The sequence below is a fragment of the Panicum hallii genome, chromosome 6 (assembly GCF_002211085.1).
Source record: "Panicum hallii strain FIL2 chromosome 6, PHallii_v3.1, whole genome shotgun sequence".
NCBI lineage: Eukaryota > Viridiplantae > Streptophyta > Magnoliopsida > Poales > Poaceae > Panicum > Panicum hallii.
In genome coordinates this window covers 22,751,408-22,823,496 of record NC_038047.1, presented here as the reverse complement: position 1 = coordinate 22,823,496, position 72,089 = coordinate 22,751,408, and the positions used below count along the sequence as shown (strand labels likewise).

The window sequence follows — 72,089 nt, the reverse complement described above, 5'->3', positions numbered from 1 at the left end:
CCTGCTCCACCCCAGCCCGCGGTGAGTGGGGGAATCGACTCCCCTCCTTCCCCTCTCCCTTTTCCCCCTCCACCCCGAGCCGCCCGGGCCTCGGCCGCCGAGGATTGGCCGGCGCCGTGCCCCCCCTTCCCTCCTCTGAAAAGGGGCGGTTTTACCCAAAGCCCCCTCCCCTTCTCTGTTCCTCTCCAAAGAAACCCCTATATCTATCCCCTTTTGCAAAAGTAGCCCTACTCTTTCCGTTAATTCAAATCAAACCCCTCGGTACATAAACCTAGATATATTTGACACCTTTTAGCATGCTTAGGGTATTTCTAGGATTTACAAATAGGTCCTCACTCTTCCCGGATATTTACGAATAAGCCCCTGGACCCCCGTTTAACCCCTAGAACCATCTTTAACTCGTCATTTTATGTGCGAAACGACCTCCGATCGACCCGAAACTTTACCACGCTCTTTCTAGTATAGTTCTAGCCATGCCATTAAGAAACCACCCAAAAACATTAACCCTGTCTCCGTAACTAAATTATTTCCGATTCAAGCTCAACGATAAAGCTTTTAGCTCTTGTGCTTGATTGTGTGTCTGTTTGTTTGCGTCGTAGGACACGGAGTGAACGAGGAAGGTCTCGACTGTGACCAAGTGAACGAGGACCAGTTCCGCGACCCCGAGCCCGAGGGACAGTGTTTCGATCAGGACCTCCCGCAAGGGTTTGACGATGGCAAGTTCAATCCCGCCCTTTGATGCATGTTTCTGTCCTAGTTTTTATAAACACAACCCGATGGCCTGTTTTTATAAAATTGCATGGTTTTGCGTGCCATAACCAGGGTAGGATAGCCACCCTTGTTGTGATAACCATACCTGGAACACCTGATTTTATAAAGAAAATGCGTGCGTGTGGGAAAGGGTAAAAATGTGGTTTTGAAAGATGAGTCGGACGGGATGGATGGCATTTCTGTGTGAATTGCCGTTGGTGAGCTCGTACCTGTGTGGTTGAGCGTGGAAGGGAGATATCCATCTTGTCACCCCTAAGGACCGAGTTGATGTGTCGTCTCACCTAGCTTCCTGTCGTGCAAACCACTTGACCGTTGTATGGGCAACGGCTTGGCCTAACCCCACTAGTTAGTCTGATAGCCATCAGAAGAGCTGGGAGCAACGGGTGATCAAGGAGACGGGATAAGCTCTGTGTGACTTATGCCCCGGTTAAACCTCGATGATAGGTCGAATGACCCCTTGTTAGATCCCGTGGTGGCTAGTCAGGTCTAGCTAAGGTGGGTAAGGGCTTTGATGGGATCTGCACCGGCACTAAGGTGTTCGTGCTGTGGTACCCCACCTGTGGGTAAAGTTGCACACCTCTGCAGAGTTGAAAATCTATTCGAATAGCCGTGCCCACGGTATTGGGCAAGTTATGGTGTGGTCACATAACTAGTGTTTCTCTTCGGGAATGGTTGGGCTGGCGTGAGTTGTTTGGAAAGTGTCCGGCAGATGTGCCGTGTGCTACGGTGGACGGGGAGTCCGGTAGCAGTATAAAACTTGGATCCTGTGTGGATCAACACCGTGTGCTCCTTGGTACAAGAAAACTCGTTTTAAAAATGCTTTTAAAACAAACCCCTGCATACAACAGAGTTTTCCGCAAATGAACCATAACCTTATCCTTGGATTGTCCTATGCATTAACTTCTGTTATACCCCTCCGTGGGTGTGACTGGACTTGCTGAGTACGTTTGTACTCACCCCATTCTTACTTTTACAGTGGAAGACCCAGACTACGTCCCCGAAGACAACGAGTAGGGTTTCGTCCTGCACCCAGTCTTGCCTGTGGTTGAGGCCACCGTTGAATTCCGCATGGCGCAAGACTCTGATGATCCTCTCTTCGTAACTAGTGTAGTAGTGTGGGTTTTAGTTGTAATCCTCGCGATAGTGGCGCTTCATTGCCCATTACCGCGAAGAGTTGTACGGTGATGTACCATCTGTTGTAATAAAAGTGTTATCAGCCTCCTGGGACTGATAAATTCACACTTTTAAGTCTTCCCTGATGGGGGGACGCTTCAGGTGGTATCAGAGCCATAGGCTGGCCGTAGGACGTGACCCTAGGAACGAGACCCCTTTTCAGACCCTAGAACTCGTCCCGGTTTAGAAACTTTCTGCACAAACACTCACCACCGGTCTTTGCCTTGTTCCAGATGGCTAGCAATGGATGGGTTAGCGGAATCTGCCACGCAGAGCCTGGCCTCCCCAAGTTACTATTGCTCAGCCTGGAACGCGTTGGGATTAGGGAACCACCGGAGTATGCTTACCGTGAGTACATCGCCGGAGGCACCCTTCGGTGTGACATGATGGTTTTTGTGGAGAGAAGCACCCGCTACCCTGATGTGGACCCTTGGTTCATCTTCACCACTGGCTTCCGCTTCTCCGACACCTATCGAAAGGCCGCCCGCAAAGCCCTGCGACGGCTGCGTGTGCTCTACAAGCACCACCTTCAGCTGACTACTATGGGGTTTTTCCCACCCGCTGAGGGACGAGGACGCACTTGGATTGCCCGAATGAGGGGCCTTGGACGAGAGGAAGAGGACCTCGAAGATACGGTTTCCCACCTATCCATCTACCTTACTGGCTTGGATGCCCTCTACCGCGAACAGGCGGCACAACTGAGGCAGTTAATTCGTGGGATTGAAAAGATAACCCAGGAGCTGGAGGAACAACGGACAAGAGCCGCAAGCGCCGAGTATTCCTTAGCCGCCCTCCAAGCCCAGATGCAAGAATACGAGAACCGCAACGGAATAGGTGGATGGATAGAGGAAGAAGAAGAAGAACCCATGGAAACCCATTGGGATAAGGGTACTCAGACCGAAAACGAGATGGATCGGTTCCTTCCAATAAAGAAGCGCTCTATCAGGACCGAGGAAGAATCCCCATGATAGGATTAGCACCCCTAGCTAAAACCCTACCCTAATGACCACGTATCTATGAAAACTGTACCACCCTTGTTGTAATAATAAATATCATCTACTCCCCTTTTGCACCTGTACCAGGTTGTTTACCCTGTTTCTGTTTCAGATGGCTGAGGAAGGATGGACCCAAGGTGATTGCCAAGCTGCACCTGGATTCCCCAGCCTCTTAATCAACACCCTGGAAGACCTTGGCGTTACGGAACGCCCAAGGTACTACAGCCGAGAGTACGAGCACCATGGTACCCTCCGCTGCAGGGTGATCCTGGTCATCGCCAGGAGCAACCGCTACCCCGACATTCAGCCCTGGCGGGCGACCGCCACAGGGTTCAGACACCAAGACACCTACCCCTTGGCCATCAGAAAAGCACTCCGTTATTTGTGCCGGATTTTTGAAGAACACCTCGCCCCCACGCCAGCGAAGTTCTTCCCGCCGGCCATCAGAACCCCAGTCTGGGAGGCACGCATGAGAAACCTGGAACGACGTCGCCACGAAGAAGGCCCCCTGTACCAAGTGACCACTTACCTAGCCGCCCTGGACCAACTCTTTGATGAGCAAGCCAACCTTCTAAGGGAGCAGACCCATCGAGCCGAGCAAGCGGAGCTCGCAGTAAGATTACAGCAGATCCGAGCCGCCCACGCCGAGGCAAGAGCCGCAGCCACGGTTAGTAACGAAGCAGTCGCCCAAGAAAGCCTCAGGCAAGCTCGAGACCGGCGCATGCAAGATTGGACCCGAAGTGGGACACCAGTCCCGGCAATTGGGGAGGATCATGTTTTACTCGGGACGCCCAACATAGGATGGGGACCCCTTTTTGGAAACACACAAGCCCCACCCGGGAACCCTGAAAGCTCTGCTGCCGCCGTCGAAAGGGATGCTGAAGCGCAACCCCTGGCCGGTGGAAACCCAGAGGACGGCGAGCAAGGATCACTCGCGCTCTCCGCCCCAGAAGAAGGCCTGCCCCGCGAGTAAAATGACCAGCGCCACCCTAGTAATGTGTCCCCAGCCACTTTTGTTGTGGTACCTGATCCCAGACGAGTAGTACGATACCTAGCCTTACCCTAAGTTGTAACCCCCCCTTGCAGTAATAAAATGGTTTGTGCTTGTTGTTTGTGATGTTGTGTGCTGGTTTGTTGTGTGCTGATTATTTATATGAGTACTGGCAGGAGGTAGATTCTGCCTTATATATATACGAATTAAACAACTTAAACATCACATAATCGTAGCCCTAGTTTACCCAATCAACAGGTGACCCCCCGGAATGTCGCGAGGGCCTCCCGTGGCCGGAACCCCGTAGCCGCTAGTGTCGGAGCACATCCCGTTGAACAAGGTCTTCCCCAAGGAGAACAAGAAGTAAGCCAGAACCGAGGGGGAAGTCAAGAAGGAGAACAACTACCACCACCCCCACCCCTCGGAGACCTGGCACAGATCATCCATAACCAGACCCTCATACTGGAGACTCTGGCGAATGCCCTCATTAACCGGCAGCCACGAGGGCAGAATATGAACGACAAGCTGACGGCCTTTCTAAGGACCAAGCCACCTACCTTCGCCGGATCCTGCAACCCGTTGGATGCTGACGACTGGTTGCGAGTAATTCAGAGGAAGCTCGAACCATTCGAATGCCAGGACCGGGATAAAGTCCTTCTGGCAGCCCACCAGCTCACCGGAACAGCATTATCTTGGTGGGAAAACTATTGTGCCGCAGCCGAAGATGCCTCTACCATCACCTGGGGAGAATTCGTAAGGGAGTTCCGCCGCTACCACATCCCTTCGGCCACTATGAAGCGCAAGGCGGATGAATTCCGCGCACTACAACAAGGAAGCATGTCGGTGGAAGAATACACCCACCGGTTCATAGAATTGGCCCGGTACGCGCCGGAAGAAGTGAACGACGACGATAAGAAGCAAGACATGTTCAAGAAGGGATTAAGCCCAGAACTCCGGACCTTGCTTACTCCCCAGATCTATCCGGACTTCAACACCCTGATGAACAAGGCTATCCTCACAGAAAGGGCCAAAGCTGAAGAGAGAAAGGATAATAAACGCAAATTCCTGGAAAGTAAGGCCCGCCAACAGGACCGCTTCCAAAAGCCGAGGAACTCCAACTACACTGCACCAAGATCTCAGGCCCCAATGCAGTATAGGACTCAGTCCCAAGTGACAGGATCACGAGCCCCTGAAGCACAGCTTAAGAGTCAGAATACCATGAGGGCCCTGCAGAGCAACACAAGCCTGGTCGCCTCCGACAACAACAATGTTAGGGCCTGTTTCAACTGCCATGAGACAGGGCATTTCATCGCCAATTGCCCTTATGCCAAGAGCAAGCCGGCTACATCGGCCTTCTCCAACACGGTGAATGGGCCCAGACCAGCCCTGACCGGCGCCAACCGAGTGCCCATCCGCAACAACGACAACAGCCAGCAGGTGAAGCAGCAATCATTTGGACGAGCCCGCGTCAATCACATCAACGCGCAGGAGGCTCAAGAGGCCCAAGGCGTAGTGCTCGGTGAGTACCTAGTCAACTCGGCTCTGGCGACAGTATTATTTGATTCTGGAGCATCACACTCGTTTATATCCTCGAGCTATGTGGAGAAACACAAAATACCTACAGTACTACTAAAAACACCCCTATTAACCCGGACGCCTGGAGGCGACATCAATTGTCAATTAGTTTGTCCACGGGTAAGGATCAATTTAAGTGGGGTAGACTTTCTAGCAGATTTGGTAGTACTTAAGCCTGGGGGAATAGACGTGATCCTTGGGATGGATTGGTTAAGCCAACACAATGGTCTCATAGGCTGCACTGACAAAGTGGTACACCTAACAAACCCCGAAGGAATACAAGTGATCTGCCATACCCGGGATAGTAAGTTTGACCCAATGATGTTTAGCATGGAAGCCAAGCCCTTAGAAGGAGTCCCGGTAGTAAACGAATACCCGGATGTATTCCCCGAAGAGCTTCCCGGAATGCCGCCAGATAGGGATATAGAGTTTGTCATAGACCTTATCCCCGGAACATCCCCTATAGCCAAAAGACCTTATAGGATGGCGGCTTCTGAGTTAACAGAATTAAAGAAACAACTGGAAGAACTGCAACGAATTGGCTTCATTAGACCAAGCTCGTCACCATGGGGAGCCCCAGTGCTGTTTGTCAAAAAGAAGGATGGGAGTATGAGGTTGTGTGTGGATTACCGAGCACTGAACGAGGTTACCATTAAGAACAAGTACCCCCTCCCCAGGATTGATGACCTTTTCGATCAGCTAAAAGGAGCCAAGTACTTTTCCAAGATCGATCTAAGGTCAGGATATTTCCAGCTCAAGATTAAGGAAAGTGACATCCCTAAGACAGCTTCTGTCACCCGCTACGGGCAGTTCGAGTTCACCGTAATGTCCTTCGGACTAACCAATGCCCCTGCCTATTTTATGAATCTTATGAACAAAGTATTCATGGATGAGCTGGATAAGTTTGTCGTAGTCTTTATTGATGACATACTTATCTACTCCAAGAGTATTCAGGAACATGAGCAACATCTGCGGGTAGTATTGGAGAAGCTGAGGACACATAGGCTATATGCTAAGTTTAGCAAGTGCGAATTCTGGCTGGAAAGAGTAGCTTTCCTTGGTCACATCCTGACCACGGAAGGCGTAGCTGTGGACCCAGAGAAGGTCGAAGCGGTTTCCAACTGGCAGCGACCAACTAACGTCAGTGAAATCAGGAGCTTCCTTGGGATAGCCGGGTACTATCGGAGATTTATCGAGGAATTTTCCAAGATAGCCCGACCCATGACGGAACTTCTTAAGAAGGAGAAGAAGTTCGCCTGGACGGAATATTGTGAAAGAAGTTTTCAAGAATTGAAGCAAAGGTTGACAACCGCCCCAGTGCTGACCCTACCGGACATTCATCGGGACTTTGTAGTTTATTGTGATGCATCCCAACAAGGATTAGGGTGTGTTCTGATGCAAGACGGGAAAGTCGTTGCATACGCTTCCCGCCAACTCAGGACTCACGAGCAGAATTACCCAACCCATGATTTGGAATTGGCAGCCGTAGTGCATGCCCTTAAGATTTGGAGACATTATTTGATTGGAAATAAGTGTGAAATTTACACCGATCATAAGAGTTTGAAATATATCTTCACCCAACCGGATTTGAACCTAAGGCAGAGGAGATGGTTAGAGTTGGTTAAGGACTACAATTTAGAAATCCATTACCACCCCGGAAAGGCAAATGTGGTGGCCGATGCCCTAAGCCGGAAGACTTATGGACCCAAGGAGGACAACCTGCGTGAGGAAATGGCACGATTAAATGTGCACATTGTTCCTCGAGGTTCCAACCATGTGCTAAGCGTCCAATCAACCCTAGAGGATAGAATTAGAGGGGCTCAAAGCTTGGATCAGGAGTTAGTAAAGATCTGCAAGCATACTGGAGAAAACAAAGCGCCAGGTTTTAGAGTGGACGATAAGGGAACGTTGTGGTACGAGAATAGGATTTGTGTACCCCAGGATGGGGACTTCCGGCAAATAATCATGGACGAAACCCACAACTCGGCCTACTCCATCCACCCGGGATCCACCAAAATGTATAAGGACATAAGGCAAAAATATTGGTGGAATGGAATGAAGGCGGATATTGCACGATTTGTGGCTCATTGTGATACTTGCCAAAGGATCAAGGCCGAACATCAAAAACCAGCCGGATTACTGCAACCCTTGCCCATTCCGGTCTGGAAGTGGGATGAGGTAGGAATGGACTTTGTAGTGGGTCTACCCCGAACACAGAAGGGACACGATTCCATATGGGTGATAGTGGACCGACTCACTAAATCGGCACATTTCATACCCGTACGAACTAATTATGGTGGAGAAAAGCTGGCAAAGCTTTATATTGAAAACATAGTAAAGTTGCATGGAGTGCCTAGCCGGATTGTCTCGGATAGAGGGACCCAATTCACCTCTAGGTTCTGGAAAAGCTTGCATCAAGCCATGGGCACCAAGTTGGATTTCAGCTCTGCATATCACCCACAGACGGATGGTCAAACCGAAAGGGTAAATCAGATTATGGAGGATATGCTGAGAGCATGTGTCCTAACCTACGGAAAGGACTGGGAGCAGAGTCTGCCTTATGCAGAATTCTCGTACAACAATAGCTACCAAGCCAGCCTGGGCATGTCGCCATTCGAAGCCCTCTATGGAAGAAAGTGCAAAACCCCTTTGATGTGGTCGGAAGTCGGAGAACGTGCACTAGTAGGACCTGCACATATAAAAGAAGCAGAAGAAAAAGTAGCGGAGATCCGCGAGAAATTGAAAGCGGCTCAATCCCGACAGAAGAGCTACGCGGACAAGAAGAGGCGGGAAATAAGTTTCAACCCAGGAGATTTTGTTTATCTCAAGGTCTCACCCATTCGAGGAACGCGAAGGTTTCAAGTACAAGGAAAATTGGCCCCTCGGTACATTGGGCCGTATCGAGTTCTAAAGAGAGTCGGAGCCGTGGCATACCAACTGGAGTTACCAGAAGAAATGTCGGATATACACCCAGTATTCCATGTTTCGCAATTAAGAAGGTGTTTGAGAGCACCCAAGGGAGAACACGTGCCGGTAGAAACAATAGATCTGCAACCGGATCTGCGATACCAGGAAGTACTGGTCAAAATTCTGGACACTGTCACTAGGAGGACACGAAACTCCGAAGTATGGATATGCAGGGTTCAATGGAGCAGACACGGAGTGGAGGAGGCAACCTGGGAACGTGAGGAGGTTCTGAAGAAGGAATTTCCCTATCTGTTTAGGAGCCAGCCGAATCTCGAGGACGAGATTCATTTAAGTGGGGTAGGTTTGTGACGCCCCGAAAATTCACTTAATTAAATCCTGCGCTAGAGTAGTTCGTAAAAACGATTCAAAACCCTAATTGATCGCTCCGCGTCGCTCGATGGCTTGTTGCCCACGCGCGACCGCCCGCTGGGATTAGCGCCGGCGCGACTTCTTTTCCCCGCGCGAATACCGCGTGCGTGGCCGACCGGCCGCGGTCACCGCCGCGACCGGCGCCGGCAATCCTTCCTCCCTCCTTTTTCTTTTCTCTTTTTCTTTTCTCTTCTCTTTTTCTTCCTATTTCTTTTCCCTTCTTTCTTTTCTTTTTCCTTCCCTTCCTTTTTTTTTCTTTTTCCTCTCCTTACTTTTCTCCTTCGTTCCTGTTTCCCCCTCCTCTCTCTGCTCCCGAGCACCACCGGCCCTCGCCTCCCGGGCCACGGCCCCTCCTCCCTCACGCGCAAGCGCACGCCTGAACACCCCTCCCCGCGCGCTGGCCTCTGCCCCGGCCACGCCACGACGCGCGCGCACGCGCCGCGCGTGGCCGTGCGTCGCGCCGCGCCGCCCGTCGCCGCGCCCTCGCCCCTGGCCCACGCCACGCTGCGCCGCCCGCGTGCACACGCGCGCCGCCCGTCGCCAGCTGCGTCGCCCGCTGCTGCTCCCACCGCGCCCCGCGCGCACGAGCGCGCCCTGTTCCTGCGCGTGCCGCGCCGCCCGCCGCTGCCGCGCCTGCCCCGTCGCGCGCGCGCCGTCGCCCTGTGCCGCATCGCGCCGCCCCACGTGCCGCACCATCGCGTCACCCCGGCCTCGCTGCTCGCGCCGCCGCTCGACGACTCGGGCGTCATGACGTGGCCGCCATTAAAGCGCCCCGCACCGCTCGCCGGCCTCCCCACCGGTCCCGCCTCCTTGCTGCTTCAATCCGCCTATAAGAAGGCCCCGCCCCGCCCCCCGTTCTCCCACAACTCCCACTGCCACCGCACGCCTCCTCCCCTAGCCCGCAGCGCCACCGCCGCCCGTGGCACCGCCGCCGCCCGCCGCTCACCGTGGGCACGCCCCCCCTGCTCCACCCCAGCCCGCGGTGAGTGGGGGAATCGACTCCCCTCCTTCCCCTCTCCCTTTTCCCCCTCCACCCCGAGCCGCCCGGGCCTCGGCCGCCGAGGATTGGCCGGCGCCGTACCCCCCCCTTCCCTCCTCTGTTCCCTACTGGCAAGAGGAGGAAGAAAAGGGGCGGTTTTACCCAAAGCCCCCTCCCCTTCTCTGTTCCTCTCCAAAGAAACCCCTATATCTATCCCCTTTTGCAAAAGTAGCCCTACTCTTTCTGTTAATTCAAATCAAACCCCTCGGTACATAAACCTAGATATATTTGACACCTTTTAGCATGCTTAGGGTATTTCTAGGATTTACAAATAGGTCCTCACTCTTCCCGGATATTTATGAATAAGCCCCTGGACCCCCGTTTAACCCCTAGAACCATCTTTAACTCGTCATTTTATGTGCGAAACGACCTCCAATCGACCCGAAACTTTACCACGCTCTTTCTAGTATAGTTCTAGCCATGCCATTAAGAAACCACCCAAAAACATTAACCCTGTCTCCGTAACTAAATTATTTCCGATTCAAGCTCAACGATAAAGCTTTTAGTTCTTGTGCTTGATTGTGTGTCTGTTTGTTTGCGTCGTAGGACACGGAGTGAACGAGGAAGGTCTCGACTGTGACCAAGCGAACAAGGACCAGTTCCGCGACCCTGAGCCCGAGGGACAGTGTTTCGATCAGGACCTCCCGCAAGGGTTTGACGATGGCAAGTTCAATCCCGCCCTTTGATGCATGTTTCTGTCCTAGTTTTTATAAACACAACCCGATGGCCTGTTTTTATAAAATTGCATGGTTTTGCGTGCCGTAACCAGGGTAGGATAGCCACCCTTGTTGTGATAACCATACCTGGAACACCTGATTTTATAAAGAAAATGCGTGCGTGTGGGAAAGGGTAAAAATGTGGTTTTGAAAGACGAGTCGGACGGGATGGATGGCATTTCTGTGTGAATTGCCGTTGGTGAGCTCGTACCTGTGTGGTTGAGCGTGGAAGGGAGATATCCATCTTGTCACCCCTAAGGACCGAGTTGATGTGTCGTCTCACCTAGCTTCCTGTCGTGCAAACCACTTGACCGTTGTATGGGCAACGGCTTGGTCTAACCCCACTAGTTAGTCTGATAGCCATCAGAAGAGCTGGGAGCAACGGGTGATCAAGGAGATGGGATAAGCTCTGTGTGACTTATGCCCCGGTTAAACCTCGATGATAGGTCGAATGACCCCTTGTTAGATCCCGTGGTGGCTAGTCAGGTCTAGCTAAGGTGGGTAAGGGCTTTGATGGGATCTGCACCGGCACTAAGGTGTTCGTGCTGTGGTACCCCACCTGTGGGTAAAGTTGCACACCTCTGCAGAGTTGAAAATCTATTCGAATAGCCGTGCCCACGGTATTGGGAAAGTTATGGTGTGGTCACATAACTAGTGTTTCTCTTCGGGAATGGTTGGGCTGGCGTGAGTTGTTTGGAAAGTGTCCGGCAGATGTGCCGTGTGCTACGGCGGACGGGGAGTCCGGTAGTAGTTTAAAACTTGGATCCTGTGTGGATCAACACCGTGTGCTCCTTGGTACAAGAAAACTCGTTTTAAAAATGCTTTTAAAACAAACCCCTGCGTACAACAGAGTTTTCCGCAAATGAACCATAACCTTATCCTTGGATTGTCCTGTGCATTAACTTCTGTTATACCCCTCCGTGGGTGTGACTGGACTTGCTGAGTACGTTTGTACTCACCCCATTCTTACTTTTACAGTGGAAGACCCAGACTACGTCCCTGAAGACAACGAGTAGGGTTTCGTCCTGCACCCAGTCTTGCCTGTGGTTGAGGCCACCGTTGAATTCCGCATGGCGCAAGACTCTGATGATCCTCTCTTCGTAACTAGTGTAGTAGTGTGGGTTTTAGTTGTAATCCTCGCGATAGTGGCGCTTCATTGCCCATTACCGCGAAGAGTTGTACGGTGATGTACCATCTGTTGTAATAAAAGTGTTATCAGCCTCCTGGGACTGATAAATTCACACTTTTAAGTCTTCCCTGATGGGGGGACGCTTCACCTAGCGACTTCAAGCCAGGGTGCGCGCCGGATCGCTGGGCCGTTGACCGAGGGACCGGGGCCCACCAGCCGTCCCGGAAGCCTCCCGGCTCCTCGTGTTGCCAGTCACTGCCCGCTGGCGGGTTTTGGCCGACAACAGGTACCTCGCACGAAGGCGAGTCAGAGATACAAATGCCAACTATTTTTTTTTACATCACAGATATAACATTACATGGTATACATCCATAGTATAAAAACCTAACTAGTACAAATTTATACAAACTGTATAAAGTTAGAGTATCTACAGCGGAAAGACAAAACGCGACACTACCAGACGTCGTGGAACGGATGTTGAATGATGTGCCATGATGCAATCCTCCTGGGTCAGGGCCATATTAACCAGCTCATTAAAGGTATTGGCCTTCACAAGGTTTAGGCGTTCCTTGAGCTTAGTGTTCAAGCCCCGACGAAAACAATCTTGCTTCTTGGCGTCACTGCCAGCATGATAACCCACGTATTGGCACAGGTAATTGAAAGCCTGTGCGTATTGTAGTACGGTGCGGGTGCCCTGGGTGAGTGCCAAGAATTCATTTAACTTACTCTCTAGAAGTCCTTTAGGAATATGATGTGCTCTGAAAGCAGTCCGAAATTCTTTCCAGGAGATAACATGGCCATCAGGTTGCATGGCACAATAGTTATCCCACCAAATACGGGCAGCACCACGAAGTTGCTGGGCGGCGAAGTGAGCTTTGCTTGAGTCCGCACATGGTATAGTAAGAAGAGCGAACTTCGATTCAATGGTATGAAGCCAGGCATCGGCATCCAAAGGTTCTTCAGCCTTACTGAAAAATGGGGGCTGAGTACTGAGGAAATCCTGATAGCTTGCCACTTGGGGGTTGAGGTCATCACGACCTCCTCGTGATTACTGATGATGTTGGTTCTGTTGTGCCTGAACTAAGAGATTAAGAAGCTCTGTCTGCCAAGCCATAACCTCGGCGAGATTTGGAGGTGGTGGTGGCGGTTGTTGGGAACCACTAGCCTGGTCTGGCCTGAAACCTTCAGGAGTTCCACGCGTAGCGCCGACCATCTGAAAAATATGGAAGATGTCCATCACATCAGATTATCCTTACTTCCATTTTCAGAATATACCGCACGGAGAGAAAACATATGAAAATAGCACAACAGATGGACAGATAAATAGATAGCTGAACAGAAAATCGAATTTATAGATCATAACTGGTGTGGTCTGTATATTACATCTTGGTAATCTATCGATTACCATTCATCCTATTCTTGCCACATATAATACAACAAGTGGCCTTTAGGTCCAGTTAAGTTACACACTTCCTCTGTCACATTATACTACACTAAACACCTCTATGATATCGACGACAAGGATAAATTAGAAGTCATCGAGGTTGCCCACAGAAGACTGGCTGCCAGATGAAGAATGGCTGCCCGAAGAAGAATGATTGAGCTGAGTGTTAGGTTCTGGATTCCCATGTTCTGAATCTATCTCAGATACACCTTCAATTTCCTCAGGTTCTTCTTCTAAATCTTCTTCTTCTTCTAACTCATTTGGCACAAGAGGAGGCATTTTTGTTCTTGAAGCATCTCAATGTGTCCAAGGGCATCACCTAATTCTTGGTTCAAGTTGTGGACTTGTTCCTGCAAAAAGTCAATTACGGTGTTGTGCTGGAGAATTTGAGCATCACCCTCCAAGATTTGCACCTCCAAATGTCCAATAGTAGTATCCCTTCCGGCAATTCCTTGACCAAGTGAATGAATCTGGTCATCTTTCAGAGTAAGACTCCTATGAAGATCCTGGGCCAGATTCACCACATCATTCATGCACTGTTGCTTAAGTGACTGAAAACGATACTGAGCGTTCATATATCAGATTACTACCTTGAGAGTCTCTTCAGCGAGACTTCCAACTAAATGTCCGAAATGGTTTGTTCGGTAGTTCCACTCAGCATCATGTGCAAAGACTGCCGGAAATAGTCCAATGGGATAGGTTGCAACTTCCTCCGGATGCTGTTCACAAAAGGTAGTAATAGCCTTAAGGGCTGCTGCTTCAAAAACATCCACAAGACGATATCCAACAACCTCTATTTCAATGGATTGCCACCCAAGGATAGGATGTTGGAGAATAGTGACAGTGGCACGACAGCGAGGGACTCCAACCTCAGTGAACTCACGACCCTTATACTCAGGTGGGTATCAATAGTGAAATATACGAAGTGTATCCCACAAAATTTTTGGAAACCCTTCCCAATGTAGACAAGTGGTATGAGCATATCCCTCAGCATCCCAATAAATCCTCTGAACATCTGCCATTTGAATCAAAAGGATTCAAATATTAGATAAGATGTAAATTTCCTGAAGTTTGATAAAGGCTGTGGAAAGATGTGAGTCAGACTTATGAAAACGCTGGAATGCATCAAGATAGACATTCAACTAAGAACTCACAAGGTAAATGGAACAACATATTGGATTCTGGTCACAGCAAGGACTGGAGATCAGATAATTATGATAAATTTGGCGGATAAAACAAGGATACCGAGATACTAAATCCTATGGCTGTGTGATCATTTCTAGACAGCACTTATGGATTACTACCCCCTAAACATCCCCATCACAACATAGGCAGGAGTTTAATCAATTCAAAGATGCATGCACGCACTAACGTCCTTACAACCCAGATAACTGCCAAATATCTTTGGACTTACGCGGTTAGTTACGGTGGCATATTATAGATACATCTCTCCCTATAGTATCTAGGCGACAATTCCTAACCGCTCAGAACCTATCGATGCGTGGTTAGCGTACCTGCAGAAAACCACAATATATATATCCAATGAACCTTTCATGCCAGCATGTCATGAAAACATCCCCAAATATTACTATTCACTATAGAAACAGTATCTGTACAATTACCGCCATACAGACAACGTTAACATACTTTATCGAAACAACGTATTCACGCGGGCACCGCAAAATGCGGGGGTATGAACAGCGATCGCCATACCCTGCGCCGAACCATATACTCCCAATATAATCAACCTAAGTTGTATATTGGCAGCATCTCAAGTAGGCCACTGCTTTAGAAACAGCGTTCGGTTCGCATCACCGACGGGAAGGCTAACTCCCCAGTTAGCTGAGGATCCTTACCTTCTTACCTCACTATCGAAGGTGTCGTTATAAAATATAAAGTTGATTGTGCAGGAATTTAAGTTTTAACATAAAGTAATGCTGGAAGTCAGCGCTATATATATACTATAGCCACCTTTAATTCCCTTAATTATCACCCTAGGGCTTTACGTACTAAGCACAATCCTTAACGGAACCAACGTAGTTTTACAAAATACGTTGCTGGTCCAATTTTTATACTAAAAGCATTTTTAAGGTAGTTTATATCTCCGGGACACACTTGTTAGCTCTGATACCAGCTGTGGCAGAACCAACCTGAATTACACCGGTTCAAGTGCATCAATCCTTTCTTGGAAGTCAGAAATGGCTCGACTGCACTTCAAATGGTATAATCCCGTGGTCTGTCGGATAAAGTGCCAATAAAACCACCTAACTCAGGATCAAAATAAGGTACCACGCACGAAGGCGAGTCCAGAGATACAAATGCCAACCATTTTTTTACATCACAGATATAACATTACATGGTATACATCCATAGTATAAAAACCTAACTAGTACGAATTTATACAAACTGTATAAAGTTAGAGTATTTGCAGCGGAAAGACAAAACGTGACACTACCAGACGTCGCGGAACGGATGTTGAACTAAGCCCAAGCTCAACATCACTCGGAGGGACCTGTGGTGGCCGGGGACGGATCCCACTCCACGGACCAACCATCGGGAAGAGTATAAGGCCATGGTACAAGTAGAGCAGAGTCCTCAGGGGGATTACCTGAAAAAAAGTCATAATGCAAGGCTGAGTATCCTAATACTCAGCAAGGCTTACCCGTTTCATGGTATACTTAGCCATGTAACTAAACTTATGAAGGCTTTTAATGGTTCTGGGTACAGTTTCAGCTGAAAAGCAACAAAGAGTAGATCCTTAATTTCAAATTTTAGCTTTCAAGTTCTAGTTGATTATCCATTCTAGGTAAACAACTATAACTATTCAAGCATGGTAAAAATTTTAAATAAACATCATCTTTGATAGTCATAAGGTTGCTCTTGTTACTCTATGTGGCAAAGGGATTAAGCAGTCTCAATCTCCGCGAGAAACGGACGATTCTGAATCGAATTTCACCCTTGCAAGGTAAACCTAACTCACACGCTTGGAACATCGAAAAGACCTTTCCGAAGCAACCATTTGCCTTTCATTCCGGGTCGTGGATCAGATCCACCACAAGCGACTGCAGGATCATACGCACATCCAATATGCAGGACATACGTCTACAGCGCTACTGTATGACCGTACTCCTGGTTGCCCTGCAACACGTATTCCCACACGTCGAAGCGAGTAACCGGAAAAACCAAATACTAGTGGTGGGAGGTATGACCACTAGCCGGGCCGATTGGTTACTAGGCTTACCGTTTACCATATTTCATGGCATGTGGCTAGTACTTTCAAATGCTTAACCACCGCTACCACACACTGCAACCTTAGCTAAATTCATCAACACAGACGGGGTATCATTTCAACCATGATTCTTCACATAAATCCCGTCCGTCATCCTTATAGTGATTGTAGGAATGTAAACACTACAATTCCTATAAAGCTCGCGAGTGACAGGCAATCACTCGACTTCTACCGGTCCTATTAGCATAGCAGCTATTCGAACTCCATTTCTAGTATTCAGTACATTGGTTTCTAGGAATATGCAACTATGGTTTCCAGACAATTCCTAAGAACTTAATGCACAAGTATTTATATAAATGTAGATTGCAGTGTAAATAAAGTAGCGGGTTTATGTCCGGGGCTTGCCTTCGCTGGCGGGGCTGGGGTCATTTAATTTATTATCTTCCGAACTTTGGTTCAGAGCTTCAGAGAAATTCTCGACAAAAGTCCCGGGGTCTTCAGAATAACCTCCTTCTGGTTCCGGGATCAGTTCGTAGTCTCCGTCAGCGAGAGTGGTTGAGTCTATATGATATAAAAAGATGTGGTTCAATGGATGCATACACTTTCATTTCACTTCACGATAAAGTTGCAATCCAAGAAAACTAACATTACATACTAACAAACAACACAATTCCCCTTTACTGGGCAGTCATTTATCGGGTATTAACTAACCTAGTTAACTACACTAAACAACATGTTTAAATTGAGTGAATTTTACAGAGTAATGTACTTCAAAATTTAAGCTACCAAATTAGCTGAGCATTACTTTAGCCTAATTACATTTACTGTAAATTTATCTAATTTTTATTTCTACAGAAACAGTGCTACCAAAAATAATCAAATATAGCACTACTATATCAAGTTCTATTTATCCTGGCTGTTTTACACATGATCATGGGTTGAAAATTTGTGGATACGCCACATTACTTAAAAGCATCATTCTACTTTATTTTCATAATTTTTCATGAACTAGAACTATTGTTCATGGATTTCCTTTGAATCTAAGCTTAAATTGATTACTGAAGCTACACTAGGGTTCTGACTCTCAAACTTTTATCTTGTATTACACATGCTGAAACAAGGTTAAGGTAAAAGTTTTAGCTAAAAACATGAAGAGATGCATCTGGAACTAAATCATGAAACTTTTATCAACATAAAGCAAAGTTATCTAAACATCATAGCTAGAGGGCTATGCTGAGCCTCCAAAATTTACACAGCTCTACTTATGGCACACACATCTCATGTTTCAAATTTGAGCCTCAGCACTGCTGTGGATCAAAAGATCTAATTAAAGTATCCATTATCTACTAATTAAATCACAGCACAAAATACACATAATCATCTCATGATCATAATACAAAAGTTGCAGTATTTAACTCAAGGATTTAAACCCAACCAGTTTGACATTTTTCTGAATTTTCTACATATTTTTGAAGTTCACAGCTTTGAATTGGGGGGCTCTGGAATTTTGCAGGAATACCCTTGGAACTTTTCAAATCGATTCAAATAGGCCCTTGGCCGGAGGAGGAAGGGGAACAGAGGGAAGTCGGCCATGTTCCAGCAGAGAGGGCCACCGGCGGCGAGGTCCGAGGGGTGGAGAAGTTCCAGGAGCTCACGGTGGTTCGATTGGGCCTCTTGTCGAGGGCAAGTATGGCCGGGAAAGGGGATCTCCACGGGAGTTCGAAGCGGCGGCGGAGGGGTCAATGGCGACGGTGGTGCTCCGGCGATTAACATCGGTGAAGGACCTGCATGTGAGCTTCAGTGAGTCATGGGTGATGCATTGATGCATCCAATTGGGAACAAAAGCCACGGAATAGGGACGACCAGTGGAGACAATGACCAGGGCGGCAGAGGAAAACGCCGGCGAGCGTTGGGAAGCCGATGTGGTGTACGAGGGGACCGATTGAGTGGTCGTAGAGCTTCACGGGGTCGAAAGGAAGCTAGCTGAGGGGTTGTAAGGGATCGGGAGTGGCCGGAGTGGTCTGCCCACGGTGAGCAGAAGCTCGCCGGAGTAGATGAAATGGGGGCGTCGGTGGTTCTGGAGCTCGGGGTGTGCGTGGAGTGCAATGGCGAGGGAAATGGGTCGTGGGCTATCTGCTGGTGCTGCTGGGTAGAAGAGGGAGGGAAAAAGAGCAGGTGCAGGCGCGGGACACGGCGGCGGTGAGGTGGCGGCCGGCAGGAGCTCTGGTGGCCGTGGCACTCGCGGAAGAGGACAGCAGGGGAGGGGAGCAGGACCGGGGAATGGGGAGGGCGACGCGTGGAGTCCGCCCGAGCAGGAGGTGGCACCGGGGAGGAGCTAGAGTGGCGGTGGGCGGCGCTGGCAGTCGGCGGCAGAGGGCAAAAAGAGTAGGGGGCGCCAGAGGAAGAAAAAGAGGGGAGGGTCCAAGGGGATCTTTTTGGAATTTTCAAAAATCTCAGGGACCTTACTATAAAGTAAGATTTCTATCTGATCCAAAATCCTAATGAGAAAATGATCAAAATAGAAGTTGTAGTATTTTTCAAATCCTACAATATTGTTTTAGGGTTCAAGTTCAAAAACCCAAAGTACAAAGCTTTATTTTTAAAACTTTGAACTAAAATCAAACTTAATAAAGTTTTATCCTTATGAAGGTAAATTTTATGCAGTTTTGGACATAGTTGCAAGTTTTCATGTAATGTCATGATTACTTGCATTCTTACATTTTGGCCCTTAGTAAACTTTGAAAGTTACTTTTGTACTTCAAATATTTTGCATAAAAGGACTCATACTTTTACAAAATTACACATAAGTCCTTATTTCACATAAACACCCAAATTTCATATAATTCAACATACCTATTACAATTTCTTTCCTAGTGTGTTACAAATTTGACACCTAGGGTGTCACAAGAGTAGATCAGCAATTAAGGACTAGTAGCTTTGGACATTTATTCCTCATTACTATATGTTATTGAATTGTGTTCCACTCCCATATTTGGCCTTCCTATAATTCCACATACAACTTCTAGATAGTAGGTTTTTGACCCTTGCAATCGCAGAGCACGCCTCCCAGGTATCCTTTGCCTTGCTGGTAAGACCCTTGTAAGAGCTTGGTAAGGTGTTTTCCTATTGCGGTGTTGATTGAGAGGCACCACTATCCCTGTGTGGTAGATTATTTGGGATCACCTTCACTGTTTGTTCCTATTCTTGTGTCTACAATTGCAGGTGATGATGGATGTGGCACCCCCAAAGACTTCCAAGAGTGTGTGAGCCAAGATCAACTACGTGAGGCCATCGAGCAGGGGCAGCAGGTGATGACAAACACTATCACCCAGGCAATCACCGCTGCCATCAAGGACCTCAGGCTCCATGAATCCATTGAGCGCTTGGATAAACGGATATCCACTCTAACCGACAAGGTGGTTGTGTTGGAAACTCATCCCCCACCCAATGAAGATGAGGACGTGGTCTATGATGTCAATGGTAACATAGATAAAGCAGCCACCAGAGACGAGCGACTTCGACGTCGTCTACGCACCAACACCATAGGTATGGGTGGTAATCGTAACTGTGCTCCCGATGACCCTTATGCTAAGATTAAATTCAGTATACCTTCATTTTCTGGATATTATGATGCTGAGGGATATCTTGATTGATAGATGACTGTCAAGCAGAAATTTAGTGCCCATCTTGTACCTGGACAACATAGAGTTCGACAAGCCACTAGTGAATTTAAGGATTTTGCTATCATTTGGTGGACTGGTTTAACTTCAGCGGGGCTTGCACCTACTACATGGGCAGAAATTAAGGTTGCTATGCGCGATAAATTTGTTCCCCCTTCTTATCATAGAGATCTGCGTAAGAGCTTGACGTGCTTAGAACAGGGAGATAAGTCTGTACAAGACTATTATGGTGAGCTTCAAAAGGGTTTGATGCGTTACGGCATAGTAGAGGGAACTGAGGATTCTATTTGTCGTTTTTACTTGGGTTTATGGCGCGATATTCAGGACATAGTGGACTATAAGGAGTTTAACACCGTCAACCAGTTGTTCAAGTTGGTTATGTTTGTAGAAAAGGAGTTGCAGGGACGTGCCTTGCAGGGCACGAGCAAGGTTGGCACCACATACGCTCCGCGTTCGACGCCATCGTCCGGGCTAACCAGACCCTCCTCCTTTCGGGCGCCTCCTCCAATGAGCAAGCGACCAGCAGATGCTGGAATTGCTGCACCGCCTAAACCTTCGGATTCAGGTAAAAAGTCTTTCCAGGTTCCAGCAGGTGCATCCTCTATGGCTTCTACAGGACGCACGACCGGACTTCAGTGCCACCGTTGCCTTGGTTTTGGCCATGTGCGGAAGGATTGCCCAAGTCAGCGGGCATACATGGCTACAGACGATGGGTACATCAGCACCTCTGACATGGAAGATGATGCAGTAGACGATGCTACTGCGGAGGACGGCGATGTCCTTGATAGCGAGGACACGGCGGCTTTTAGGAGCATCATCATGCACCGAGTACTCAGCACGCAGTTACAACAACCAGAGAAGCTTCAACGCCATAATTTATTCCAGACTTTCTTCGTCATCAACAATCGACGAGCACGTGTCATCATTGATGGAGGTAGCTACAATAATTTGGTGAGTTCAGATTTGGTCAAGAAGCTAGGCTTGACCACACGCCCCCACCCCCATCCATACCATCTTATGTGGTTTAATGATGTTGGAAAAGCTAAGGTAATACATACCTGCAGAGTTTCATTTTCCATTGGTTCCTATGCTAGTTCTGTTGATTGTGATGTGGTACCTATGGAAGCTTGTTCAATTTTATTGGGTCGTCCTTGGGAATTTGATAATGATGCTACACACCATGGTCGAAGTAATACATACACTTTTATGCATAAAGGAAAGAAAATTACTTTGTTACCTTTGACCCTTGCTGAAATTGTACAAGCTGATAAAGAACGAGCTGCTAGTTTGAATGATACTAATTCTGAAAATCAGCAAGTTGCTAAGTCTCTTTACCCACCTAAAAAGGATAAAGAAATTAAATTGAAGGGTGATGTCATGCTTGCCAGAAAATGTGACCTTGCTGAAATTTCTAATGATGATGATGTTTGCTATGCTTTGGTGTGCACGCAGACCTTGTTTTCAGTTGATAATATTGCTAGCTCGATACCTCTTGTTGCCACTAACCTTGTGCAAGAGTATGAGGATATTTTTCCATCTGAGATACCACCAGGACTACCACCTATGAGAGGGATTGAGCATCAAATTGATTTGATTCATGGTGCAACTTTGCCAAACCATGCTGCTTATAGAACCAACCCAAGGAGACTAAGAAAATTTAGCGACTTTTGGACCGCAGGTATCTACGTGAAAGCCTTAGTCCTTGTGCCGTTCCTGTTCTTTTGGTTCCTAAGAAAGATGGTACTTGGCGTATGTGTGTTGATTGTAGAGCTATCAATAATATTACTATTCGGTATCGTCATCCTATTCCTAGGCTAGACGGCATGCTTGATGAGTTGTGTGGCTCTATCATTTTCACAAAAATTGACTTGCGTAGTGGCTACCACCAAATTAGAATGAAACTCGGAGATGAATGGAAAACAGTTTTTAAAACAATATCCGGGTTGTATGAGTGGTTAGTAATGCCTTTCGGTTTAACTAATGCACCTAGTACTTTCATGCGATTAATGAATGAGGTTTTGAGGGCTTTTATTGGTCGATTTGTGGTGGTTTACTTTGATGATATCTTGATTTATAGCAAGTCTTTGGATGAACATATGGATCACTTACGTGCTATTTTTAATGCTTTACGAGAAGCACGTTTATTTGCTAACCTTGAGAAGTGCATCTTTCGCACGGATCGAGTCTCTTTCCTTAAATATATTGTAACTCCACAGGGAATTGAGGTGGATGAGATAAAAATTGAAGCCATAAAGAGCTGGCCAACTCCCCAATCCATCACACAGGTGAGGAGTTTTCTTGGTCTTGCAGGTTTCTATCGCCGCTTTGTCAAAGATTTCAGCACCATCGCTGCACCCGCTGCATGAGTTGACGAAGAAGTGTGTGGTGTTTCATTGGGGACGAGCACAAGAGGAGTCCTTTGCCACTTTGAAGGACAAGCTTATGCACACGCCACTACTACAACTTCCAAATTTTGGTAAGACTTTTGAGCTTGAATGTGATGCTTCTAGAATTGTCATTGGTGGTGTTTTGATGCAAGATGGTAAGCCTGTTGCATACTTTAGCGAAAAATTGCATGGTCCTGTTCTAAATTACTCTACGTATGATAAGGAATTGTATGATCTTGTACGTTCTTTAGAGACGTGGCGTCATTATTTGTGGCCTACGAAATTTGTTATACATTCTGATCATGAATCGCTTAAGTACCTTCATTCTCAAAACAATCTGAACCGTAGACATGCTAAATGGGTTGAATTTATTGAGTCTTTTCCTTACATCATCAGACATAAGAAAGGAAAGGATAATATAATTGCTGATGCTTTGTCTAGACGATATACCTTGTTGTCCCAACTTGATTGTTGGAATTTTGGACTTGAATCAATTAAAGAACAATATGCGCTTGACCCTGATTTTAAAGATGTGTTGCTGAATTGTAATGAGGGACGTACATGGAATAAGTTCGTGGTCAATGATGGGTTTGTGTTTAGAGCTAACCTCTTGTGCATTCCAGTTGGTTCCGTTCGTCTTTTGTTGATGCAGGAAGTGCATGGAGGAGGATTGATGGGGCATTTTGGTGCTAAGAAGACGGAAGATGTTTTGGCCTCACATTTCTTTTGGCCAAAGATGAGGAGAGACGTTGAGCGGTTCGTTAGTCGCTGCACTACATGTCAAAAAGCTAAGTCTCAGTTGAATCCACATGGTTTGTACATACATCTTCTTGTTCCTTCTATTCCATGGGTGGATATTTCTATGAATTTTGTGTTGGGTTTGCCTCGGACTAAGAGGGAAGGGATAGCATTTTTTTTTGTAGTAGATCGATTTTATAAGATGGCACATTTTATACCATATCATAAAAGTGATGATGATGTCCATATTGCGGACCTCTTTTTCAAAGAGATTGTACGTTTGCATGGTATGCCTTCTACTATTGTTTCAGATCGTGATGCAAAATTCTTGAGTCATTTTTGGTGAACTTTATGGAACAAGTTGGGTACCAAATTATTATTTTCTACCACTTGTCACCCACAAACAGATGGACAAACGGAGGTGATAAATCGCACCTTAGGCACCATGTTGAGGGCTGTTTTGAAGAAGAATTTGAAAATGTGGGAAGAATGTTTGCCTCATGTGGAGTTTGCATACTATCGGGCAATACATTCTACAACCAAGGTAAGTCCTTTTCAGGTAGTGTATGGTTTCAACCCCTGTGCTCCTATTGATATTTTGCCTTTGCCTACTAGTGAAAGGATTCATAGTGATGCAAAAGAACGTGCTGATTTTATTTTGCAAATGCATGAAACAACTAAGCACAACATTGAAAAGATGAATGAAAAGTATAGAATTGCTGGCAGTAAAGGTAGAAAGAAAGTTAAGCTTGAACCGGGTGATTTAGTTTGGTTGCATCTGAGAAAGGATAGATTTCCATATTTGAGAAATTCTAAGTTGATGCCTAGAGCTGATGGTCCTTTTAAAATAATTGAGAAGATTAATGATAATGCATATAAACTTGAGTTGCCTCCCGAATTCGGGGTTAGTCCTACCTTTAACATTTCAGATCTGAAGCCTTACTTGGGAGAAGAAGATATGCTTGAGTCGATGACGAATCCGATTTAAGAGGGGGAGGATGATGAGGACATCACTCATTTGAATGCACACAACACTTCTCCGCTGGACATTCAAGGTCCACCTCAAAATTCCTTCTGAGTCAACGGGAATTGTCGAAACAAGTGGACGTCTAGAATCTGTCAAGGTGCTGCTTCACCATCTTTTGGGCTGCTAGTCCGTGTATCATGTTGGAGCCTGTTAGGGTTGCATCTAGGGGACTTGCATGCCCCTAACTCCTTTTTATTTAGTAGCCGTCGCCACTTTAGGGTTTGGGTTTTGCTTAGATTCAATATGTCATGGAACAGTGTCGCCGTTCATTGGTTTGTGAGACCCCAACTTGTGAGTTTAGTCATTCATCTGCAAATTGGTTGCATTCTTCCTTGTTCTTGCTTGTGTTCTTCGATTTGCAGGCAAGGATTAGCCTTCTTGGCGAGGTTGACTGAGCACCACCGGTCGATAATCAGAGGAGATGTTGTGCTGCGATTGCGGGATTCGGAACGTGTTGTTTAGAAGCTGGATCGAATTGTGTAGCGACTCCACCAAATCGAGAGCTATCAGAATCTTTTAGAAGATTGGGAACCCTATTCTACATCAATGATGGTCCATGGACGATCCCTACGGCTGTCGACGAAAGCGCCTGCATGGACAAACGAATCCGATGACACATTAAAACATGCAGAAGCAGTACCCTACTCTTAGTAATCATAGCCTGCACTGGCCTACACCAAAGCCTGCACCGGCCTGCACTGGCCTATGCATAGTGTGTGAACCCAATTGTTTAAAGCACTTAATAAGTTTGCAGAATTGCTTCAAAGATTGAGTGAACTACATGTAGCTGACCATGCGATATGGCAACATTAAATGAATAATTCCCCGGCATTGAAAGAACATTACACAAAGGTGCATGCAGTGAATGCAATGTCACATGTCTACTCCTATGATACATCAAGCGATATACATACACCATGCACCTCAAACTTAAATAATTATTGCAGTGGCATGTGCGGTTGCTAAACCTAACATGCCTTAGGGTATTTAGATTGCTGGGTCCGAGGCCAGTTCTATTATGTAGTAGAACAGGCTATGGGAGAGGTGCGAGTTGTGTTCCTACATAGCAAATTGTGTTGCACCTTCTCCAGCGTATCTTCCCATTGTAGGCAGCGATGGGGGTGGGGGTGGGGGTGGCGGCGGAGGCCCCTTCTTCTTGTGGTAAGGGCAATTGCAATATGGATCAGTGCACAGTGCCTCCTGTGAACCGGCACCACTGCTCTTCTCATCGTCTTCGTCCTTGCTACTGTGGCTCACTTCCGTTTCTAGATCGAAGATATAATTCTGCAGGTACTCGATGTAGTCTTGATGCGGATGAATAGGAGCAGGATCGACCCATCTAACAAACCCACAGTTTTTTGGAGCGTCGGAAGACTGAAACAAATATCTCTAGTAAGTTGTAGGAAAGTAGAGAAACATATTTAACAATCAGACAGTAATAACAATTACCCATGCTCGTGGGCACTTGAAGAAATGACGACCTCCATCCACCCCCTCAGTCAAAATCTGCACTAAGCAGTCCTCACCATGCATGCATTTTGGCCAATATTCCTTGCAGTTATCGTATCCTCGAAGAGGTTTCTCGTTGGTGAAATCACTTTTTCTCTCAACTAGAAACTCAAACACTGCTTCCGAATAGAAATCAGGACCAACAAACCCCTCCCACACAATGGGACATCCCTTCCTTCCCCCCTTTCCTCTCCTAGTGCCCAAACCCTTACGACTAGACGACCCTCCAGACATTACTACTCCAGCAAAATTCTGGATTTGAAGCTAGTAGCAATGCATCTACGAATGCATATATATATATAGGCAGCCAGAGGTTTACTACCCGTTGTGTGGAGGTGTAAATGCTCCTAAAAAGGCTACGCCCGTTCCACTGAAAACCCTATTTTGAAGAACACTGAAGAGCCTATTTCAATTCAAACTACAAAGGCTATTTCAAATCAAACTGAAAAGCCTATTTGAAAACACACTGAAAAGGCTAGATTCTTCTGCTGATAATTGATTCCTCTGGAAAAGCTAAGTACTTAAAGCATGATAAGGATAGTGACTTGACAATATGAACAGCAGCAAATGATGTCACACAAGTTGTCATAATGGCACCTCACCGGCCTATAGCATCACTCATGCCACTGCACCAGCCTACTCAGTCATAATGCCCTATGGGAGATCACGGAGGCCTACTCGTGCATAAATCTATCCCTGACCCCTACCGCGGCCCTGTCACTCCCTGCGAGCCCTCTTCAGCTTCCGTGCCGATACGGGTGCCCAAGGCTTCTCGTAGTCCGCTGGCGAGAAGCGGGAGGTAGGCCTAATCTCCCATCTCTGTGGCACAGCGACAGGCACCACCTCCTCCTCCATGATCTCCTGTGTGGCAGGTGTTGACTGTGGGTAGGTGGAGAACTATGGCAAGTCCAACTTCTGAGGCGTGCCACCGAAACCGAAGCCCTCTGAGGCCGAGTAAGAGGGCCCAGAACCACCGTGCCTCTCCTCGTACTGTGGTGGAGCTGCAAATTTTGTAACACATAGTACGACATATTTAGTTAAGCGACAATGATAGAAAAAATAAGATACGCAAAACGAAGAGCGTGATCCACACACCTGGGGCTATCTACTGCCCGAGTCCCGGCCACGAAGCAACGCAATAGCTTCTAAAGCATCATGTTGTATCTCCATGCCTAAGTCCGCTTGCGAAAATTATGAAATGAGAGTTAATATTACTACTAGTAGGCAGCATTGTATCACCAGGCCTAAGTATTGGAAAATAAACATGAACAAAGTAGTACGAACCGCCTGGTGAAGCGATTGGCTAGCGTGTCATAGGTATAGCAGAGCCTGTGGTAGCATGGGAGCATCCTCCTGTCGCTGCCTGATGGAGACGAGCCATGTGCGAGTGCGAGGCACATACAGGTGGAGGTACACATGGTAGGAAGCTTTGTCGTACGGTACCTGCTCCTCACGCGGTCCAGCAGCACCTGGTCCCAAGCATCCATCCATGGCTGCATCCTCCGCATCAGGTCAGCAAGAGGCTTCCAGGGACCCTGCATTTTATACCTAAATAAACATTTTCATTATTATACTAAAAATTTGGCCATACCTAAATAAATGAATGAACGAGCATACTTACGCGTGCACGCCTGGTTCGATGAGGTCATCCATAAAAAATAATACAAAGTTATACATAAGGCCAATTAAAGGAAAGTTTAAGGTCTAATGTTACATATGACAAATAACAAGATACATAAGGTCCAATATTACAAAAGATAAATAACAGGATACATAAGGTCCAATAGTACATAACACCGCTACCGACACGATACATAAAATACAAATACCAGGATGATTAAGGTCCAATAGGTCGGGGTACACACATAAATATATTGCAATCATTACACAGCATAGTCATGTTCCTCAATGGAAGTTTGTCCTCCGCGACGGCCCCTCCCACAACCTCTTGCTCATCGGGTTCTTGAAGTGGATAGAACTGCACCATCGGTGGATGGACCAGCACCATCAGTCGATGGACCACCACGGCCGGTGGGGGCAGAACTAGTGGTTGGACACTAAATTGTTTTGTGCCCGAACTCTTCACATGTCCTGCACCTTCTCATTGGCCCTCCTACTTCAGACTCATCCATATCATTGCGTATACGCCTTGTTTGTGGGCGTCCCCCTTTTCTATGGCAATGACGAAGCAAGTGCATTGGTGGAAGGCATATTGGCAAGTCTGAATTATAAACCGAGAAGTTACCACATGCCATGAATACATAAAACTCACCGATCCATGTTTGCTCGATATTATCCTTCAAGTAAAAGGGAGAGATATAACCCATACTCGAAACTCCAACTTGGGATAGCGAGGCAAGCATATGTGAGTAAGGAACATGTAAAAGCTTTGGCTTATTACATGTGCATTCCGCCCATCCATTAAATTGTCGTCCGAGGTTTACTTCATGAGTCACAAGGGCTGTCTCCCTTCCTACTCCTCCTTTGGCTCTCACAATTATCTGAAAACGGTTATCATGCGTACCCATTGCAGGCACTTTGTGTTGTGATGCCTTACTAACAGATTTCTCTAGACATTTGTACATCTTGTTGCAATAGGGTGTCAGCACTGTTGAGCTACGAAGAACTGTGTTGCATGACGCTTTTGATAGTACTTTATGATGCCATACAACATACCTTCTATGATTGCAATGAGAGGGAGACCACGCAAACCACTTATAACCCAATTGTAAACCTCTGCTAGGTTCGAAGTCATGATGCCCCACCTAACATAAAAATTGAACATGATGTCAAAACCAAATTGGAAATTTAGAACTAGGGAAATAGAGTAACTTTATTTGAACAACTACTCACCTAGCACCTAATGTGTCAAAGAGCAGTGCCCACTTCTCCTTGGGCTCCGCCTGTATCTAGTGAGAGAAGCACTTGATGTTCCGTCCACTTCGCCGTCGTATGTTTGGATCATCTAGCCCTTCACCAAGTGGCGGTAGTCCAGGTGTCACCCCAGGGTTTTCATCTGTCACTGGCTTATTGCTCATCTCAACAATGTGAGCCTGAGTTAGGTCATCTAACTCCTTCCACAATGCATTAAACTTGCCCTTCTGGTTTTGGCAGCACATAACTTGAACATATCTAGCTTCTTGCTTCTAAATTTCTTATAGAATTCGCCATCATATGGCGCATGCACCACCTACTTTGCAGGTCAGGCCAAGGAAACGGCTCGTATAGATCCTCTTGCAAAGACTTCACCGCCGATAGTAAGCCAGCATCTCAATCATGAATGAGACATACGTTTCGCTGATCCTGCACAACATCTGCCTTAAGATGCCTAAGAAACCATAGCCAGTTTTCCCTATTCTCACTCTCAACAAAGGCGAAAGCCAACGGAAGTATATGTTGGTTTGCATCAACTCCAATTGCAGTTAGTATCTTCCCTTTATACTTGCCCATCAAGAAGGTTCCATCCACACAAAGAATGGGTCGACAGTGCTTGAATGATGTAATGCAAGGGCCCAAAGATAAGAAAGCACATCTAAACACCCTTGGTTGTCCATTGTACACTGATTCCATGAATGCGGTGTACGTGCCAGGGTTCCATTCCTTCAGGATTTCAAGAACACGGGAAAGGTTGCAATATGATGCCTCATATGAGCCCCAACGCTTCTCAAGTGCAATCTGTTTCGCCCGCCAAGCCTTCTGATAGGTAATTTTATATTTGAATTGTCTTCCTGCTCGCAGGATAAAGGAGCACTCCAGGTCCCTCTTCTCAATTATCTAACTATATAGGTCATTCGCAATTAGGGATGTTGTCAAGTTACGGTCCCTTCTCCCTAAGTTCTATAGCACGTAGCTGTGATTCTGTACTATAGAAGTAATCCAATGGATCTCATACTTCGGGTTGTATGCATGTACATAGAAGGTGCAGCCGGACGCCCTGCACTTGACACTATTCTGATGGGCGTGAAACCATGACAAACACCTCTCTTAACGATGTCACGGCCCACCGTGACATCGTGTCCTTTAGTTCTTGCTTATTTGAAAATAATTGATCCAGCTCGATCATGCAGCAACCATATTGGTAACGAGACTCGTGCATGTCCATAGCTTCCATACTCGATACATCTAGCCTATTCCATTCATCAGGAACAGGAGCTTGCGTGGCCATGATATCATCTTCTACTTCATCTTCATCGTCCATGTCGTTTTGTCCATATTCAAGTTTTCCTCTTCTTCAATGGTGTTGGCGTCAACGGCTTCTAGATCTTCAACGATCCCTTGGACTCTTTCTCCACCATCAGCCACACCATCAACGTCAATTTCCTCCCTCTTTCCTCCCTCTGAGTGCCGCCTTCCTCTCTAATCTCTAATTGGTCGAATGGCACATCACCACAACAACCGCTCTTGTTGTCAGCTGGATGCGATGAGCTTGACTCACTGACAACCTCTTTTGGACATGGTTGAACTAAAATAGTTAACAACGAAAAATTGCACCGCCTGCTCCTCTCTACCTATTTTCTCCACTTATAAGTTCAATCAGCAATTCTAAGCTCATATATTACTGGATTAATGCCTCTAAGATATAGGCATTGAAACGTGATCGAATAAAGATTTCCATTCATTTGAAATAACGCCATGAACCAATCTTTCAAATCCCTTATATTAGCACCATCAGGGTTCGGATCGTCACGCCGCCCTCGCCGGCTGCTGCGGCCACCCCTCGCTTGACACGCCAACCCCGACCGGCTGCTCCGCCCCCACCGCCCGCAACACCCCCCACGCTGGACACTCCTCCGCCCACCACCCGCGCCGCGCAGCACCGAGCCGGTGCCGCCCCTCCGCCCACCGCGCCACGCACAGGAGAGAGAGGGAGCGGGGGAGAGAGAGAGATGGGAAGGGTAGGTGACGGGAATTATTCCCCAAATTTTGTCCACCCACCAGACCAGACTAGGATTTCGTGTGCCAGTTCTTTTTCATCTACTCATCGGCCCGCTTATGTGTTAGATAAAATAACAATCGACTACCGGGAAGACGATTTATTGTAATTTCATCCACTGGACCGATGAAAAAGAAATTTCGTACACCAGGTAGACGATTGGGGTTGACAATTCACAGTTCCTCGCCATTATTCCAAAATTACAGTATAATTTCGTATTAAAAATCAAGAAAAATATAGTTAGTCTTCACAATCAAAAATACTATGAGAACGAACCTTCTATTTTCCTGGATAAAATATTAGATATGAGTCGATCTGCTTGTGTCTTTCGAAAATAGAAATATACGCGGACGTACCTAGGAGCATTTACTGGCGGACGAATCGCAGTGCTACGCGGGGGCTGACGCGATTCAATTTTATCCCTCTGATGAGGTCGGTCCCACTGGATCCTCGTTAAACTGCAACAAGGGTGCCGGCCGACTCAAGTCGCAGCGCGAGCTGCGGTCCCCCCTCCCCGGCGCGAGCTAGTCTCCACACGCGCACGTACTACCCGGCCGGCGCCCGGCGCCATAAATAAACCGCACGCGGCGGCCTGACTCAACGCACACCACCAACATTGTCCCTCCCCTTCCTTGGTCGCCATGCATTCCCACACGCCGGTGGTGAAGAGCAGGACAAGCCCGTGCCGGGGCCGCCCGACGCCGCCGCCGCCGCAGCCGGCAGACCGGCACGGGCAGCCAGCCACGCGGCGCCCGCAAGCTGTCGTCGCTCCCCCGCCGCCGCCGCAGCAGCAGCCGCCCGCGCTGCCACCGAGCGCGCCGGCGGCCGCCGCGGACGCGGGTAACAGCGGCAACAAGGCCGCGGCCAAGAAGCGCGGCATGCAGAAGCTCCTCAAGTCGGCGTTCAAGCGCGGCGAGCACGCGCCGGGCGCGTCCTCCAGCTCCTCCGCCGCCGCGTCGGGAGCCCACGCGGGCGAGGAGGCCTGCTTAGCGGCGGCGCAGGACCTCAGCCGTTCCTCCTCGTCGTCTGCCGGCGGGAGCAGCGGGAGGAAGGGCCGTAGGGGCGGGGCCGGAGACGACGGCTCCGCCGACGGCGACCGCTCCAGCCACGAGAGCTTCGAGCTCGAAGGTGCATTGCTCATCACTCTCTCTCGTACAAGCATGCACGTTTCTACATTACATATATGACAAAATTTGGTACAAATAGAAATACATGGTCGCGGAAGATAAAAGGTAAATTGAGCAAATCAGCTGCTTATAGGACCTGCATTTTCTTTTTCTATAAATGAAATATTTTAACAACTTTCGTGAAAATTGAGCCCTTATCCACAGGTAGAGTAATTAGGATTATGGATGTTTGGAGCAGCATTGATCGTACGGAGGTACTCCCTCCGTTCTAAATTATTAGTCGTTTTAGTTTTCTATATGCATAGCTTTTATTATGCATGTAAATAGATTATGTTATATCTAGGTCTATAATAAAATCTATGTATCTAGAAAAGTCAAAACGACTAATAATTTGGGACGGAGGGAGTACACCAGACTATCGGTTCTAACTCGGAGCTGTTCTAGAAAAATGTGAAATAGTGTTTCTCAGATAAACTTAAAACTTCAGAGTGAGCTCTCTACATTTAAGAAAATATGAAATTCTTAGGTTCGGTTTCTAATTGTAGTTTATCCAAGATTATTGATTATATAATTCCCAACACATATAGAAAGTAGAATAATAGTTTGAATTTGTCAAGCTTAGTGACACCATCGAAATATAAAACTCATGACATTATGAGGTGCCAACTTGGAATATATTGGGTTACCAATCTTTTTCTATCTGTTGTTTTCTAGATTAGAAATCGTACTACCATATATTACGCGTATTGCCACCATCAATGTATGTAATTGTAACCTTGTAATTTTTATTTCTGCTGTCCTCGCTCGCATATACACGTAAGATGTGCAGCATGATTAACAGTAGGCTGGAACACCAAGACAATTCTTTTCTCCAAGTAGGGATGTTCTTCAATCGATCTCAGTATCAATGGATATTTATTTCAGATCCATTTGAATTGACTTGATTATATAATCCTTGATTTCAATGTAAGTACACGAGGACTTAGCATTGACCGTAATGCCTGTTGGGCTAAGATAACAGAAATAAAATATCCAGAACCCAATTCCTGTTATGCCTCTAATTAACTATAGTATCGATCAGCTTTGCAAGTGTAAACAGCTAGGCTGTATTTGTGGTCCAGTCTGCTTTGCATGTTATTCTGGAAATAATATAAACATATGTTCCTTTCAAGGGTTGTGCTATGTGGTTTTCAGAAATAAAATTGTAGCGACAGAAATTAAGCTTAATTAGGTTCTTGCTCCTTTGTGCATCACTAAATGCGGTGCAACTGCTATATGGCATTTGTATCACTACCAAGAGTTTGACAGCCAACAATGTGAAAGAACAGTGGACAGGTATTGGTTACTCTGATAGTACCATTTGATTGTTATTAACAGAATCATGTTGTCTTGGATACAATAAATTCCAGCGAATTTTTGACAAATAGTGCTATATACTTCTAAAACCTAACAAAAGTATTACTCTACCAATACAATTATTAGGAAAATTCATTGTACTGCACATATCCCAAAATGACAATTCTTTTGTTGAAATTTAGATAATGCATCACTTCAAGTATATAATCTATAACCATAAACTAAAAAAAGATAATGCATCAATTGAAATTTAGACCTTTTTACTGCACATATCCCAAAATGGCATTCTTTCTATTTTCTACTACTGTTGCGAATGTTATGACAAGATTATGGCTGTGTAAAAAAGACCACATACTTAGTGACGAAGATATTTACTTCGTTCAATTAATTGGAGGAGCATTTCCAGATACAGTATGGATATTATTTAGAAAACAGCACAAGATCTGAATTTCGGTTAGAAACACATACAAGAGGAATGGCACAAAGGTTTCATAATTGACATTGTGTTTTTCCTGAAGACTTGTTGTGGACATTGTGTGACAATTCCATCGTGCATTGTGTTCTTGCCCTCTACTTTGGCTGGCTTGCATTATGCTAATGGTTGCTCCTCAACTCCTTTGCCACCACCTTTTATTTGATGATTTCCAGGGAACAGAAAAAGAATAGTCAGCCAATAGGCGCTGGATCTTCTGTTGGATCCCAACAGATTCATCGGGCGGATAGCGAGCTCTCATGACTTCACATTTCCATGTATAAATATGAATCAGAAGAGGACCACCTGGAAATGCATGAATTGAGTTATGTGACCTTGAGAAGGTCAAAGAAACAGAGTTCAAGGCTGCATCATTCTAACTCAGCCAATGATCAGCTTCTACTTCTACTGATATGATGCATTTTGTTCCTGGATCCAAAGATTGCTTGATTACCATTATTTTCTCCAAATGGCATTTGTTTACATGATAACACGTTTCCGGCCCATCTCGCAACTTGCAGACACCTTCCAACTTATAAGATTGCCTGGCATTGAGATCAAGGAGCCAATTAGTTGTATCATAATAAGCTGCATAAGTTCTTCAACTCTACACAGTTGCAATATACTACTACAACCACCACCACCACCACTAGAAACCCATCACACATCTGCATTTTTGTGCGCATACTTTCACCGTGCCATATAATTTCGCTTGGTCCCCTGACATCTATGCAATTCAACAATACTCCCAAAGGATCCAAGAACGCCAAGGCGGCGGCAGCTCTGCGCAATGCCAAGATCGGCTCCTCCTACGAGGCGTTCCCGTGGGAGAGGAAGATGACGGACCTGCTGCCGGTGCCCAACTCGAGCAGCTTCCTCTCCCTGCTGTTCCTGCCACGGGCGGCCGACGAGTCACAGACCAGGTACCTCTGCCTGGAGGACACGCTGGCCAGGGCGGACGCCTGGCTCATGTCCTCCCAGACCTCTGGTGTCCCCATTGTGCACAAGAACGTGCAGATTGAGCCACTGCTTACAAAGGTACGTCAGACAAAGGAACACAATTTTGCCAGAAACTCTGCCGGTTATATTTTTTTCCTTTTGTATCAAATATTTCACCCGCAAAGTATGGTGGATGAGGGCCGGTTGCTGTTTTCAATCTGATAAAATTGATTTGAAAAGGAAATAACTCGGAATTTATACCCCAAGTATTACGAGCGGTAAATCAAACAGTATCTAAACATGAGCTAAATAGGACATGACTTTTTCTCAAAAAAAACAATGGCAAATGTATTACTAGCATGGCGCGTCTTTGGATTCTCCGATGATTCTAGTCTCCTACGAGCGAACTATGACGGCTTCATTAAGATAGATGTTTCTAAACATGATAAAAAGCTTTATTCTATCAGTGATGAATGTGGAGACCAAATTGAAAATGTTTTATTATCCTTGATCTGCTCCAGATATCTGGAGACACAGCTTTGTCTACGGTGAACATGGGATCCCTAGGCGACCTTGCAAACGTGGCCACCATGAGCCTCTATGGATTTGAGGACTACCACGGCGTGGACATCGGCGTCGTCAGGGCGCTTCGCCTCTGGTATGCTCCGGTGGCAGGGGAGCTGGCGCTAGAGATCAAGCTGCAACCAGGTGACACTAGGCTAGGATTCGCTATAAGTCGCACAGAAGAGGTATGAAAACTCCTGACAATTATTACTCAGTTTTCAGATATGCTATAGTATCTCTCATGCGCTGCGAACTCAGTTTTCACATAAGCTATTATTAATATCCATTTAAATTCCTGATGTGATCAGTGTCTAAAACTAGGGTCGAAGAAAATAAGTCAGATACAAATTTTAACACTAGTTCTTTATTTTGTTTTAAGATTCTAAATAAACTTCTGTAGAAGAGGTGGTCACGGAATGGTTACTTTGCCGTGAGAGCAGGGCTTCATCTACGTCTCCTCTGTGGCCGACGAGAGCACGCCGGGGGTGGCGTCGACGCGCTCCGGCCTGCTGGAGCTCTACCGCCGCGCGCGCCGGGCCTCCAGGCTCCTCGTCGTCTCGCGTGTGGGGCGCGAGAAGGTGCTCCCTTGGGCTGTCTCGGCCACCGGCGACGTCCGGTGCGCCGACACCGTGTCGCTCAGCCAGCTGCTGTCGCTGCACCGCCACGCGCTGCGACCCGTCACTCTGGCCTTCCTCATGTGGGAGGACCTCAGCGTCGCCGCGCTTCTCAGGAGCGCGGGCGCCAGCAGGCCATCGGCGGCGGCGGTCATGCTGCCCGCGCAGGCTGCGGCCGGCGACAACGACGAGGCGTCCTCCGACGAGATCGCGTTCGATGGCGACGGGCCGGAGATCGTGCTCAGCAAGGACTCGGACGATTGCTCCTTCAGGTTCCAGCACATCGGCCTCCCGGACAGCTGGCTGTGAGCCCGTGAAGTGACTCGCCCGATCCTCTTTGGAGTTGGGGATGCAAGCTCTATGCTAGTTTTAACTCTTCGAACAATGGTCATGGAATAATATTGATTATCGAAATGGGATTACTACCATCAGCCGGATGCTTGATTTTTGTATCTACATGAAATCAGTCTGACCTTGCGTTTTGATTAGAAAAACGGACACTAGATGTTAAGACAATAAATAGTACGACATCTGGTGTACACTTCCCTCACTTATCAGTTATCACACCAAATATCCTGGCTAAACCTTTATAAAGTGTACCAAGAAGAACAGCAACCTTCTGAAGTACATATACATTCTGGTTCATGATCTCAACTCCACACAACATATCCAGGGCCACATCAGCTTGAGTTTCCTTAAACTCACTTTCAAATAAACATTATCGTTGCCCAAATATCTCAAAAACGCTCAAAATTTCATCTGTCACAACACGGCGCTTTGTTGGAGCATCCATAATTGATGCCACGGGGCCAAATGCTAACACCACCCATGTCTCAGTTGCCCCTTCCTACTAATCCCAGTTGCGAGGGGGCACTGATGGCGTCCTTTCAAAAACCAATGATCACATTATTGACAGGTTAGGAAGCTAATAATCTTTATGTACAAAATGGTGACGTGCCTCAGGTGCAAGAGGAAGATATCATAATAAGCCTTTGGCAGAAAATCCCTATGTTAACACCCCCCCCCCCCCCCCCAACAACCACACACACACACAATGTCGAGCACCTTTGCATCTTTTCTGCACAGTTCTACCGAAGATATTCCCTCATCTGCCAGCAGTCATCCATGTACTAATGTGAAGATATATTCAACTGGCAGAGAGAGGGCCATTTCTTAGCTGTTGTAGTGAAAGTTGTAGTTGTTTATGGATCATCTCAGCCACCAGTCGCAATCTCCCCTGGCCTGTCTCTCCAGGTGCGGGAGACCCATTTGCAGACTCCATGGCCCTGACAACTGCTAGCTTGCATCTTTCCCAGTCTTCATACTGCAACCAGCAAGCTTTGCCCCCGTGGCTCCCCTCCATTGCAAGGAACATGACATGTCCATTGTCCCCAAAGTTGTACCTCAGTCTAACAGACACACAATACGGTAACCAAGCAGCTCCACCAATGTTTGTATGATGTTTAAGACCATGGTCGAGTACAAAAGTCAGGCCAAAATCCACTGAACGGTTGGCTCTGTCATGCTTAATGTTGCTCCTTGATGAAGATGAACTCTCAGCGTGGTCACTCGAATCTGATACATGGTGCTTCTCCAAGCAGAGTTCAACCCGAACTCTCTGTGCACTGGCAATGTCCCCATGAGCCCGGGACTGACTTTTCTTCCACGCAATTAGACTTATGAATTCTCGAAGAACTGAAATGGGTAATGTAAGCAAAGTGATAAAAGAAGCAACCCTAGAAGCATCATATGGTTCACAGGCGACACGCCTGCTGAAATAGTCACATATTTCATTTATCTCAGATATTGCTAGCTCTTCCTGAGCAGGATTCTGAGCTTGCTGCTGCTGTTTCTGTTGTTGATGGTGAAATCGTTTTACATTAAGAACTTGAAGAAGCAGTTGAGCTCGTTGAACACTAACTGCAAATACATAACCACTGCAACACAAGAACAAGAAGCAAACAGGATCAGAAGCAATACAATGATCGTTTAGAAATCTACAGGGCATTTTTTCCAAAACAAAAAGAAAAAGGGGAGAATACATGCCAAATCTACAGTTGTGAGTATAGAACCGCATATTTCAGTATCCAGATCTTGCTGGCAGTTCAAATAGGAAGCTGGAACTGCTTTCAGATTTGTGAGAATTAAACTTATTTCAATCTACAATGGTCACGGGAAACAAGAAAAATAATAATGCCAACCATATATATTCAGTTAATACTCCCTCCAGGCTCAAACAAATATTGTTTCAGAATATGTAGCCAAACCTCAAAAATTTTGACCACTAATAAACACGAAACAGTTGGGACTTGACCACCGAAAAATGGTATCAGCAGATTAGCCATGGAAAATTATTTCAAATTATTATGCTCTTACCAATTCTTACTAAGAAATAATTATATAAAATAATGTCACAACATATACCAATGTCTTAAACGACAAGTAAAAAAGAATGGAGGTAACAGCAGAACTACTGGAGAACACAAACATGGCATGCCTTAAAAGCGTACTTAAATACCATCAAGCATGCTCATCTAAGACATGGCAATATCACACAAACCCAAAGAAAACAATACGAAAAAGCTAAATGTATAAAACAATCAGCCCAAGGGAGTTCAAATATGCTGTGTTGTTCCTTTATTGGGTGCACGTGTAAACATGTAAAAAGCCCCATGGCATTTATATTAGCATCAAAATGAAGTAATTTGTCTTCCTGTAGCACGACTCAGAAGGTGAAACCACCAAATGATATAAATAAATTGATTCTTACCCCACAAAAAAACGCAGTGCTGGCTGCTCCTGATCCAAATTTAAAAGTGCTCCTTCATTCTCTTTCAAAACTGACCCTAGTATCTCTTTCAGAAGTTCAGGAAACTGTGAGAACAACCATAGAACTCCAAGGTATTTAAGGATGACTCGTAACACCTTCTTAAGAGCAGCAAGAGGTACCCAGGCACCACCATAGCCACCATCGTCCCCAAGACCAGTAAAAGCTGAGCTCAACTCACCCTTCATATGAACAGGAAGGTTTGTTCCAGGAGAAAGGTGTGAAGGGTGTCCTGCAATTCCTGAAGCAAACTTTGAAGAAGCCACCATGGCACTGCCTGCCCGAGTGAAACTAGGTGCCACCTGGTTCCCAACATTTGGAGTTGGCCTAGAAATAGCTACACCGTGAGCACCATGAAAGCGGTTCAGAGCAGGAGCTGATTGCTGACTTCCAGAAGCTGTATTGGCATTGGCCTTCAATTGTGCACCACTATGCCTAGCACTCATATAACTGGGTTCAAAAGCATTTAGACCCTGAGCAACATGCTCCATTATGAATGGTCGAAATTGTGGGCAAGGTAAAGATCCACCAACCGAAGGTCCACCCTTTGGAGGGGTTGCTGGCTGCAGCCACACCTGATCCCCACTAAAGCAGCGTATGTCAACAGAGATAATCTTGCGATATATAACGCGTATCCAATATGGACCACGAAGCACAACAGTAACATCGAAAGGCAATGACGGACTAGGAACTAATCCAGGCCCACCCCGCCCTGTAGCAGAAAGCACGGAACTCTGGAGATTGTGATAGTTAGGATGGGCTCCTGAAGGGCTCAATGGGGCACACACATTTTGCATAGTAGTTGATGATGAGTCATTTGCCGGTTGCCCCTGTGCCCGGAAGTTGTTTTGCTTTGGCACAGAACTGTAACCAGTAGTTGTCACAGGCATTTTTGCTGGGCGAATTGCAATACTAAGGGCAAGCAAAGGTCCAGCTGTAAGCCTGATGCTGTCCAAGAATGATGCTACCTCACCCACATTCACGAAATCCTCCAAAAACTGCATCATGTAAACTCAGTTATAGAGACATCAAGATCTCAAGGAAGATCAATTCCTAGGCAGCAGCATAAGAGGTTGTGCTGTATTGATAAACATGAAATGTCCAAATATAATCTGAACTTGTAATATAGAATGCTAGCTGGCAACCAAATTTGCCCTTTCGCTTGCTCATGAAACCAGGCTTTCTGCTGGCCAACATTTTGGCCAACAAATAGAGCACGGCTTGTGAGCAGTAAAGTGTGCACCACAATTCTGCTTGTCTACCAAATGCTAACCAAATAAGGCAATCAGATGTCGACCAATACCACATGGTACTTAAACACAGAAAATATGAAATCTAACATAATTTCCATGTCAATCAAACTTCAGTTAACCTAAAATTGATTCAATTGGGAATTCAATAATCATTAATTTACTGCGATTTGGATGAAATAAGCTGTTGTTCAGTAAGAACCTATAAAATGTTGCACATCTTCCAAATGCTCGCCAAACACAAGGCAATATAAATGTTGAACACCATACAGCACTAAACACAGAACAAATGGATAATTCCCATGCCAGACTAACATCAGTTTGTCCAAAGTTTATTCAACTTTAATTCAATTAAATAATTAATTTACCATGAACTTGATTTCACAAAAAGCTGTGGTTCAGTAAAATCCTATAAGATGCATCAGAAAATATACTTAAATGCAGTAACAGAATAAATAGCACCTTCCAGAACTGCATTACTACCTGTGAAGACAGCCTCATCAAAATTCTTTATCACTATCTAGTTTATTAAATGAGCGGTCATCTTCATATACCGGTAATAAGTGAAGGTCTGGTATTGTTTACTCATCCTTGAGTGAACAAGTTACTTAGAGCACTTTACGACAGGGTGGCTACCAGACAGAGGAAGGCCAGACAGCAAGCATGGCTTGAAAGAGACTTGGGTTTTAAAGCAGGAAAAGGCATATATACAGGGATGAGAAACTTTGGAGATACTTAACTGTTTCTTACTTAATGGATACTCGCTCCGATCCCTCATATAAGTCCATATGGAATTGGCACAATAATTAACCTGAGGGATGCAATGACCCTATTGCCTATAAATCATTGCTAGAGCTAATAGAGGTGGAAAGTTTACTGCAATGATTAGTGCACATTTAACTAGGGGCAAATATGAACAGATGCGCAAAAAGTTGCATTGGAGTTACCATGGACTTAAATTTGGAGCATTTGGGAGAAGGCTATATGGACTAACATTTGGGATCAGAGGGAGTACAAGGGCATTCCTTCTATAGGGAGAACTTGACTTGACCCCTAAGATGTCTTTAAACTTGGGAAACTTATATCTACACATGGAATACATATATATCAATGAACTGAACAGTACTGCTGGTCTGCTGCAGTATCTAGCAGTGCCACTATGTAAAGAAGCATACTAAATAACTATACCAAACTATCAAGCAATGCATAATTACATACAGTACGCATATCCTGTAGCACTAAGCACGTATAAGAAAACCAAAACATGTGATCATAACATTAAGTATAGACAAACCTTAGTGTGTGGCCAAAGTTGATCTGGAGAAACATGAATTGCGCAACCATCATTACCAGCCTCCCACTCAACAACAAAATGGACCATGGGCGCAGAAACATAACTGAACCACAAGCTCATCAAACCAACAGCTTCAATCCTGAAAATTTTTCTAATCTGTTCAGATAGCCTGTGTTTGCTACCTTTTGTTGTGGGGTGTAAGTTCGTCTCCGCAGATGTCACTTTTTCTTCTCGCTTGTCATCAATTTTTATACCAATCAATCTCCGCATTCCACATGAAAATGCACGGGTATTTGAAAGTCGTTGTAAATCTGAGACAAGCCTGTGGACACTAGCTGCCTCAACAGTGTGATAAGTCAAAACAACCCCATCATCATCAAAAGTGATATGTGAATCTATTTCGGAAGTGTTCGCTATACGAACACCAATACCCCATTCAGTAGTAGTGCTGCCTCCATAGACTTTCCAGAGTGAACCATAATATGGATCAGTGATCCTAACATCCCAAGACATACGTCCAGTTTTACCTAGGCGTAAGCATACATGTTTCCATGAATCCTCTTTAAGAAAGGGTAACCGCAACCAAAGATTAGAGGATGGTGTCCCCAGCTCTGCTTCTTCTGCATATGGGATGCCAAGAGAATCCATCTGGGTAGTTAGTTGAGCATACTTGATACAAAGTGAACAGTGCTTTATGGCATGACAAAGTACAGAAGCATAAATAGCTGACGTAACACAACGATTTTCTTCTGTAAATATATTTCCATATGTTAGGGGTTTTCCAGATGAATATTCCTTAGAAAGAGCACTATCCTTCATAATCTCTGACGCTTTTCTTCGTTTTCTTGGTCCATCGCTTATTCTAGACTGCTGTAATGATGGGATATTCAATACAATCTCTGAAAGAAATCGTTTTCTCGAAGGCCCTCCAAGTTTTGTAGTGGAGATATTTCCCAAAACTGTGAAGTGTCAAAGATTGTCACAAAAAAGAGTGATAGCTTGTTAAAAATCAGTATATACAGACAGTTATTTGGATATCAAAGCATAAAATCTCAAGTTACTTAAGAGGAAACTGGAAAAAGTACCTCTTTGACCATCTGAAGAAACAAGTTGAAGAGATTTACCTCCATGGGAAATATCATGGCCTCTTAAAAAGCTCAATGAGCTAAGGCCATGACCAGACTTACAGTCTGATGGCATGGGTGAAATTCTGGCAGGGCCTGAACTGCTACTCAGCAGATCACTGTTCAAGCTTGCATCATGTGTAACTTCAGAAGTATTAATGTCTGAATGGATAGAGTTTCGGAGCTCAGGCAGGCAAGCTGTGCCACAGAGTCCCTCAGGACCAACTTGGAAAGAACTTACGTGAGTAGAGGTCAAACTAGAAGGCGGCAAATGTTGATTTTCTATGGTTGAAGAGCTTGTACTGTGCTCAAATACTTCATCAACAAGAGAAGAAAAAGAAGACGATAATGAAGGTGTTAAGGGCACAAGCTTCTCATTTCCACTTGGCCTAAGTGATCCACCTTCAATGCCTTGTAGCGCCTTCCCAGTATCAAATAAGTTCACATTATATTCATCTTCGCCTGTTTGTATACAGCTAATGTCAATCCTATTAAACCTTATTACCTGGTTGGCATCAGCATTAGAGCTGTTACTTTCATCAGACTGTGTCTCAAGCAAATGAAAAACAGGCCTAAGGTTATTATCAAGTTGTATCAAGAAATAATAAGCATTTGCGCACTGAGGAAATCCCATGACCATAAAATCTGAACCATATAACACTGACTTAGGAATCTTCAGAGTAACTTGGGACTGAGAGAAAACCTGAAATAGCAGGAAACTAAGAATTTAGCATATAGATTTATATTAAGATATCAAAAAACTGAAATGCTCTAATAAGGTGGTTAGTTGTTTTCATTGAAGAAACAATTGAATGGCATCATACAGCACATAAAAGTTTGCAAGGTTCAAATTATTGGAGGTGTTTACGGGATAAATATAGTGATGAAGACATTAACTGTTTTCAAGCAGATAAGATAAGAACAATGGTGGTACCGAAATTACTCAGTACATGCATGAGATATTCACCAGTAAAGCATCAAAGTTTTACACCGAATGGTTCTAAAAGAGGATAATTTTTTTCCTTAATTATTGTTTCTGATAGTTTTATCCTTTATGAGTGTGCCCATATTACATGCCCACAGATATCAGATTGGTTCACAATAGGTTCACCTATGATGATTACCTGTTAATGTAATAGGACACATCAATGCTAGATTGTTATCAAATACCATTTTACTTTCATCAAGTACATGCTATTGAATCAGTACACCATAAGAAACTTGAAAGTTTTCCATGCCAAAGATCATAGGCTACAAAGTTCGAACAAAATGATATAATTGGTCAGTTCAGATTCCAAAATAAGCACTTGACAGTCCAAAACAAGTACGGCTTAGCTTTAGCAGGCAGTTTACTAGGAAAGATAAAATTTCCATTTCAGTCTCCAGATGATTCAGAAGAGGATTACAAAAACCATCATCCACATAATTCGCTACAACATCATTGTGACAATAAGCTTAAGAGCTAATAAATAAACACAAGAAAGCATGTTTAGAATATAGATATATATGGGAAACAGAAAAAATACAGGCAGTATATTACAGTGACAACCTTAAGACCCAGAAACCTTCCAGTTGCAGCAAATAAGTGGAGGATGCTCTTGATCCTTAAGTTCACAAAAACCTCATTTGCTGTTAGACTCCCTTTGTTTAGGGCTTCTTCAGATTCTAACAGCACAGAAGGTAGCAAGATGTTTTTCGATGATTGAAGGAGGAGGCGACCACTCCTATGGTGGAGAGAAATAAGAAAACAAAATTAGTTAGTAAAGGTCATGACTGGGAAAGAATACAGAAATACAACAACAACAACAACTTAGCCTTTTGTCCCAAGCAAGTTGGGGTAGGCTAGAGATGAAACCCACAGAAAACAAGAATAAGAAACACAAAAAGTGCACAAGCCAAAGGAAGAGTTAGGGGTTAAACAAAAAGTAACAAAGGTCACGGTTCAGGTACATTAATTGCTAATCTCCAAGCGCTCCTATCCATAGCTAATTCCTTAGCGATATTCCACTCCTTAAAGTCTCTCTTAACCGTCTCGTCCCAAGTTAGTCTAGGTCTACCTCTACCTCTCTTTACATTATCGCCCCGCTTTAAAACTCCACTACGCACCGGCGCCTCGGGAGGCCTCCGTTGTACATGTCCAAACCATCTCAACCGATGTTGAATCAACTTCTCATCGATAGGTGCCACCCCGACCCTATCTCGAATCTCTTCGTTCCGGATTCTGTCCCTTCTTGTATGCCCGCAGAACCAACGCAGCATACGCATCTCTGCTACACTCAGTTGCTGAACATGTCGCCTTTTTGTAGGCCAACATTCAGCACCGTATAGCATCGCTGGGCGAATCGCCGTCCTATAGAACTTACCTTTTAGCCTCTGTGGCACCTTCTTGTCACAGAGGACGCCCGAAGCCTGCCGCCACTTCAACCACCCGGCTGAAATTCTATGTCTAACATCTTCATCAATGTCTCCATCTTTCTGAAGCATTGATCCTAGATACCGGAAAGTATCCTTCTTGGCCACCACTTGACCTTCGAGGCTAACGTCCCCATCCTCATGCCTAGTCGGGCTAAAGTCGCACATCATATACTCGGTCTTGGTCCTACTCAGTCTGAACCCCCTCGACTCTAACGTGTGTCTCCACAGCTCTAACTTCATATTAACCCCTACCCTACTCTCATCAACTAGCACCACATTATCAGCAAAGAGCATACACCAAGGGATATCACCCTGTATGTCCCTTGTGACCTCATCCATCACCAAAGCAAATAGATAAGGGCTCAATGCTGAAATAGGTAACAAATTTATCTTTACTATGTAGTGTATTCCATTATACAGGGACTATATTCTTATGCATACATATAAAGAAGTTCTCAAATAAAAGGAGGTGGAATTTGTCTTCGGGCTTCCTACGAGTCCAGCTAGTGCCTGGGATGCCATCCAGATATGTTAATAACCATCATTACGGCAGTGCAGTACAAATATTTATGATATAGATACTTTTGGACAATACTCTTGTGTTTTTGGGAAACTGCCAGATGTGTAACATGTTAAAAGCTTAGAATATGTAGTACTCGATCCAGTTGGATATAAAAACTAACTAAATCATAACACTAAGAACCATACCCAGCAATTGAATCTGACAACTACCATAAAAAGAAGTTACAGACTGATCATTGGACATGAGCATGCAACAAAAATCCACGGGATGGTCTCATGATGGACAACTCCATAAAGCCACCAAGGATGGATTGACTCCTAAAACCAAGCACACCAAAAAAGTCTTCTATATACATCATTTAACCATTGACCTCCTACTTTGCAAAATAGTTATATATACTAAATTGTGGGCACATCTGCCATGGTGAACAGGATCTCTTCAGAAATACTCATTTTGGGCATATTTGGTTACATGGCTAGCTCAAGCGAGTAATAGTTTTAGTAACTATTGAACTTTTTTTACAGAATATCTGATCATTCATCACTTAACGCAAAAAAAACTAAACAACTAGCTTTGTTGTTGTCATTTTCTAGAGCTATTGCATATCTGGGCTAGTTTATGCTTATCCTTGCCTAAAAAGCAAAGTGAATAAGGAATCCAAGCATGTCTGTAGTGTCTACATGTAGGAAGAAATCATTGTCCCTGATCAAACAATTTGAATCTGACAACTACCATAAAAAAGAAGTTACAGACTGATCATATGGAAATGCTATCATTAGACCTTTCAGTGAAAAAATGTTTGCGCAATAGTTTTAGGGTTTACTATACCATGCCGAGGCATTATTTTCCTTCCCCACGTCAAAATATTTTCTAGCCCTCAGATCAAGATCCAAGGGTCACAAGATCATCTTCTTCCTTCAGCTACTCCTCCTGAGCTGCTCACCGATGAGCATGTTCTCCATGTCGTGCCCCCACCACATCATCCAGCTCCCTTCTGCTCCCGTCTCCGGCGGCTCCCTGCCACCAGATCCACCACCACCTTCCACGAACACACTAACCGTGCTTCGCCAGGATGTCACCTCGATGCCCCCACCCCTCCCCACCGTCCGTCCTCCACCACCTCAGCTAGCGGCACCCTCACCACCTTGTCACTCCACCCACAATCCCCTCCACTGCAGGGCTGGTCTTCTTCCCTGGCCTTTCCTTCTACGCCCAGGGATGGAGCAAGCTTCGTGAGAGCCTTGAACCCCCCAAAACTAGCAAACCCTAACCCTAGCAGCTCAAAGGAAAAGCTTCCTCTCACCGGAGACAAAAGAGACAGGTCGAGGTTTAAAGAGACAGGTGGGGGAGGGTGAATACCAAAATCAAGTGTGGGGAGAGGATAAAAATACCGGATTGGCATATAGCAATTCCTTGTAATAAACTAATAGATTACTTAAAAACGATGGTCAATGTCTTGAATTACATACTGAGAACTACAGCTGTGCAGTTAGCTTTTATTATAAAAAAAAATTCACAGCATATACCATGCAGAATGTAAGGTAACGAAACTAACAATGTAACAAATAAATAACAGACCTGATATTTATTCCAAGGTGAATATACGATTCTCCATATGCCCTAACCTGAAGTACTTCATTTGTACACGAATTTTGAAAGTTCTTTCCATCCACTTTCTGCATGATATATGGACATCATTAGGCACCAAAAATACAGTCAAACGAGGCAGTACTACTCGGAAGCAAAAATGTAACAACCAACCAATCTAGAAGTCCAGCTAAAAGAATGTAAGAAGATAAAGAGTAAGGATTTCCTTTTATGTGTAAGTCAACCACAAACAGAAGGTACTTGCACTAAAGACTCATACCTTCCCTAAGCCCTCTTCATTAACTTCTCTTTTCAGGACAACATCAGTAGGTGATTGCAAAAGTTGACCATTTTTGCTCAACTCCCTTTGGATTTCCAGAAGACGAGTGTGTCTATTGCAAGCAATTGCTTTCAAAATAAGTGCTTCAACATCAATGCAGCTCAGATCAATAGAAAGATCAGCCTCTTTGTCAGTAAGCGGATCCAGCATAAATGAGCTGTGCAGACAATTTATCTGCATATCCTTCCCTACCTCAATACTGATAAATGGAGATAAATCAGGTTCTGCTGAGCCACTACTGTTTTCATCTAGCCAGTAATTCAACTTCAAACCAGGTATCCTAAAACCACTAAGATCAAGTTCCCCATCTTGCCCAAGCTGCACTGAAGCATTCCCACCTTGCGCTGCACTACTATCTGAGATAAGTTCAGATTTTATTGCATCTTTCCATCTACCCTGTCGTAGAACATTAGCCTGCCTAATTGCAGTATCCATAACAAGAGAGATGCACAATTCATGTAGTACAGTATATAAAATCATGAAGGGATTGCCGGTGTTAGCCATTCTCCGTTCAATATCATCACCCAAAGCATATCTTCTTGTCTCTTCAAGCTTAATAGGTCCAGTCTTTTCACCAACAAGCAATTCCATGTGCAATAACCTCCAAAGTGAGAAATGTCCACGGTAACCCAATGTAAGAAGAACATGAAACTCTCCATCCACACGAAGATTGGCTATCCCATCAGTCACTGCAACCTCAGATATTTCTTTAGGAACTGAGGTTTCAAGTAATTTTGCCCGTACAAGGGAGTTTAATTTCTTCAAAGTAGGCCTTCGTTCATCTTGAAAAAGCATACTCTGGGTACCTATTTCCTCTATGCATTTTGGTAATCTCCTGTAACTCCCTGTACGTAGGACTTCTGTAGCAAATGGAACATCAAAAATGGGAGCACGGGCCTGCTGCAGTCCATCATGCATAAAGAACAGCGAGTCTGCTGTTTGGGTGAAGCATGTTTCATGGTTAGAGAGCGTTGACGCCAGCTGTCGGCAGTAATTAACCAGAGGAACCTGAAAAGATCCAAATCAAATACCTCAAACACGGGAAGAAAGTGCAGTATCTTCTCTGGCAAAAGAACAAAGGAGAAAAGTCCTGAATAACTAAACATAGTTCTTAGTAGTGCCTCTGTTTTCTCTAATCATACAAGGAAAAAAGATACATGACCAAAATAATGCAGAAAACAAGTTATCCCACAAAATAGGTTGTAGTGGTTTTAATAAAACCGAATATTTGACTTTTAGCAAAAAAAACATTTTAAGTTATCTGGCTTCTGTGTCATCTAGTTATTAGCTAGTCCGTAAATCCTGTTTAAATAAATTTGATTTCAATGAAAACATGAGAACCAAAGAACCCTTAGGTATTTTAGCGGTGGAAGACATATACTGCACCTTGCTCCTCTGATTGTACCATGCACATCCAACATTCAACCTTTTAGCAACCAAGGCTAAGACCCTGTTTGTCCCAGCTTCGGATTGTGGATTTTAGCTTTTACAATCACAAGCTCAAACAAACATGCAGCTTCTTACCTTGGATTGTAACAATCTGATATGTGGGTTATTACAATCCAAGAATCTGCTCCCCACCAGCTTATGGATTGCTATTATCGACAAGTTGCTTTTCACAATCCATAAGCTGAAATAAGCAGGGTCTAAGCCAGCTTTTCAATATGAAATGGAAACATTTGATATGCAAGTTTCAAATATTTGCCATCAAGGTGCTGTTACATTAAAAACCTACAGAAAAGATCAATCAACTAGAAAATGAGTCATCAAACGCTACATGATATGGCAACATGCAGCATTAAACTGTGAACAAAAATCATGCATACAGAACCTTCATAAAATTGCACACTAAACAAACAGGGTTTCAGCATAGGTAAAATCATTTGCTACAAAAGATTCCGTGATCTGGTATGCCAGTGAGGTCTGTAAACATAAAAATTTTGGTATAACTCGCCATCACAAAAGGCCAAATCCAAAATATGCCATCGATTTTACAAACCTTACCCTTATTTGCCATTGATCGATCAAGCTGTAACAGAGACACGAAACCCCTACCTTCTTCTCCCTCGTTCCCCTTGTTTTCTCTTTCCCATGCATGAATTGGAAGGAACCAAGAAGAGGCTGCTGCAATGCGTGCATGTCCTCTATCTCATGTGCCCTTGACTAAGCAAGAGCATGTCCTTATTTGCCATTGCAAGGTTTAAACAACACAGTATGGCAACAGATCAGATGGGACGCTTAGCGTGGAAGGGAAGGGGGATGGATTATGCAGTTGCCAGGAAGTGTGGTGGCAGGTGGCAAGAACACCAAGAAGTAGACGCGTCCCTTTTGAAAGCAAACGGTAATTCTGTAGCAACACATAAAACAAACAAAAGAAAAACTCTTCTTCCGCAAAGTAACAGCAAAAGGTTAGCCCACCATTAGTGAGCAAAGGAAGCTAAAACTGAACACAGCAACCACTTGAAAATAATGCTTCAAGTAAGATGCAAAGGAAATCTACAACCACCATATTTTAATCTTTTCGTGAAACATGCACAGATGAATGAATAAACCTACAAAACGAGAAGACTATGCACAGTTACACAAGGGGCAGAACCAGAAATGGGATATGGCTCAAGCTTGGGAAATTACATCAATGTGTTTGTCTCTTTTTTTTATTTTTGAAATGAGCTTACATGGGCTTTTGGTTCTAGGACCAGGTCTTAAGACCTGCCGCTGCATACACCAGATAGCAACCACGTAACCATCTATCGTATCCAGTAAACAGGATAACGCTAGATATAGCCCTGTGGCTATATCCGCCTCACCTACCCCCCACACCCGGTTTCAAAATACGACATGGGTATTTTACAGGGAACCTTCAGGATCCAAAATTGAGCGTTGCTTGATTTTAAATAATCATCTCCGTAAGTAGCAATGAAGTTACGATATTGTGGTCCAACATGAATCCAATTGTGACACTTTTTCATGCTCATGGGATATATTATTGAAAAGGTTACTGTTAAAAGTTTACAAAGTTTGGTAAAAGAAATGTGGGCAGAGCAATTTTGAATGGAGGGGGCATTTTGTGGAAAGGGTGGTTCAGTATGTGTTTCTCTTTTTTTATTATTTTTCAAAGAGTTTCCATTAGTGTTTGATTCTAGGACCTGGGTATTTTACAGGGAGCCTTGGACCTGAAATTGAGCATTGGTTAATTTTACATAATCATAACCACAACTAGCAATGAAGCAATGATATTGTGGTCTAACATGAATCCAATTGTGACCCATTGGCATGCTCATGGGGATACATTATTGAAGGGGTTGCTGTTACAAGTTTGACAATAGAAACATGTGTGGAGTCTCAAATTTGAAGGGAAGGGGTAGTTCGTGGAAGATGTGGTTCAGTATGTCGCATGACTCCAGATGTTGCAAATATTTCTTTCTTGATGCAACTATATCCTAGTGCCATCAGCCATGTTGCCTTCACTACAATAATGCATACAACAGACTGAAAGGCCAGAAGGAATAAGCTAGCCTAAATAGTTATTGCGCTAGTGACACCAAGATCCCGATGGTTTACTGCAGTCTACAAAACTGCATCTCTAATTGAACGGTAAGGAGTACAATTAACTTGCTGGGAGATGGAATAATCTACTAGGACTGACCTGCTGACACCACTTGGCGAGGACATGGAGCCGGAGCATGCGCTGCCGCGTGCGGTCGACGAACTTGAGCAGGTCGATCTTCTTCTCGGTGTCCGACCTTAGCCGCACGCCCTCCTTCCCCTGGGCCTCCGCCTCCGCCTCGGCCCGCGACCTCTCCACGAGCTCCCGCAGCGCCAGGTACGACTCCTCGGCTGCGAGGCGCACCATCGCGCCCAGCTCCACCGTCTGCTGCCCCAGCTCCGCCGCCATCGGTGGCCCCTCCCCCTCTCAGCTGAAGCTCCCAGCCGCTATCAGCACACCAGCACGAATCCAGCTAGACGGATTGGGGCGTCCTTCCCGGAGCTGAAGTTTCGGGTTTTGCGGGCCGGAGGGAGCGGCCCATCCAGGCAGGCTAGGGCTACCCTACCGACGAGGAGACGGAGGGAGGAATCAGTCCAAGCTCGGACGGATCTCCGCTCCCCGGCGGTGAAGGATTGAGGCGAGGACGACGGGCACCGCGCTACGAGGAGGGGAGGCGGAACGGCGGCTGAAGGATCGGTGCCTGATCTGGAGGCGGCGTCCGGCGAGGGAGGTGGAGAGCTTCGCGGTCGCAGGGAGAGTTTGGGCCTTTGGGGAGGAGTGTCGCACCGCGTTTCGTCAGCTCGGCTGTGCGGCGCGAAGCACGATTGCACCGAGCATGTTTATTTGTCTATTCGCCTTTGGAAGGAGTAATTTTTCGCAAAAAGAAAGAGCATTTTCCATTTACAATATATATAGACACCTGATATGCTGCCACACCGGACGTTAGACTTCTACAATCCACGTACCAAACTTTCTTCCCTCAAATATGCACACTTCTCTCCAACTCCAACCCAGGCCATCTCCACGCAGGCACGCACCATCTGATCAAGCCTCTCCTCATCTGGGCAAGGGTTAAGAGTTAGGAGGGTGACTTTAGAGATTTACACTAGGCATTGGCGGTTCCAAGGCCCAGCGACTCGGGATGACTGCCCAGGCTGGACGAGAGGTGTTAGGAAGACTTCTTGCATGACAGTGTTCTTTGTCATTAATTACTTAGCTATAACTTATTTCACCCAAGTTTCGGAGAATCGCTGGGTCCACCACTGTGTAAGCTACAGAGGATGCTCGACCTAGCAGTGGAGAAATTGACCACTGGAGCAGCCAGGCGGCCCTCGCTTAGGCAGTAAAAGATGACAAGAAGAGAGTTGAGGGGCCTCTTTGGTTCTACGCCATAACTTGTTGTAGCGCCGCCACAAATACCAGGCCGCTGCTTGGTTCATTAATAAGCTGCGGCGCGCCAGAACTTTTTATTATAGTTTATTTCTCCGCCACACTTGTGGCGCCGCATCTTCAGCGCCGCCACAGCTGCGGCGTGGCAATCTGTGGCTGGGAATCAAGCAGGCTCGAGGTGGGAGAAACTTGCTTTCAAGTTAGCATGGCATCAGCAGCGGTGATGCTTTGGGCGCCAAGGCTGGTGGTAGAAGTAGACGGGACGTTGAAAAACGGAACGAATTGGATCCAATATTTCCGAAGTGTATTATAGCTGTTAGAACCAAATACCTATGTGTGCTTTAATATATAACTTGTTGCATCTTATACAACTTGCCTTTAATGCTACAAGTACTGTATAGCATGCAATAGTAATTAGTAATCATTGTTTTATACAAAGTATAGCACTAAAATTATCAATAAATAGAGTTGTTGTGACGATATAACTCCTGTCCGAAATTACAACACTAATATTCTCTATCTCCCAGCCACCGTCAAACATGTAGCACCTCTCCCTCTCGCTTTCCTTTAGCATACCATGTCCCCATGTTTATCGCATTTCTCATATCCTTGAATTGATGTTTTGTGTGTCACCACTTTCCATTTTACATTGCAGTAGTCGATCGATTTTTTTAATGATGCAAATCCCTTGCATAAATCAATTTTTTATCTTTCATTTTTAGAAGTTGGCTTTTGTGCTTAGCAACAAAAGATAAAATATAGAGATTGAAATATGTATGTATACTACATTAGTTGTTCTTTTATTCCCCTCCTTCCAAAATACAGGCCCCACTCAGAATTCTAGAACAGATTAGTGCTCAAGGTAATTTACCTAGCTGCCTTCATTGTTAGAGTGGATTGCTTTCTTTTGCAAGGTAATTAAAGGGTTCTGATGCAACTTTTCCGGATAAAGATTGTCTGTGTGTCATGCATGGAGCAACTCTAGTAATAATTTCTATTTGAAGTCCCTACTTTTTTAAGTAGGGGCTCCTCCTAGGGTTGTGATTTCTACCGTCAACTCTAGCAATACTCTCTAATCTCAGCCCCTACTTTTTCTGATACGTAGGATCCACCTGTCAGATCTTATTTCTTTCCTTTGCTAGTTTTCCCTTTTATTCCCGATATATTTGTTCTTCTTGATTCTCTGTATCACACCAGAAGCATCTCTCTGCCTTGCGTCTCTCCTCTGTGCGCATCTCGCTGACACACACACACTCTCTCCAGGGGCTCTCTCTCACACACACTCTCTCCGGCCAGTAGCTCTCCAGCCAGAGCCTGTTGAGGCGGCCGGTGCACCCGCAAATGCACTTGCCAGTGACTCCCCGGCCGGCACCCGTCAAGGTGGTTGCTGCCACGGATTGTCATGGCCGGCGGCGCGCCAGATCCCGGCTTCATTGCCTCCTCTTTGCTCCGAACCGGTCGGCACACCATTGCCTCCTCTTCGCTCCGATTTTGATAGCTGCAATGCTCGATTTGATGGCACTGACGCTCGATTCGACGGTGCACGAGCTTGATTCAGCGGCGCTGGTGGTCGACGAGCTCGATTTAGTGGCGCTGGTGGTCGATTCGATGGCTCAAGGTGGTGACGAGGTGGCACACGACATGCTGCTCAATCTGCGGCTCGACCTGCAGTGCAGGCAGCGGAGAAGGTGTAGGGATGCAGCGCTCATCGGGGAGCGGCTTGAGCTTGCGCAGGAGGGGGGCCCGCCTCTCGCGGGGAGGCATGCCATGGAGATCGCGGTGGCAGCGGCGGCCCTTGGCTACGGTTTCGGCGACTGGAAGCTCGGATGCATCTGCGGAAGATGGGTAGGCACACCTTGAGGCCGAAGGGAAGAGCGGAGGTGTGCCTGAACTGCGGTCGTTGGCTCGTCTGCACGCCGTGTGGTGTTCGATTGTAATGACCTAGCCCAGAGAAACGGCTCAGACCCACTCTACACGCTACGACCACCAACATGCGGCGGGCCCGACCACCAGCGCCTCGCGCGCCGCTCGCTAGCCCACGACCGGTTTTCCCCACGCCTCCTCCCGCGCACGCAGCAGCGGTTTTTCGATCGCACATCCGCCCCGCTGCCCCGCGTTCCCGAGTGTCCCTCTGCCGGTTTTTTCTTAAAGGAGCTTGCAAATCTGCTTTTTTGGAAATCGTGCTATCTGGGTCTCTCAACCGGATTTGAAGCTTGGTCAAACAAAATTACGTGAAACATACGGTGATCTGTTCAAAACCAACCTACCGTAGCAATGGGTGTAAAAAGAATAATTTTAGGATTTCTATTACTCTATTACGTGACATAAGCTACAGTAGTTTTGATTTATATTTTAGTCTGGCGCCTTGGTATTTGCAAATGATGATTTTGCAATGAGAATATGAGATACATCGTACATGTGCCTTAAATGCCTAACAATATATTTTCGCTGTTTGAAGACAATGATGGTACATTGGATTAAAAGCAATTCATGTGTGGACTAGTACGCGGGCAACGCAACAATTGTTCCAAGGTAGTGGCAGTACAATATTTCCAATCACACCATGTAATTAAGGAATACAAATTGAATAATAAATCTAAATTTATTCTCTATCCGCTTGAAAAAAGTCTTGTCCGTTGTCGTCATTATTTCAGCTAGATTTTGACCTCCTACACAATGGCATTTGTAGCCTGCAATGGAATCAGGAAAACAAAAAAAATGTGTACAGCAATCACCTAAATGGTACGGTCAACCCTGCAGTTTTGTAGACCAAATGAAGTGAGTGTAGCCTGATCACAAATATTCCCAATGTGAGACCAGAAGAACTTCAATTATATTCTAGCAAAGTAAGATTTTTGCAAAATGAAGAGAGCAAACCATAACAACATCAGTTATTTGCAACCACACAAGCCTGATAGCAAAATCTACCATGCCTGGCCGGATAAAAACCTAATGAACCATGAAGCCACAATTATCGGAAGCCAAACAAACTGATCACAAATACTTTGATGCGTGACTAGAAAAACTTCAATTAGATGGGATATTGCAGAGATAGATTTCTACTAAGAAATAATGACATATATGCACATGCAAAAAGACACTATCTTCGAAAATGAAGCGAACCAAAAAAACCTCAGTTATTTGCGACCACACTAGTCTACTCACCAATTCTGCAGTCTACAAACTAGTCTATGCATTGTGGTGCATAATTTTCTAGCGCACATAACAACATGTGTAAATATGTAAATAGCTTATCCTCCAAACACCCTGGATACCATATACCAGGGGAAGCATCGTGATTAGGAGAGGATGTTGCTTTCGACCATCAGAGCAGCCTGGTGTCACTGACCTCTTTTTTGCAGAGCTCGTCTGTGTACGCCCCTTTGTACACCCGACGTTCCACAGTCTCATCCCCATGGTCATGGCACCCGCAGTGGCATCACTACCGGAAAAAAGATCTTTGCCGAGTGTTAAGTATTTTGCCGAGTGTTTTTTTTCAGGCACTCGGCAAAGAGGGTCTTTGCCTAGTGTCGTTTTCGGCGCTCGGCAAAGACTGTCAGACCCGGGGCCACCGGGCTGGGCATGTCACGAAGTTTAAGAGATTAAGCCCGTCTTATCTCTTATTCATTTCGTTTATCTCTTATTTATCCCGTTTAAATAGGAGATAGAGCTAACCGACATGGAGAGCATCTATTCGAGATCAGCTCTGGTGTGATCCCTCGGAGGGGGTTGGTTAGCATCTTTGTAACTCTGACCTCTTGGATATATAAGGGAGGTCAGGGACCCCCCTCAAAACAGAAGATCATTAGGTCATTCTGCCCCAAAGAGAATACAAACCACCATACAGGACGTAGGGTGTTACGCTCCGCGCGGCCCGAACCTGTCTAAAGTCTTGTGTTCTTTGCACCTTCGAGTTCCTGATCTCGGCGTTCTCTCACCCAAAACTTACCACCTTGGATATATCCCTCGGTGGGCAGCCGGTTAAACACCGACAACTGGCGCGCCAGGTAGGGGAGCGCGTCGAAGATCCGCCGGCGAGCTCGATGGCATCTTTTAGTTTCATCAGGTCAGTACCCTCTCAGGGTACGACGTTTGTTTTTGGCTCGTGGGTTTGCGTCGCAGACGGTGCGGGCAACTTTCGGCGATTCCTCGTCGACATGACGCCAAAAACTGTCGCTGCGGATCCTCGCAGCGGCCTCGACAAGTTCGTCGACGAGCTCGACAACTTGCCGCTCCACGCTTCCGCGGCACAGGTCGAGATGGAATCTGTTCCAAGCTCGACTTCTTCTGGTGTCGCGACAATTTCCCCTGGTTTGGACTCGTTCCAATTCAGGGATTCGCTGGGTCGGACTCAACCCGGCTTGTGCGAACCGGCCACTGATCTTCAGGAGGCCAACGCATCTGGATCCCTCTTCATGTTAGAGAAGGATCTGGATCTGCTGCTCCGGGACGGAAACCTTGAAGCCACCGCGTGTCGGGAGGCCGCGGGTTGTTTTGATCCCGGTAATTTGGTGATCACCTCCTCGTCGAAGGGACACATCGTGCATTGGAAGGGCATGAAGCTCTCCAATCTACTCGAGGCAGAGAGCCGGCTCGTGGCTCACCTCGAGCCATTGCCTTTCCAGGAGGGCAGGCCATTGGCCACCGCGGCGGAGGAGTCGACGGAGTTAGTCGACGAAAGTTCTCACGAGCTTTCCTCCCACCAGGTGTTGATGGCCGAAGAAGGCGAGGACGGTGGGAATCTCCCCATCGACAACTTTGACGTGATCTCCGACGATGAGATCACGGCCAACGCCGGTAACGAGAGTGACGCCGATCGTGAGGCGCGGAGGGCCAGGAACAGGGCCCGAACAATCCGGCGGAGGAGAGCCAACGAGCGAAGGCGATCTATGCATCGCGAGCTCGACCCCGAGTTTGCTGCCGTTAGCGAGCGGGGCTTCAGGACCCCGGTGGCCAACATTGCTAGGGTCACGGCCATCCTCGAGTGCAGCCACGACCTGGAGGTACGTCAAGCACTCCTCTTTGCGCAGAGGGCTTGGATCCAGTTGGATCAGCATAATCCGGCGTCCATCATCCGGGAGGAGCGCGTGGACGAGAGCCGGAGCCAGGTCCGCAGTCGAACGATCGGTGGTCGTCCTCAAAATCAGATCAGCAACGACAACGCACGCACAAGCCAGGCCCCTGGCGGGAGGCAACAGCCACCGCAAGGGGGTCGTCCGCGACAGGCCAGTCGACGACCTCCTCCGGAGGACCTGCGCCAGCACATTAATGATGGTCGCGACGCGCGCACCGTGATCTCCTCCAGGCGCAAGACTCGCGAAGAAGTCGAAGCTGAAGGTACTGATTGTAGCGATCGATTTCCTACTTTCTCTGCTCGTTTCAGCAGCTACAAGTACCCGGAGGGCTTCAAGCCGATCGGCATCACCAAGTACGACGGCAAGCAGGCTCCCCAGCAGTGGCTCCGTTGCTACTCCACGGCCATTGATGTCGCGGGGGGCTCGAATATCACCAAAGTCATTTACTTCCCGATGGCTTTGGACCCTGCGCCGCTCACTTGGCTGGAGAGCCTCGGCAGCAACTCCATCGACTCCTGGGAACGACTTAAGAAGGTCTTCATCGACAATTTCCAGGGAGCAATTACCCGTGCAGGTACTCGGCACGATCTTGCCCAGTGCAAGCAAGAACGTAACGAGCTCCTACGGTCCTACACGCGTCGCTTCTTCGACGTCCGCGCCACCATCGCGAACATCTCGGAGGAGGACATCATCGACTGCTTCTACAACGGCATCACCGACCCGAGCATATACAGAGATTTCGGGCGGAACAGGCCGAAAACTGTTGCGGGCCTTCGTGACATGATGCACGATTGATCCGAGCAGGAGGAGAAGATGCGGGAGCGGTTCCCGCGGCGCCATGATAGCAATCTGCGGCGCCCAAGCGACAACCGCAGCGACAAAGGCCAGCGGGACTTTTCCGGGCCACCCCGGAAACGAAAGCCAGATGATGTCATCGCGGCTATCGATCGTCCTTCGCGGGGCAAGAAGTCGACAACTCAGGAGGAGTTCGAGAAGCTCCTGCAGAAGAAATGCCCGTGGCACCCGGGCGCCAACCACGCTGCCATTGACTGCTACCACCTTCGGAGGACGTTCAGCAACTCTGGTGGTGGCAAGAAGAATAAGAAGCCTGCCGACAAGGAACCCGAAGACGATGATCAGGAGGATCATGGGCGCAACCCAAAATTTCAGGATGCGTCCAAAGTGGTAAACGTCATCTTCGGGGGAGACGAGGATTTTTGTTCCAGGCGGGATCAGAAGCTGCTCCTCCGAGAGATTTTGTCCATCGAGCCGGCGGTACCACGACCACTCCGTTGGTCGGAGGTCCCCATCTCGTTCTCTCGTGATGACCAGTGGACGAGCTTTTCCGAACCGGGCAAATTCCCCTTGGTCTTGGACCCGGTGGTGGCAGAGGTCAAGCTTACCAAGGTCCTCATCGATGGCGGGAGTGGGCTCAATCTCATCTTCGTCAATACTTTGAAGAAGATGGGCCTGAACTTCAAGGAGATGCTGGTCCCCAGCAAGTCTCCCTTCTACGGCATCGTTCCAGGTAATGCGGCGCACCCGCTTGGTACGGTGGTCCTCCCAGTCACCTTCGGCACGCGGGAGAATTATCGTACTGAGTTCATCAAGTTCGAAGTGGCTACTTTTGATTCTTCCTACCATGCAATACTGGGTCGTCCGGCACTTGCCAAGTTCATGGCGGTGCCGCATTATGTCTATCTGCTTCTCAAGATGCCAGGACTCGGTGGAGTGCTCACCCTCCGTGGCGATTTGAAGAAGTCGTATGACTGCAATCAGGAGGCGATCCAGTATGCTTCGACTACTCGCGTGCCAGATGCTTCGGGAGAAGTACTCGCGGCCGCGCAGCAGCTCTCCCAGACCGGGCTGGAGATCCCTTCCAAGAAGGCCAACAAGTCGAGCATCCAGTCGACTGACGATGTGGCCCTCAAGATGATCCAGCTCCAGGAGGGAGATTCATCCAAGACCGCCATCATCGGCGCGGGCTTGGGTGATAAATAGGAACTCGCGCTCGTCAGCTTTCTTCGGGCTAACCGAGATATATTCGCATGGAAACCAGCGGATATGCCAGGGGTGCCTAGGGAGTTGATCGAGCATGCTTTAAATGTACACCCGCAGGCCACGCCTAAGAAGCAACGCCTCCGGAGGTTTGCCCATGACAAGCGTGAGGCCATTAAATGGGAGATCGCTAAACTTCTCGCGGCTGGATTCATTAAAGAAGTAATCCATCCAGAGTGGGTAGCGAATCCCGTCCTTGTAAAGAAAAAGAATAATGAATGGAGAATGTGTGTCGACTACACCGATCTCAACAAGCACTGCCCAAAAGATCATTTTGGGCTGCCACGCATTGACCAAGTCGTCGATTCGACGACCGGGTGTGTCCTTCTTTGTTTTCTTGATTGTTACTCAGGGTATCATCAGATTGCGCTCAAAGAGGAGGACCAAATCAAGACTGCATTCATCACCCCGTACGGAACCTACGCCTACAAAACAATGTCCTTCGGGTTGAAAAATGCAGGTGCGACTTATCAGCGTGCAATCCAGATGTGTTTCGCGGATCAGCTGCATCGAAATGTCGAGGCCTATGTGGATGACGTGGTCGTCAAGACCAGGGAGTCCGATAACTTGATCGCGGATTTGGAGGAAACATTCAGTAGTCTGCGCAGATTCCGGTGGAAACTCAATCCCACCAAATGCGTCTTCGGCGTACCTTCAGGGAAATTGCTCGGGTTTATCGTCAGCAACCGAGGCATTGAAGCCAACCCTGTGAAGATCACGGCCATCACTGATATGGAGGCTCCGGCCACAGTCAAGGATGTGCAAAAGTTAACAGGTTGCATGGCGGCTCTGAACAGGTTCATCTCCCGGCTCGGGGAGAGAGGACTACCCTTCTTCAAGCTCTTGAAACGACAGGATAAGTTCCAATGGACGGAGGAGGCCGAGCGAGCTTTACAAGATCTGAAACATCATCTGTAGTCACCTCCAATCCTCATAGCACCGTTGCTAGGGGAGGATCTACTACTTTACATTGCGGCAACAACTCATGTCGTCAGCAGTGCTATTGTAGTCGAGCGAGGCGAAGAAGGCCATGCGTTTGGAGTGCAGAGGCCTGTCTACTTCGTCAGCGAGGTCCTCTCCGAATCCAAGGTACGGTATCCCGCTGTTCAAAAGCTTTTGTACGCTATCTTGATCACATCCAGAAAGCTGCGCCATTACTTCGACGAGTACAATATCACTGTGATCACGGACTTTCCGCTGGCGGATATTCTGCATAATCAAGATGCCACGGGATGCATATCCAAGTGGGCAGTGGAACTGGGGGCTTTGTCAATAGACTTTAAGCCACGCACTGCAATCAAATCACAGGCTCTAGTCGACTTCATGGCTGAGTGGAGAGAGAATCAGGTCCCAACTCCAGTGGACAAGCCAGAGCATTGGACCATGTATTTCGACGGGTCCCTCAAGCTCAACAGCGGTGGCGCTGGGGTTCTGCTTATTTCCCCACGAGGTGAGCAGTTGAAGTACGTCCTTCAGATCCTGTGGGCGGTATCCAACAATGAAGCCGAGTACGAAGCTTTGCTTCACGGGCTTCGTTTGGCGATATCACTAGGGATCAAGCGACTACTTGTATATGGCGACTCTCTTCTTGTTGTTCAGCAGGTCAACAAGGAATGGGATTGCAACAAGGAAACAATGGACGCTTACGTGCAGGAAGTGCGCAAGTTGGAAAGCAAGTTCTCCGGCCTGGAAGTTCATCATGTATTGCGGGAGCACAACGTCGGCGCGGACATCCTGTCTAAACTGGGGTCCACGCGCGCCCAAGTCCCGCCGGGAGTCTTCGTCCAGGAGCTCAACCAGCCATCGATCAAGTCTTCTCCGCAAGTAGCCATCGACGCGGGTCCCCAACAACCCGATCGAGAGGTTATGGTGCTGGAGGAAGACTGGCGAGGGGCTTTTATCGACTTCATACGAGATCAACGGTTGCCAGCGGGAGTCAACGCCAGGAGCGCTCACGCAGCTCGCATCTTGCGAAGAAGCAAGGGTTTCGTCCTGGTCAACGACAAGCTCTATCGGCGAGGCGCCCGGTCAGGGGTTCTCATGAAGTGCGTCACCAAGGAAGATGGTTACGCCATACTGCGGGAGATCCACGACGGCATCTGCGGTAATCATGCGGCTTCAAGAACGCTGGTGGGGAAAGCCTACCGAGCCGGCTTCTGGTGGCCCACCGCGGTGACCGACGCGGAGGATCTCGTGCGCAGGTGCCAAAACTGTCAATTCTTCGGCAAACAGATGCACGTTCCAGCTCACAGCCTCATCACCATACCGCCGTCCTGGCCTTTCGCCTGTTGGAGTCTTGACATGATTGGGCCTTTCACGACAGCACCAGGCGGTTTCACCCATGTTCTGGTGGCTATCGACAAGTTTACCAAGTGGATCGAGTACAAGCCGATAGCCAAGCTCACACCAGATCGGGTCGTCGACTTCATCTTAGATATTCTGCATCGTTTTGGCTTCCCCAATTCCATTATCACGGACTTGGGATCAAACTTCATGGCAAACCTGTTCTGGGAGTTCTGCGAGAATGCTTGCATCGAAGTCAAATATGTCTCGGTTGCACACCCCAGAGCTAACAGACAAGTCGAACGGGCGAACGGCTTGATCATCGACGGCCTCAAGAAGAGACTCTATGATGAGAATAGCAAGAAGAGAGGAAAATGGGTGCACGAGTTACCACATGTCGTCTGGGGGCTCCGGACTCAACCGTCCAAAGCCACAGGACAAACACCTTTCTTCCTCGTGTATGGATCCGAAGCTATCCTACCAGCCGATATCATGTGGAAGTCCCCAAGGGTTGAAATATACAATGAAGGCGAGGCAGACGAGGCGCGGCAGTTAGAGCTCGACTCCGTGGAAGAAGCTCGCTGTACCGCCCTTGTTCAGTCAGCCCGGTACCTGCAGGGGATCCGGCGATACCATGATCGCAGCGTCAGGGAGCGGTCATTCAGCGTCGGCGATTTGGTTTTGCGTCGCATTCAGGACGAGTCCGGCCTACATAAGCTCAATTCAAGGTGGGAGGGCCCGTTCGTCGTCAAGCAGGTCACAAGGCCAGGGTCTTATCGACTACAATTCCCCGATGGTCGCGAGGTCCCGAACTCCTGGAACGTTCAAAACCTGCGCAAGTTCTACCCTTAACTCGAGACCCGGTGATCGCTAATTCCCCGGGGGCTCCGAAGATTTTCTTTCCCCGAACGTATCTAAAGGCCGCGAGCCACATCACTCGGGTTATACATGATGGCAGGTGTCGCGTGCAAACACGTATACAACCAAATCGACTTCTTGTCGCCCATGACGTGGGGGCCACGGCCACGGTCATCTCCTTTCGGGTTCCGCCGCGACTTTCGATGGTCGCACGCGACAGCAGTCGCACCTTTTCCAACGCAGTCGATCCGTTCGACTGGCCTACACCTAGTACGTTGGAACGGCTCGCATACAGAGCTTCATCGACTACAATCTGAGCGGCTGCACTCAGAACAGTCTTGTTTTTGCCAAAAGAACGGCAAACTCGCGGCGCTGCCCGCACCTGCTCCTCGCAAGCTTGATCCGTTTGTCCGGGTCCTACCTAGCCTGTGGAGCACGCTCACAGAAGGAGCATTCTCGACTACACTCCGAGGCCTCGAACTCGGGGTAGTCCCCTTTTCGCCCTATGCACAGCAACCCCGCGACGATGCTCGCGTGCTTCCCTAACAAGTCTAGACCCGCTCGATCGAGTTGTGGCTACTCTGTTAGACGAATTCTAGCTGCCCTTCGGGTCGTTGCACCCAAGGACACGTTTCCTACTTGAGTCTCGTAAGCCTGGATCCCAATTCAGCTAAGACATGCAAACAAGTAGAGACGTCAAGGGAAGCATTTACATAAAAGAATAATTAAGTGGTTCATACACCCTAATCCTGCAGTACATTGTGTACAATTTGTTCTGCTACGGGTTGGGCCTCTTGCAGGTACTCTTCAAACTGCTCGTCTGGGCAGTCCGCCGCCATCCCTTGCGCGAAGATGCTTAGCTGCGCGGTCGGCACGAAGGACTTGACGTACGCGAGCACATTGCTCACGCACGCGACCGGAGCCTCTGACAGGAACTTGAGCACCTTCTTCGGGGCTTCGCGGAGACGCTCCAGCAGGGGCCGCGGACTCGCATCGCTTTCTCCCGGCGGATCCACCATATCCACCAGCTCCTGGGCGGCTCCCCGGAGCTCCTCCAGTTCCTTGTGCTGCCGCTCGTCCTTCTCGCCCAGAGTTTTGACTTGCTGAAGGCAATCGACGAACTGGCATTTAGTGTCGCCGATCACCTTCTGCAGCTTCTCGACTTCATCTGTACGTCGATACAGCATATTCTTCACGTCAGTAAACAACTCCTCTTTGTGTTTTGTTATTTTCCTAAGCTCTGTGATAAGGGTACTTCAGCATCTAATGGGGAGCTACTGAGGGAAAGTACTCAAGGGGAGCGAGGGCCTACCTTGGTGCACCTTCTTCTCTGCCTTGAGCTGCTCTTGGTGTTCTGCTTGTTACTCCTTGAGCTGTTGTGTGACGCCCTAAAAACTTACCAAAATTAAATCACGCGTTAGAACGTTTCGATTAAAAACCACTCGTCGCCAGACCATAGCCCTAACCCCGACCGTATCGCCATCCCACCCCGCGTCGCTCGGAAGCCTGCCGCTCGCGCGCGGTCACCGCCGCGAATAGCGCCGGCACAAGTCATTTCTCGCGCAGCGCACGAATCCCGCGCGCGCGTGGCCGATCGGTCGCGGCTGCGGCCGCGATTGGCGCCGACGCGTTTTCTTTTTCCCTCGCCGTTCCCCTCGCGCCGCGCGTTTCCCCGCGTGGCCGACCGGCCGCGGTCACCGCCGCGACCGGCGCCGGCCCTTCTCCCTCCCTCTTTTTCTTTTCTTTCTTTCCCTTTATTTCTTTTTCTTTTTTCCCTTTTCTCTCCTTTTCCTTTCTTTCTTTTCTCCCTCCCCTCCCTTTTTCTTCCTCCTCCCTTCCTTCCTGTTTTTCCCCTTTCCCCCCCTGCTCCCGCGCGCGTGCCCGGCAGCACCAGCCGCGCCGGCCACCGGCCCCCCCTTCCCCTCGCGCGCGCCTGTGCCCGGCCGCCCGTACCCGCGCGTGCACCACGTGCCGCGCCGCCCGCCGTGCCGCCCGTCGCTGGCGCACGCGCGCGGCCGCACGGCCGCCGTGGCGCACACGCCGCCGCCCGCGCCTCCCCTGTGCCGCCTCGCCGCCCGCGCCTCCCCTGTGCCGCCTCGCCGCCCGCGCCCCCCTCTGTACCGCACACCGCCGCCCGGCCCCCCCACGTGCACGGCTGAGCCCCGTCGCAAGCCACGGGCGCCATTAATGGCCGCCCGTGGAGCCACCCGCCGGCCGCCGCCTCCCCCTACCGCCGGCCGCCTATAAATAGGCCCGGCCGCACCCCGGCACCCCCCACAACCTGCCCCGCCACCTGGCCCCTCGCCTCCACCGCCCTAGCGCCGCCACGCCGAGCTCCAGTACCCGCCGCCGCAGCCCGCCGTCGCCCCGCCTCCGCGCGCTACCCCGGCCCGAGGTGAGGCCGGGAACGAGTTCCCCGTGGTCCCCTCCCTCTCTTCCCCCTCTCACCCGAGCCGCCCGGGCCCTAGGTGGCCGGATTTGGCCGCCGGCGCTTCCCCCCCACTCTCCTCTGTTTCCTGTGAGGGAGGAAGAAGAAGGAGGCCCTTTTGCGAAAAACCCCCTGGCCTCCCCTGTTTGTTCCAAAGAAACCCCTTTATCCATTCTCTTTGGCAAAAATAGCCCTACCCTTTCCGTTAATTCAAATCAAACCCCTCGGAACATAAACCTAAACATAATCGACACCTTTTTGCATGCTTAGGGTATTTCTAGGATTTACAAATAGGTCCGCACTCTTTCCGGATATTTACGAACAAGCCCTCGAACCCCGTTTGAGCCCTGAAACCACCTTTAGCGCGTCATTTTATGTGCGAAACGACCTCCGATTGACCCGAAACTTTACCACGCCCTTTCTAGTATAGTTTTAGCCATGCCATTAAGAAACCACCCAGAGATATTGCCCCTAACTCCGTAACTAAATTAATTCCGATTCAAGCCTATCGGTAAAAGCTTTTAGTTCTTTCGCTTGATTGTGTGTCTGTTTGTTTGCGTCGTAGGACACAGAGTGAACGACGAGGTTCCCGACCGCGACCAAGCAACTGAGGACCAGTACTGCGACCCCGAACCCGAAGGACAGTGCTCCGACCAGGACTTCCCGCAAGGGTTTGACGATGGCAAGTTCAATTCCGCCCTTTGATGCATGTTTCTGTCCTAGTTTTTATAAACACAACCCAGTGGCCTGTTTTATAAAATTGCATGGTTTTGCGTGCTGGAAACCTGGTAGGATAGCCACCCTTGTTTGAAATACCCTTAACTGACCGCCTGAATTATAAGGAAAATGCGTGTGTGTGGGAAGGGATAAAATGTGGTTTGAAAGGTGAGTCCGACGGGATGGATGGCATTTCTGTGTGATTTGCCGTCGGTGGGCTTGTACCTGTGTGGTTGAGCGTGGAAGGGAGAAGTCCGTCCTGTCACCCCTAAGGACCGAGTTGTTGTGACATCTCACCTAGCTTCCTGTCGTGCAAACCACTTGACCGTTGTATGGGCAACGGCTTGGCCTAACCCCACTAGTTAGTCTGATAGCCATCAGGAGAGCTGGGAGCAGCGGGTGATCAAGGAGACGGGATAAGCTCTGTGTGTCTTATGCCCCGGTTAAACCTCAGTGTTAGGTCGAATGACCCCTTGATAGATCCCGTGGTGGCTAGTCAGGTCTAGCTACGGTGGGTAAGGGCTTCGATGGGATCTGCACCGGCACTAAGGTGTTCGTGCTGTGGTACCCCGCCTGTGGGTAAAGTTGCACACCTCTGCAGAGTTAAAAATCTATTCGAATAGCCGTGCCCACGGTACTGGGCAGGTTATGGTGTGGTCACATAACTAGTGTTTCTCTCTGGGAAATGGTTGAACTGGTGTGAGTTGTTTGAAAAGTATCCGGCAATGGTGCTGTGTGTTACGACGGACGGGAAGTCCGGTAGCGGCTTGAAACTTGGAACCGTGAGGATCGACATCGTGTGTTCTTAGACACTTGAAAACTCGTTTTGAAAAATGCTTTTAAAAACGAACCCTTGCATATAATTGTGTTTCCGCAAAAGAACCGTAACTATATCCTTGGATTATCCTGTGCATTTAATACTGTTATACCCCCCCCCCCGTGGGTGTGATTGGACTTGCTGAGTACGTTTGTACTCACCCCGTTCTTACTTTACAGTGGAGGATCCCGACTACATCCCCGAGAACGACGAGTAGGGTCCCGTCCTGCACCCAGTCTTGCCTGTGGGTGAGGTCACCGTTGGAGCTCCGCATGGCGCAAGACTCTGATGACCCCCTGTTCGTAGTTAGTGTAGTAATATGGGTTTTTGTTGTAATCCTCGCGATAGTGGCGCTTCATTGCCCATTACCGCGAAGAGGTGTACGGCAATGAACCATCTGATGTAATAAAAGTGTTATCAGCCTCCTGGGACTGATAAAGTGACACTTTTAAGTCTTCCCTGATGGGGGGACGCTTCAGGTGGTATCAGAGCCGTAGGCTGGCCGTAGGATGTGACCCTAGGAGCGAAACCCTTTTTAAGCCCTAGGATTTGCGCTGGCTTAGCTCTTTTCTCACACAAACACTCACCACTGGTTTTTACCCTGTTCCAGATGGCTGACAATGGATGGGTCAACGGAGTCTGCTACGCAGAGCCTGGCCTTCCTAAGTTATTGTTGCTCAGCCTGGAACGCGTTGGGGTTATGGAAACGCCGGAGTACGCCTACCGAGAATACATCTCCGGTGGCACCCTTCGGTGCGACATGATGATTTTTGTGGAGAGAAGCACCCGCTATCCTGATGTGGACCCTTGGTTCATCTCCACCACTGGCTTTCGCTTCCCCGACACGTACCGAAAAGCCACTCGTAAAGCCCTGTGACGGCTGCGTGTGCTCTACAAGCACCACCTTCAGCGGACCCCTATGGGATTTTTCCCACCCGCTGAAAGAAGAGGGCGCACTTGGATTGCCCGAATGAGGGGACTTGGACGAGAAGAAGAAGAACCCATGGAAACCCATTGGGATAAGGGTACTCAGACCGAAAACGAGATGGATCGGTTCCTTCCAATAAAGAAGCGCTCTATCAGGACCGAGGAAGAATCCCCATGATAGGATTAGCACCCCTAGCAAAAACCCTACCCTAATGACCACGTATCCATGAAAACTGTACCACCCTTGTTGTAATAATAAATATCATCCACTCTCTTTTGTACCTGTACCAGATTGTTTACCCTGTTTCTGTTTCAGAAGGCTGAGGAAGGATGGACCCAGGGCGATTGCCAAGCTGCACCTGGATTCCCCAGCCTCTTGATCAACACCCTGGAGGACCTTGGCGTTACGGAGCGCCCAAGGTACTACAGCCGAGAGTACGAGCACCATGGTACCCTCCGCTGCAGGGTGATCCTGGTCATCGCCAGGAGCAACCGCTACCCCGACATCCAGCCCTGGCGGGCAACCGCCACAGGGTTTAGACACCAAGACACCTACCCCTTGGCCGTCAGGAAAGCGCTCCGTTATTTGTGCCGGATCTTTGAAAAACACCTCACCCCCACGCCAGCGAAGTTCTTCCCGCCGGCCATCAGAACCCCAGACTGGGAAGCCCGCATGAGAAACTTGGAGCGACGACGCCACGAAGAAGGCCCCCTGTACCAAGTGGCTACTTACCTAGCCGCCCTGGACCAACTCTTTGATGAGCAAGCCAACCTTCTAAGGGAGCAGACCCATCGAGCCGAGCAAGCAGAGCTCACGGTGAGGATACAGCAGATCCGAGCCGCCCACGCCGAGGCGAGAGCCGCAGCCGCGGTCAGTAGCGAAGCAGTCGCCCAAGAGAGCCTCAGGCAGGCCCGAGACCGGCGTATGCAAGATTGGACCCAAAGTGGAACACCAGTCCCGGCGATAGGGGAAGACCACGTTTTACTGGGGACACCCATCATAGGGTGGGGATCACTCTTTGGGAGCACACGAGCCCCACCCGAGAATCCTGGAAGTTCTGCCGCCACCGACGAAGGGGATGCGGCAATGCAACCCCTGGCCGATGGGAACCCAGAAGACGGCGAGCGAGAACCTCTCACCCTGTCCGCCCCGGAAGGAGACACACCACGCAAGTAGAGTGACCGACGCCATCCCAGTGATGCCCTTCCCAGCCTTTCTGTTTAAGACGTACCCTTTTGCAAGACCCTGGCCGATTAGCACGAGGCTTAGTCGTACCCCTAAGTTGTATCCCCCCGTGCTTAATAAAATAGTTGATGCTTGTTGTTTGTGGTGATTGTATGTTGGTTTGTGGTGTGCTACTCGTTTATATGGATACCGGCAGAAGGTAGATCCTGCCTTATATATACGGATTAAATAACTTAAACACCACAAAATCGTAACCCCGATTTGCCCAATCACAGGTGACCCCCCGGAACGTTGCGAGGGCCTCCCGTGGCCGGAACCCCGTAGCCGCTAGTGTCGGAGCACAGCCCGTTGAACAAGATCTTCCCCAAGAAGAGCAAGAAGTAAGCCAGAACCGAGGGGGAAGTCAAGAAGGAGAACAACTACCGCCACCCCTACCCCTCGGAGACCTGGCGCAGATCATCCATAACCAAACTCTCATACTGGAAACCCTGGCGAATGCCCTCATTAACCGGCAGCCACGAGGGCAGAATATGAACGACAAGCTGACGGCCTTCCTAAGGACCAAGCCACCAACCTTCGCCGGATCCTGCAACCCGTTGGATGCTGACGACTGGTTGCGAGTAATTCAGAGAAAGCTCGAACCATTCGAATGCCAGGACCGGGATAAAGTCCTTCTGGCAGCCCACCAGCTCACCGGAACGGCATTATCCTGGTGGGAAAACTATTGTGCTGCAGCGGAAGATGCCTCTACCATCACCTGGGGAGAATTTGTAAGGGAGTTTCGCCGCTACCACATCCCTTCGGCCACTATGAAGCGCAAGGCGGATGAATTCCGCGCGCTACAACAAGGGAATATGACGGTGGAAGAATACACCCACCGGTTCATAGAATTGGCTCGATATGCGCCGGAAGAGGTGAATGACGACGACAAAAAGCAAGACATGTTCAAGAAGGGGTTAAGCCCAGAGCTCCGGACCTTGCTTACTCCTCAGATCTATCCGGACTTCAACACCCTGATGAACAAGGCCATCCTCACAGAAAGGGCCAAGGCCGAAGAAAGAAAGGACAACAAGCGCAAATTCTTGGAGAGTAAGGCCCGCCAGCAGGACCGCTTCCAAAAGTCGAGGAACTCCACCTACACTGCACCAAGATCCCAGGCCCCAATGCAGTATAGGACTCAGTCCCAAGTGACCGGGTCCCGAGCCTCTGAAGCACAACCCAAGAGTCAGAATACCATGAGGGCCCCGCAGAGCAATACAAGCCAGGTCACCCCCGACAACAACAATGTTAGGGCCTGCTTCAACTGCCGTGAGATAGGGCATTATATTGCCAATTGCCCTTATACCAAGAACAAGCCGGCCACATCCGCCTTCTCCAACTCGGTGAATGGACCCAGACCAGCCCTGACCGGTGCCAACCGAGTGCCCGTCCGCAACAACGACGGCAGCCAGCAGGTGAAGCAGCAATCATTTGGACGAGCCCGCGTCAACCACATCGACGCGCAGGAGGCTCAAGAAGCCCAGGGCGTAGTGCTCGGTGAGTACTTAGTCAACTCAGCTCTGGCGACGGTATTATTTGATTCTGGAGCATCACACTCGTTTATATCCTCGAGCTATGTGGAGAAGCACAAAATACCTACAGTACTACTAAAAACACCCCTATTAACCCAGACGCCTGGAGGCGACATCAATTGTCAATTAGGTTGTCCCCGGGTAAGGATCAATTTAAGTGGGGTAGACTTTCTAGCAGATTTAGTAGTACTTAAGCCTGGGGGAATAGATGTGATCCTTGGGATGGATTGGTTAAGCCGACACAATGGTCTCATAGGCTGTACCGACAAAGTGGTACACTTAACAAACCACGAAGGAGTACAAGTGGTCTGCCGTACCCGGGATAGTAAGTTTGATCCAATGGTGTTTAGCGTGGAAGCCAAGCCCTTAGAAGGAGTCCCGGTAGTAAGCGAATACCCAGATGTATTCCCCGAAGAGCTTCCCGGTATGCCGCCAGATAGGGATATAGAATTCGTCATAGACCTTATCCCCGGAACATCCCCCATAGCCAAGAGACCCTATAGAATGGCGGCCTCTGAATTGACAGAATTAAAGAAGCAACTAGAAGAACTGCAGAGGATTGGCTTCGTCAGACCAAGCTCGTCGCCATGGGGAGCCCCAGTACTGTTTGTCAAGAAGAAAGATGGGAGTATGAGGTTGTGCGTGGACTACCGAGCACTGAACGAGGTTTACCATTAAGAACAAGTACCCCCTCCCCAGGATTGATGACCTTTTTGATCAGCTAAAGGAGCCAAGTACTTTTCCAAGATCGATCTAAGGTCAGGATATTTTCAACTTAAGATTAAGGAAAGTGACATCCCTAAGACAGCTTTCGTCACCCGCTACGGGCAGTTTGAGTTCACCGTAATGTCCTTTGGACTAACCAATGCCCCTGCTTATTTTATGAACCTCATGAACAAAGTGTTTATGGACGAGCTGGATAAGTTTGTCGTAGTCTTTATCGACGACATACTTATCTACTCTAAGAGTATTCAGGAACATGAGCAACATCTGCGGGTAGTATTGGAAAAGCTAAGGGCACATAGGTTATATGCCAAGTTCAGCAAGTGCGAATTCTGGCTGGAGAGAGTAGCTTTTCTTGGTCACATTCTGACTGCGAAAGGCGTAGCAGTGGACCCAGAGAAGGTCGAAGCCGTTTCCAATTGGCAGCGACCAACTAACGTCAGTGAAATCAGGAGCTTCCTTGGGTTAGCCGGTACTATCGGAGATTTATCGAGGGATTCTCTAAGATAGCTCGACCCATGACAGAACTCCTTAAAAAGGAGAAGAAGTTCGCTTGGACGGAATCTTGTGAGAGAAGCTTTCAGGGACTAAAGCAAAGGTGACAACCGCCCCAGTGTTAACCCTACCGGACATTCATCGGGATTTTGTCATTTATTGTGATGCGTCCCGACAAGGATTAGGGTGTGTTCTGATGCAAGATGGGAAAGTCGTTGCATATGCTTCCCGCCAACTCAGGACTCATGAGCAGAATTACCCGACCCATGACTTGGAATTAGCGGCCGTAGTACATGCTCTCAAGATTTTGAGGCATTACTTGATTGGGAATAAGTGTGAGATTTACACTGACCATAAGAGTTTGAAATACATCTTCACCCAGTCAGATCTGAATTTAAGACAAAGGAGATGGTTAGAGTTAGTCAAGGACTATAATTTGGAAATCCACTATCACCCCGGGAAAGCGAATGTGGTAGCCGACGCCTTAAGCCGGAAATCCTATGGGCCCAAGGATAATAACCTGCGCGAGGAAATGGCACGATTAAATGTGCACATTGTCCCTCAAGGTTCCAGCCATGTGTTAAGCGTCCAATCAACCCTAGAGGATAGGATTAGAGAGGCTCAAAGCTCGGATCAGGAGTTAGTAAAGATCTGCAAGCAAACTGGAGAAAACAAAGCGCCGGGCTTCAGAGTCGACGATAAGGGAACATTATGGTACGAGGGTAGAATTTGTGTACCCCAGAATGGAGATTTCCGGCAATTGATCATGGACGAAGCCCATAACTCGGCCTACTCTATCCACCCAGGATCCACCCAAAATGTATATGGACATAAAGCAAAAAATATTGGTGGAACGGAATGAAGGCGGATATTGCAAGATTCGTGGCTCATTGTGATACCTGCCAAAGGATCAAGGCCGAACATCAAAAGCCAGCAGGATTATTGCAACCCTTGCCCATCCCGGTCTGGAA

The 72,089-nt window shown here is 47.5% G+C and overlaps 2 protein-coding genes across 4 annotated transcripts; one reads left to right on the top strand and one right to left on the bottom strand.

The window, feature by feature from the left end:
* The first annotated feature begins 31,313 nt into the window (after positions 1 to 31,313).
* LOC112898165 lies at positions 31,314 to 36,086 on the top strand. The gene is made up of 5 exons (XM_025966547.1): positions 31,314 to 31,399; positions 31,520 to 31,800; positions 34,382 to 34,665; positions 35,088 to 35,315; positions 35,571 to 36,086. The coding sequence occupies exons 1-5, from the start codon at positions 31,314 to 31,316 to the stop codon at positions 36,051 to 36,053; spliced, it is 1,362 nt and encodes a 453-aa protein (XP_025822332.1). The 3' UTR covers positions 36,054 to 36,086.
* A 216-nt stretch (positions 36,087 to 36,302) lies between these two features.
* On the bottom strand, positions 36,303 to 51,423 carry LOC112897585 (mediator of RNA polymerase II transcription subunit 14-like). Of its 3 annotated transcripts, none has more exons than XM_025965924.1 (8): positions 50,751 to 51,423; positions 47,045 to 48,112; positions 46,756 to 46,853; positions 43,789 to 43,963; positions 42,201 to 42,942; positions 41,116 to 42,074; positions 38,515 to 39,569; positions 36,303 to 37,681 (listed from the first exon to the last, which is right to left on the bottom strand). In XM_025965924.1, exons 1-8 carry the CDS (start codon positions 50,997 to 50,999, stop codon positions 36,892 to 36,894), a joined length of 5,136 nt encoding a protein of 1,711 aa, XP_025821709.1. In that variant the 5' UTR covers positions 51,000 to 51,423; the 3' UTR covers positions 36,303 to 36,891. The 3 variants fall into 3 exon arrangements, with proteins under 3 accessions (XP_025821709.1, XP_025821710.1, XP_025821711.1); XM_025965925.1 differs by having other exon boundaries at positions 42,240 to 42,942; XM_025965926.1 differs by lacking the exon at positions 50,751 to 51,423 and adding an exon at positions 48,491 to 48,634.
* Positions 51,424 to 72,089: the final 20,666 nt, after the last annotated feature.

Excerpts from the sequence above, each read along its gene's own strand:
- LOC112897585 (XM_025965924.1), bottom strand. The coding sequence starts at position 50,999 with ATGGCGGCGGAGCTGGGGCAGCAGACGGTGGAGCTGGGCGCGATGGTG. Across the intron at positions 46,854-47,044 it reads ATGAAGAGGGCTTAGGGAAG|AAAGTGGATGGAAAGAACTT; the intron begins GTATGAGTCTTT and ends TATATCATGCAG. Across the intron at positions 43,964-46,755 it reads CACCTTGGAATAAATATCAG|GAGTGGTCGCCTCCTCCTTC; the intron begins GTCTGTTATTTA and ends TCTCCACCATAG.
- LOC112898165 (XM_025966547.1), top strand. The coding sequence starts at position 31,314 with ATGCATTCCCACACGCCGGTGGTGAAGAGCAGGACAAGCCCGTGCCGG. Across the intron at positions 31,801-34,381 it reads CGAGAGCTTCGAGCTCGAAG|GATCCAAGAACGCCAAGGCG; the intron begins GTGCATTGCTCA and ends ATACTCCCAAAG. Across the intron at positions 34,666-35,087 it reads TTGAGCCACTGCTTACAAAG|ATATCTGGAGACACAGCTTT; the intron begins GTACGTCAGACA and ends GATCTGCTCCAG.